The sequence below is a fragment of the Crassostrea angulata genome, chromosome 3 (genome assembly GCF_025612915.1).
Source record: "Crassostrea angulata isolate pt1a10 chromosome 3, ASM2561291v2, whole genome shotgun sequence".
In the NCBI taxonomy this organism is placed as follows: Eukaryota; Metazoa; Mollusca; class Bivalvia; order Ostreida; family Ostreidae; genus Magallana; species Magallana angulata.
Window position 1 is genome coordinate 52,042,992 of NC_069113.1, and position 72,089 is coordinate 52,115,080.

The 72,089-nt window shown below is 34.5% G+C and overlaps 1 protein-coding gene, 4 long non-coding RNA genes and 1 pseudogene across 7 annotated transcripts in view; 4 read left to right on the top strand and 2 right to left on the bottom strand.

Moving 5' to 3' along the window:
- Nucleotides 1-1,559: 1,559 nt before the first annotated feature.
- On the bottom strand, nt 1,560-4,196 carry LOC128176957 (uncharacterized; annotated as a pseudogene).
- A 9,677-nt stretch (nt 4,197-13,873) lies between these two features.
- Nucleotides 13,874-14,863, top strand: LOC128178425 (uncharacterized). The gene is made up of 2 exons (XR_008242951.1): nt 13,874-14,631; nt 14,684-14,863. It is a non-coding gene; the product is annotated as an uncharacterized LOC128178425 (long non-coding RNA).
- A 2,895-nt stretch (nt 14,864-17,758) lies between these two features.
- LOC128175020 (sex peptide receptor-like) lies at nt 17,759-23,371 on the top strand. Of its 2 annotated transcripts, XM_052840391.1 has the most exons (3): nt 17,759-18,097; nt 21,700-22,899; nt 23,129-23,371. In XM_052840391.1, the coding sequence occupies exon 2, from the start codon at nt 21,727-21,729 to the stop codon at nt 22,876-22,878; it is 1,152 nt and encodes a 383-aa protein (XP_052696351.1). In that variant the 5' UTR covers nt 17,759-18,097; nt 21,700-21,726; the 3' UTR covers nt 22,879-22,899; nt 23,129-23,371. The 2 variants fall into 2 exon arrangements, with proteins under 2 accessions (XP_052696351.1, XP_052696350.1); XM_052840390.1 differs by lacking the exon at nt 23,129-23,371 and having other exon boundaries at nt 21,700-22,900.
- Nucleotides 23,372-32,682: 9,311 nt separating this feature from the next.
- On the top strand, nt 32,683-37,441 carry LOC128178786 (uncharacterized). Its single transcript, XR_008242994.1, has 3 exons — nt 32,683-33,015; nt 33,795-33,880; nt 34,857-37,441. It is a non-coding gene; the product is annotated as an uncharacterized LOC128178786 (long non-coding RNA).
- Nucleotides 37,442-53,285: 15,844 nt separating this feature from the next.
- Nucleotides 53,286-55,142, bottom strand: LOC128177696 (uncharacterized). The gene is made up of 2 exons (XR_008242867.1): nt 55,005-55,142; nt 53,286-53,990 (listed from the first exon to the last, which is right to left on the bottom strand). It is a non-coding gene; the product is annotated as an uncharacterized LOC128177696 (long non-coding RNA).
- A 9,733-nt stretch (nt 55,143-64,875) lies between these two features.
- Nucleotides 64,876-72,089, top strand: part of LOC128178862 (uncharacterized) — an 11,972-nt gene continuing 4,758 nt past the window's right edge. Inside the window, exons 1-2 of one of the 2 annotated variants that reach the window (XR_008243011.1) lie at nt 64,876-64,982; nt 68,257-68,424. This is a non-coding gene — a long non-coding RNA (uncharacterized LOC128178862). Of the gene's footprint in view, nt 65,053-68,256; nt 68,425-72,089 lie in introns of both variants that reach the window. The other variant, XR_008243012.1, reaches the window with a different exon arrangement.

A 72,089-nucleotide genomic window follows, 5' to 3' on the forward strand; every position in this document is an offset into this window, starting at 1 on the left:
GTATTTACGACTATATTAACTCAAACACGTTCATATGCATGGAAGTGTGCGTCTCGGTGTGCGAATCTTGTGTATAAATAACCGCTATGTAGTGCAGCCGTGGCTGAGATCCTCGGCCGTGGGCGAACGATAGATTACGTAAAGGTACAACGCACAGACCCACACAGCTCAGAACCCAGTAAGCCTTGAAAATTGCAGTGTGATGACCTTACTCTATCATATAGAAGTTATTTATTTTAAACTTAAAACCCACAATTTATCTATATCTATTATTGCTTTAGATTGAGAATGACATTGCTTTTATTATTTAACTGAACGATTTCTTAATTGACACTCAATCGTTTAATCCATAAAAAACATGTGTAATCAAAACGAAAACAATTCTTGGGTTTGCGGATAAATAAACTCATATATGAGAGACGCAACTCTCGTGTATCAGATAACCCCTGACCGCTAGGTAGTCCAGCCGCGACCATGGTGACCGATTTTCTCGGCCGCGGGCGAGGGAGAGCTTACGTAATGGTACACACCAGCTCTGATTCAAGGTAGATTTTAAATGTATGGAGTTAATAACTAAAATGTAATGCATAGATTTTTTTTAATTCCATATTTTGTGGTTAACTAGAAAAGAAAAACAATGATTTGTTTTCCAAATCCCGTTTTTAAGGGTTGAGCATTATAAGAACTTAACAACAATGACTTAAACTCCTAAAAAAAAAGCATGTATATTCTATAAAAAAAATTCTTATGAATTAATGCCGTTTGTATAATCCAGTATACTTTCTGCGGTGACTTTATGCCAGTTGTACGCGCAAAGACTTTCGTTAACTTGTCAAATGAAAACAGGTACATGTTAACATGTAAAGCTTTTTACACTCATACTACACAAATCACATACAAAATAACATTGTAACGACCTTTATGAGATCCCAACAAACAACTTTTCCAGCGACAGCCATATCAAAATCCTAACCGTTTTTGAGTTATTAAGCAAAATTTTTAAGGGGCCATTGGCCCTTAATTTAAGGGGCCAGCCCTTTCTTATTGGTGTCAAATGAAAGCCCTCTATATTTTGCACAACTTTTATTCTACATGTCTTAACAAAATATTTTTCGTTTAAAAGATATAAAGGAAAATATGTCTAAATTTTCGCACTTTTTTGAATCCTGTTTTTTGACCCCCTACCTTTTCCTAAATAAAAAACGTAATCTAAAAACAAAAACAGATGTGCACAACTACAATGTCTCTGTTATTCAAATTCGTTGGATTCCCATTCCCTGCTATCATAGTCTCGGAGCCTTTGTCTGGAAACAAAAGGCCCTAAAAATTTTTAAAAGGGGAATAACTCTTTAACGGAAAGGGAATTCTAAATTTTATGAATTGCTAAAGATAGTGTTTTGTAAAGTACATTTGCCCTGAAAATTTGAGCAAAAACCGTTCAGAAATAAGCAAGATATGAAGCCTCAAAGTTCGCGTCTAGGAAGAAAAAAAAAAAAAAGAAAAATAATCTTTCCCGCACAATAATAGAAAGGTCTTCCGTTGGAAACGGAAGACCTTAATTAATTGGAGTTTGAATGTGCCGAATGATACCCAGTGTTTTTGCTCATTAGGCTCTGGGAACCTCTGACACACTGTATGACATACACATGCTGGTGCAGGAATGCGTCTTCCTGCATCAAGACGTCCATGTTGCCACAAAATTACATTTCCGTATACTTGATTTCTGAACGTGGACATATAAAAACTAGGGCCCTGGTTAGTTCTGTAAATCCAATTCAACATGTTTGCAACCTCCAGCACATCATGCCTCAAGCACAAATTGCAACATTCAGGCTTTGAGGTAATGCATGGAGAGTGCCTGAAACAGATGTTCGTGCAAAGGTCATCAAAAATATGACAAACTCCACATGTTTGAATTGGAACTACCAGAAACCTGTCAAGTAGCATGTTGCTGTCTCATCACAAACCGTTGCTTATATTCTGGACCAGCTGCAATGGACGCCTTCAGGACAGCTCTCATTTAATCCTGAGACATGTTGTCAACTGCAGCCTAAAATTATAATACATCATTGTTATTAAAAAAAAAACTAGACTTTGACCCGTGCGAACACATGACATTGCATATGATATCGGACATTTAGGAAACGGATACATTTACACACCGTATTGTTGACATTTATATAACCAAACGTTAAGCCTACAATAATGCTATTAATTTCACTACACTCTGCTTAGTTAGAATAATCTGTGTCTCGAGAAAGGCCTTCACCACAGTTAAAATGCCTCCCATATACCCATAATGTTGCAAAAAAATGTTGCAGAATCGCTCCGAAACGATTTTGGAGAAAATTAATGCAGCTGCATTGAAAATAACAATTATTCATAACAAACCATTTTGAAGCTGTAAATACCTCTCATCTAAAAATTTAATTCATATAAATGAAGAACTCAGCACTTTTTCACCGACGTTTTTACGGTTTTACTCGCTTCGAATTTACACACCGTGTTGATATTCGGAACTCTTGGAATTTTTCATATTAAATGCACAGAGTTAAAGTTATCTCCCGTATTTCCTTTGATGAACAGAATATATGACAAATTTTCATTGAAAATTTACACGTATTTGTAATATCGCTTCTGAGTTTATCCATGCAAATGTGATATTGTGGAAACATAAACTAAAGGACCTTCCGTGATTTAGCGTGAATGTAATGCGAATTTTCGTTGATTATTAATTAGCGAAGCTTGATTAAGAAAAAATAATAACAAATTGGTAATCTTCAAGTACCAATGATGTTTAAAAAATATAAACCAAAAGACAGCTATTCCGATTTCTCGGTATTAAAGCCTAAAAATTCGAGTAAATTATTTTAATATAGTAATGGAGAAATGCAAGTTTCTATGTATAAAATTTTTATGCCAGTACCTCGAAACATATTTGAATAATTACCATTAGATTAATGCATTCCAACTCAGTTGATACATTTTCAGGTTTAGCGTGAGTTTCCATGGTTTCATTTACACTGGGCTGATGATCAACTCTTACATTCCTTGCACTCCTCTCTGCGTATAATTTAATACTAACCTAGTGGTTCAAGAAGAAAAAGAAGTTAGAGAACACCTGTTATTATAAACAGCGGGTTTTTTTTTGGATACAGGTACATTTACAAGTACATGTATAATACTTACTGTAGCATTTGTCTTGTATTGACAAAGAGGGTTCTTGCAGTTGTTACAGCCTCTTTTTCGCAGACACAACTTTTACATTTGTCTCTATTATCACAGGGGCGACATCTCTACAAAGTTTAAAAAATATTGAATAATATAGAATGCAATCAAAGCGCTTGTCTTTTCAAGCACTTTGTTAACATGACCATTGTAGTTGAATGGAAGTCGTGTTTATGTGTCGGTTATCTTGCATTGCTAATGTGCTTATATTTTTATTGCATTTATGGATGGCATGTTGCAACTGATACCATGTTTTACCTGTAATCTTTCTTCACTATTTGCAAAATGTTACGCGAGTTCTCGATAATGCAGCGTTATCAAGAATTTTATTTACAACGGCAAAGCGTGGTAAGCATCTACTCGGATGAAACTCAAGCTTCGAAATGCGTTGAACTGTTAAGTAACAAAATGCTTATATAGGGGTTCTGGAATTAAAGGCGAACTGGAAAGAAATATGGCGGACAATGCTTATTTACAAACGGTTTTTAGCTTTAAGAACTTGGGATGTCTTTGCAACATGGACAACACCTGCCATGTATCTAGGGAAATACATGTACGGGGGTTGTCCAAAAAGTTCGTGGATAATCGCGTTTTAGTCATTTTAAATGGATTTATATATACATATTGTATATCTAAATCTTTGTCATAAAATTTCAAATCAAACTAAAGTGGTTTAAAATGTTTTACATAGAAAAAAACTAAAATTTTTATGTATCAAAGCGTAAAAATTGTCCAAACTTTGTAATTGAGTTTTTAGTTATGAATGGTTATAGTTTTTATAAAACATTTCAAAATGTCATATTCTTCCATTGTGATGTAGTCTGTATGGTGTACATCATTTACATACGTAATTTGAAACTATTTTCAAACTAGCAAAGGACTTTTAAAAGATGTTACGGCAAGAACAACATGTCTTTAAAAACGCCTGAAAAAGCACCGTCAACTTACCTCACGGAATAGCGCGCCATTATAAAGTTCTGTCGACTGAGGCAAATTACCGATAAGAACAAAATAAACGGTGGAGGAAACAGGAAAAACATCAAAATAGTTCGAGGTTACTTTTCCAAAAGTGACACAGGCGATGATTTAATGAGTATGCCATTGTACCCTCTGATCAAACGGTGAATGTGGCATATTAATCTCAAGTAAACCCAGGACTACGACGTTATAGAAACGTCGTTATAACTAAACGTCAGACTGGGCCGTGCGGCCTGTGTAGACAATGAATGTATAATGATAATTTCAATACAAAAACGTACATTACGCTTATTTTAATGCATATAAATCATTATACACTATATTAAGATATTATAATACTTTCCTGATAATGGCGTCGTTATTTTGAATAAAATTACATGTGTCCACGAACTTTTGGACAACCCTCGTACATGTTAACTGAAAAGTATAAATCAAACTCTGCTTAGCATTATCGGTAATGAAAAAAAAATAAAAACAATATCGGGTTAGACTTCTTTATAAAGATAAGTTTGAAAATTGTGCATATATTAATTTAAACACATAATAACAACACTTAGATGAGGATTTCATTTGCACCGGTCCATCTTCAACCAGTCCCCCGCGCTCTCTCATTGACAGTAAAAAGATGAGACTGTGCGTATGGCATTCTCCAGATCGGACATGAACTGGTACTCAAAGTTCAGATATTCTAATCTCTCTGATAACTTTACATGTTGGTAGAATATCACCTGATACGTCCAGTGGATAAGAACCCTTTGGGAGAGTGTAAGTATTAAGTGGAAGGTACCAGTGTCAGGGCCCTACATTCACCTTAACGACTTCATATTCTGCTCCTGGGATTTATCCATACTGTATTGGAGGGTACATTATGCTATTTCCTCCGCCCATCTCACAAATCATCAACTCTTATCTGATTTTATCAAACAACTTGTAACAACAGTAGCTGATACCTCATCTCTGTCTTTCATCCCCTCTTTCCACTTTACGCGGTGGTTGGGAATTGTCAAAGAGCACAAGGACCACACGGCGGGTGCGGCCGGTCAGCAGAGGATGCTCACTCCTCTTAGCCACCTGATCCTACATGTACCTCTATCTATTTGGAGGTCCGTGTTGCTCTGCTTTGAATTTGTATTTCGTTTTATGGATTTTTCAGATGGTTCACGGTTTGTAATTGTCATTTTTTTATCCAACAGGATTAGAAGATGTTTGAATTTGAGATTCACAATCCTGCACTGGACACATGAATTTACGCGAGTATTCATATGCATGTTTCCTCTGTCATTCATATTCTATGCTGTGGTACCTGCAAAGGTCTTCCTTGGTGATGGTTTCCCTGATCAGTCCGATTCTGATCTTGCAAACATCATATATCTAAAGTAGGTGGTAACAGTCAGAGGTGACTTTGATTAGGATAAAGATTCCAAAAATGAAGCTCAAAATGCCTGAATGCGGTGAAGCATGAATAGTGATCTCCGCCTTATATAGAGGATATGTAGCGATGAGCAGAACAATAGAAATCGACAACTTATATGGCGGTAGTCGGAGATAAAAGGGAAATAATGCGTATTTATGAATTCATGTCAGCTTTAATGTCTTGAATGGTAAACCTGCAATTGGAAATTCCATTTGCTTGGCTATATTTTTGAATGCTATTACATTGTCAATTATTAACAAAGCTCGAGCCTTGTTATTGTTTATATTATGTAGTGGATAACTTAAAATAAATGTGTATCACATTACATGTTCGTATTTCCTTGTATTAATCAAATTGTCAAATTTTATAGAACCCAATTTACAAGAACACAATAGAACTTTCATTCACCTAGCTAACATAGATGCATTGCATTAATGATAAAGTAATTTATCATCTACTCAATTTATTAATCATTAGGAAGATAAAGATGATATTAGTGGCCTGAAAATATGGTTAGTTCATAATGAAACGACATAAGATAACACGTGGTCATTGCCTCCTTTTTTCCAAAACCTTAAATCCGACTTATTACGATGTAAAATGGAATAATCAGTTTACCGTCACGGCAATATAAGTAGTTGGTACTGTTGACCGTGTTTTGTTTGACTCTATTATATAGTGTATAAGATAATAAAATAATCTATTGATGACACGACACGGTTAGTAATATTTTCCAAATGGATATAGACCTCTTCAAAGTAAAAGGATCTTTTAAAGCAAAACATGAAAGCTTGCTCGACTTTGAGTTCATTTTACAATACATGATTTTTAATTTTCAAACGCCACGTATATATTGTTTTTTTTTACTTTTTTAAAGATACATTAATTTACTTTAATGCGAAGTTGTCTCTCGTTTTTCGTAAACTTTTTAACATTTTCAACTTTCCCCAAAACTATAAAGTCTATTCATAAGTTCTGTATGTACTATCATTTGAATGGAAACTGTAACTTGATGAAAATTCATGACCCATCATCCTCAAAAAAATCGGGCTCTGATAAATAGGGACTTATGGATATGAAATCTTCATAAACAGTACATGTATAAAGACAAAAGGATTGTGAGAGTTTTTTGAAAAGTTTCTTGTTGAGCTAAAAATCGATACTATGTAAAACATAAAAAATGTAACAGGGGAAAAACACAGCAAGACAAAGGAAATGGGGCTTAAGAGAAATTATGTTCTAGTATTTAATGGACATATAAATGAATATAAATATTTTAATCGGCTTGATCTTTGTCAAAAAACTGGGATTAAAAGTAGACCAAACATTTTGATCATTGGCACTCTTTTGTTGACATTTTAAACAAAGAACTATATATGATAAGAGTTAAATTTGGCCCCCAGAATTCGCCATTTTTTAAGTGTTTTGGGTACAATAAAATGTTAACTAATTTTTTAGAAGAGTTGATATAAAATATATTTTTCATCTATTTATTTGATTTATTTGCACTCATTGGCAGTATATGACGTCAGAAGTGACGCCATTTCTATAATTCAATCAAAATCAGCCAAAAATTGACATTTTTCTTATCTATTTACGAATGGGAAATATAGAGCGCATGCTTGAACAAGGAAAATTTTTCTGTCACTTATTAGTCTTGGCTAGATACATCTCTGATTGAAATATTTTATTTGTTCAAGAATGCGCTCTATGTTTTCGGAAGGAAAAACTGCTTGAAAACAAGCTGTTTTACGCTAAAAATGCAAAAATGGCGGGAAAAGGTTGTCTTTACAATGTCATATTTCTAAATTGTGGGCACTTGAACCAAAATGAATACTATGTAAACACATCACATATATATTTGTACTAAGAAAACAAAGAATGATAGTAAAATGATGATGTTTATTTTAGGGGGCCATTTTAGGCCCTTATCATATATAGTCCTTTCCAAAATAAGACGAACTATTAAAATATAGAACTCGGAGAGATTTTTCATTTGAAATGTACTTCTACATGCATTAGGTGGAACATGTGCGCAAGTGCTAAGACGAAATAGATCTGCTGTGACATTGACCTGGAACCGTATTCAATGTTAGGACACTCCTTTTTACGTGTACACTCAATACCAGTATATGGGGCTAGGCATGGGCCAGCTATGTCAAAAGGTATATAATTTTTTTACATTCACATTTGGGTTTGGCATTGACACATGCGTTTATTTCTACTGTATTGGATGACCTATAGACTTGGTTGAAAGACACTGAACATCGAGTACTCTTTCGATGTTACTCCAGATTGGGTGCAGGGTATAAAAAAGATTTTGTAATTGTAACACCTAGTGTTATACAACTTTATGGGCTATTATGCTTTTAAAAAAAATTAATTGGTATTTTGCATCAAAATTAAATGCACTTATGGACAAAAGAGAATTGTACAGAGTTCATAAGATGTATGAAAGGACTATATATGATAAGGGCCTAAAATGCCCCCCCCCCCCCCCTAAAATGAACATCATCATTTTACTATCATTCTTTGTATGTGATGTGTTTACATAATATTCATTTTGGTTCAAGTGCCCACAATTTAGAAATATGACATTGTAAAGACAACCTTTTCCCGCCATTTTTGCATTTTTAGCGTAAAACAGCTTGTTTTCAAGCAGTTTTTCCTTCCGAAAACATAGAGCGCATTCTTGAACAAAATATTTTAATCAGAGATGTATCTAGCCAAGACTGATAAGTGACAAAAAATTTTTCCTTGTTCAAGCATGCGCTCTATATTTCCCATTCGTAAATAGATAAGAAAAATGTCAATTTTTGGCTGATTTTGATTGAATTATAGAAATGGCGTCACTTCTGACGTCATATACTGCCAGTGAGTGCAAATAAATCAAATTAATAGATGAAAAATATATTTTATATCAAGTCCTCTAAAAAATTAGTTAACATTTTATTGTACCCGAAACACTTAAAAAATGGCGAATTATGGGGGTCAAATTGAACTCTTATCATATATAGTTCTTTGGCTCGAAATCAAGTTTTATTTACAATTCATTTACTATAAAATGGGTGATTATAATATAAAAATACTTAAAATTCATCTTAAAAGAACATTAATGCTAAGGTGATATAAATACAGCAAAAGGAAACAAAACAGACGACCCTTTTCTGCCAAATTAGACTGCACCTACTCAAATTTTGAACTAATGAGATTCGAGGTAGTTGTTAGACCATAATTACAGTACCGATCAGACCCAATGTAATGAAAACTCAAACTAAACCCTGGGTTTACACCGGGTTAACTAGAATGGACCAAGAGGAAAACCAGAGTGGGCACAGAGAGTAAACCCCGATCAGTAGTATATCCCTTAGAGCAGATGCTATCGTATATTTGGAATAAAAAAGGGGCAGGAATTACAGGCAGTGGGGTGATAAGATAAACGACTAGTCTGTTTCACACTTCAGTGCGTACAATTGACCCCAAAAGCATTCCCGAACAAACCCAAAATAAACCCCGAGTGGACCCGAATGTTCAAAAAGCAGGCCCTGAGTAAACCCCAACTAAACTCTTAAGTAAACTAGAGCTTAGTTGGGGTTTACTCTGGTGTTAGTTAGGGTCTGATCGGTGTTGTATTTAGTAATTTAGACACGAGGTTACAATACAAGATCGCCCCGCCCTCTCTCTCCACACACACTCGCACATTTAAACAAATCTAAAAAGAAAGATTTCTGTAACAAACAAGAGATTTTTGTGAAACACTTATGCTCCCCTCCATTGGAAACATCTGTGAAGAAAATGAGCGGTAACTGCAAATAATCGGAATTTTTCTAAGTCCAGGGCGCATAAATGTCATAAATTGCTCGATCAAAAGAACCAGACCTTAATATGATTACGATAAATCTGTATAATTATCAAACTTCATTTTAGTAAGTGCAACCTGTGCAAAGAAAATGAACAGAAACAACTGCAGATAGTTGGAATTCTCTAAGACCAAGAGGCATTACTCTTTCGAAAATAGTACGTACGATCGTACCCAAAATCGAACTTAACGTATATATGATAATAAATCTGTATATTACATTTCATTTCAATATGTGAAACCTATGCGAAGATAATGAACGGAAACTACAACTAATTTGAATTTTCCTACGTCCACTGGGCAAACCTCTGTCGAAAATGGCGCAATCGTACCCACAATAGAACTTGGTCTAAATATTATTATGATAAATCTGTATATCAAATTTGCAACCTCTGCGGAGTAAATGAACAAAAACAACGGCAGATAATATTGGAATTATTCTAAGACCATAAGGCATTACTCTTTTGAAAATAGCACGATTGTACCTATAATCGAACTTGACCTAGATATGATGATATATCTGTAAACTAAATTTTATTTCAATGTGTGCAACCTCTGCAAAGATAATAAAGGAAACAGGAACTAATTATATTTTTTCCAAGGGGTATACCTCTGTCGAAAATGTTTCAATCTTACCAATAATCAAACTTGACCTAGATACTATTATGACAAAGCTGAATACCAATTTTCATGTCAATACGTGCAAGAAAATGAACGGAAACTGTTGGTGGACCATTATATTATATGCACTTAAAAATTACACATGGATATTTTATAAATATAAGAGCTTTTGGAACTGTAAATTAAAATTAGCCATACTTATAAAATCAACATTAAAATGTTAAGCGGTAACCGTAAACTTGCAAAATTTTCCCATAATTTTCTTGATGTAGAATAAGTCAAATTAAAAACTCCTTTTTGCATAAAAATTCAATTTGTTTGCCTATCGGAATTAAAAATAGCTATATTTCCTAGAGCTCAACGAATACCATATTTTCTTTTGGAGTAAAAACAGTATGGTTCGGTGTAAGTGGTCCATATTGATTACTGACCATTCGAATGCAAAATTATGGTCAGTGTCCTCAGAGAATGTACCAAGCAATAAGACGTTATGATCTGATTATTATGCTAGTAATAGATAAATTACATAACGCCCAATGTGTCCGAAATTATAATATTAATGGACTAATATAATTTATTAGATATATATGGACATTTTTCCTGCAAGAAGTTTTGCTTATATATTTGCAATATTAGACATCGTTGAGATTCCGATCAACTTAAAGGGCCCCTCTCATTATAAATAATAGACATTAGGATTAATTGTTTTGAGAAGATTTTGCTTGGACTATCTCTCATAACTATGGCTTAGAAATTTTCCAGTGGGCATAGAACGTCAATTCAAGCTCATTATTCCCCTCTTGCCGTCCATTTTTTTTTGTTTAACTTAGAGACGTGGCTGAAGGTCACTGCCCTTTCCCCAAAAGCTACGGTTATGTAAAGAATGAACAAGATAGGGCTAAGGAAAGAGTATTAAAACAAATAACAATTTCTGCGTGGTCTTTATGGCCTTAACCATAAATTTAGAAAAACTTCACTCAAGGTCACGACAATTCTTTCAACAAATGCACTCTTGGGTGAGGTATAAACTAGACTGGACAATGGGAGAGAATAAATGATCTGGACACGGATTTTTCTCACCATTCCGCTTTGACGTTCCTTTACCTAGAGAAAGAATGAGATAAATTGGGCCAAAGGAGAAAAGATATAAATGCAGAGTGGGACCAAGACAAATGTTCTTTAAGATATCCAAACATAAACATGTCTAAGTTATATCTGTACATGCACACATTTCGTCTTTACAAATACGAACTGTAAATGACATAGTTTTGACAAACTACTTCGAGATAGGCGACGTGGAAGAGTCGAAATAAAAACATGAATTTTTTGGACGAATAAGCTACTAGTATTTTTTCTTTTACGTACTTTGTATATGTTAGGATAAATAAGTTATTTGATCGGCCGAGTGAGACATTAAAAATAATTTTTTGGTGGAGTTACATGCTACTGGATGTAAACAGTATAACCTACAGAGGGTTGCAAAGTTTAAAGGATATACCTGAATAGGCACTAATAAATAATTAAACCAAGCTTCCGGGTCTCAAAATCGTCGTTAGAGGCATCCGTTGCCTCCTACTGTTATTACGTCGCACATGCGCATACATAACATAAACTTAAGTAGATCGGGCAGAGACAATATATTCATATATAGAAACCACGCATACATCTGGTATTTCGATTTTTTCTTGCATTTATGTGGTATACTGTTTTTGATAAAATGCCCGGGTCTACAATATGGATTTCTGTGGGAACTGCACACGGATTCGGTGTGACGTCAAAATGACATCGAACCGTTTCTGAGCAAGATAAATTGGTACTGGTGCATGCCAATAAAAGTTTATTTCTTAACTGAGTGTAGTTTCTTTACTTTTACCTTTTTTCTTTCCAAAATAACGTTGTTTTTTTTTTAAATAGAAGAGTGATCGAACACGAGACGACTAAATATGTAACTTTAAACATTTATTTGAGGAAAATAAAACAATTCAGCTGTATATTTGCATGTATATTCTACTTAAAAAAACGTCAGTTGTTACCTACCAACAAATCTATATATGATAATCGAGAGTGATGACTTTAATTTGTCCATCGTCAACTTCCCCTACTAATGTAGCCATGTACTATCATCACCTGCTTATGGGGTTTATGTCTATCAGCTATTTATTTTGCAAAGGCATGCTGCACATACGAACAATTTCTTAAAGGAGGCAAGCTACTTACAAACAAGTTGTTGGAACAAGAATATCAAGAACCTCGATTAAAATCAATTTTTAGCAAGTTCTATGGTCGATACAATGACCTTTTCATCAAGCACAATGTTTCATGCTGACATACGTCTTTTATTAAATTGTTAGACATTTTTAGCTCACCTCAGCTGAAAGCTCAAGTGAGCTATTCTGATCACATTTTGTCTGTCGTCCGTCTGTCCGTCCGTCTGTCCGTAAACTTTTCACATTTTCAACTTTTTCTCAAGAACTACAAGGCCAATTTCAACCAAACTTGGCACAAATCATTCTTAGGCAAAAGGGATTCAAAGTTGTGAAAATTAAGGGCCACACCCGTTTTCAAGGGGAGATAATTAGAAATTAATGAAAAATTTGGAGAAATTTTCAAAAATCTTCTCCTCAAGAACCAGAAAGCCAGGAAAGCTGAAACTTGTGTGGAAGCATCCTCAGGTAGTGTAGATTCAAAGTTGTGAAATTCATGACCCCCGGGGTAGGGTGGGGCCACAATGGGGGGTCGAAGTTTTACATAGGAATATATAGAGTAAATCTTTAAAAATCTTCTTCTCAGAAACTAAACAGCCAGGAAAGCTGAAACTGGTGTGAAAGCATCCTCAGATAGTGTAGATTCAAAGTTGTGAAATTCATGACCCCCGGGGTAAGGTGGGGCCACAATGGGGGGGTCGAAGTTTTACATAGGAATATATAGAGTAAATCTTTAAAAATCTTCTTCTCAGAAACTAAACAGCCAGGAAAGCTGAAACTTGTGTGGAAGCATCCTCAGGTAGTGTAGATTCAAAGTTGTGAAATTCATGACCCCCGGGGTAGGGTGGGGCCACAATTGGGGGTCGAAGTTTTACATAGGAATATATAGAGTAAATCTTTAAAAATCTTCTGCTCAGAAACTAAACAGCCAGATAAGCTGAAACTTGTGTGGAAGCATCCTCAGATAGTATAAATTCAAAGTTGTGGAATTCATGACCCCCAGGTGTAAGGTGGGGCCACAATGGGGGGTCGAAAGTTTACATAGGAATATATAGAGTAAATCTTTAAAAATCTTCTTCTCAGAAACTAATCAGCCAGGAAAGCTGAAACTTGTGTGGAAGCATCCTCAGGTAGTGTAGATTTAAAGTTGTGAAATTCATGACCCCCAGGTGTAAGGTGGGGCCACAATGGGGGGGGGTCGAAGTTTTACATAGGAATATATAGAGTAAATCTTTAAAAATCTTCTTCTTAGAAACTAAACAGCCAGGAAAGCTGAAACTTGTGTGGAAGCATCCTCAGGTAGTGTAGATTCAAAGTTGTGAAATTCATGACCCCCGGGGTAGGGTGGGGCCACAATGGGGGGTCGAAGTTTTACATAGGAATATTTAGAGTAATCTTTAAAAATCTTTTTCTCAGAAACTAATCAGCCAGGAAAGCTGAAACTTGTGTGGAAGTATCCTCAGGTAGTGTAGATTCAAAGTTGTGAAAATCATGATCCCTGGGGGTAGGGTGAGGCCACATGGGGGGGGGGGGAGTGTTAAAGTTTTACATAGGAATATATAAAGTAAATCTTTAAAAATCTTCTTCTCAGAAATTAATCAGCAAGATGATTCTTTATAATTGTTAAAACCATGGCTCCAGGACAAATCATCGGCCTCACAAGAAGGTTCAGAGTTTGATGTAGCTAAATATCCCATATATAAACAATTGTAAAGGATCTTTTTGAGAACTGCAATACTCAACATATGATATGACTATAAAATTGAAGCAGGCAGCTATTTTTTCATTGGAATCTTTTTGTATTACTGTATTGAGTTATTGCCCTTGATTTATTGATTCTTGATTATTTTAATTAATGCATCCACTGTTAATCAATTATTGTGATGATTATTTTTATACAATAATAAATATTCAATGTATATAAGTTGTTCTGCATAAGAAGTCTTGGGTTAGGCCGGATTAGTTTGTTTATTTTTGATTTCCAATTTTTAGATACTATGAATTATTTTAGGCCGGCACATATATAGGGACAGTGTCTATTGCATTATGATGAGCGTCTGTTTGGGGTTAAACTTGAACAGGTATGGATAAATTGAATGTGTGAACATCCCTGCTCTATTTAATCTACGTGTTTTCTAACCTTCGATACAAAGTGTGCGGTCATTCATGTCGTGTATCGCATTAATACAAGTGTGCAGTCATACCTGCTTGTATTAGTGGTGGTTGCGGCGGAGCACTAATGTATGGTCATCCCTGCTGGTGTTCAGGCCTTTCTAGCGCAAGTGTGCGGCACTCCCTGCTTGCGTTAGGTTGAGCTGTTGGCGCAAGTGTGCGGTCATCCCTGCTAGCGTAAACGTTGGTACCTGTTGAGTTGCGTAGGTGTGCGGTCATCCCTGCCTGCGTAATGTTGAGTCCCTATATATGTGCAGGAGCGGTGATTAAAGTCTGCTCTTGTAAATATTGGCAGCAATCAGGGCTATCCGAGTTCCAAGGGGGAAAAATGGATTTTATTTATACAGGATCTACATGTATTATTGTACATTGTCCAGATTGTTTGTATTATGACTCCATTAAGCTGACTTTATCATACCTATTGTTCCTCAGGTGAGCGATGTGGCCCTTGGGCCTCTTGTTTTTTTTTTTTTACATCTGACTGACTTCTATTTCTTCCGTTTTTCATGATCATGACAATGATAAAAGGTCAAGGTCAAAGCAAACTTCTCAGAAGTCTTTTCATTCATCCGTTTGTCCATTATTTAAGCAGGGCCCTTTGAGATGATCACCATTTGGATGTTGTGTAGTTTGCTCTGCTTTGGAATTGAATTTCGTTATTTGGATTTTTTTAGACGGTTGTCAATTTGTTATTGTCATTTTCATTCCTCAGTTAATAAACATATCACAGGTTTTCTAGAATGAAATACCCCATGTAGAAAATACCAAATTTAAAATAAATTGAATCAAGTATGTAAATATTTATTGGTTAACATTCCCTGAACTCTTTAAAAAAATAATAAATGCAAGGATTGTCCTTACTGCTCATTTCCATTCAATTGAACAATCGATCGTAGCTCTAATAGTTAGGAAAATTAGATATTGTCTACATTAATATTACATATCGTCTTAATGTTTCTAATAAAAAGTTTTACTGAAGATTTTTTAAATTAAATGTTCACTGGTAAGAATAAAATCATTTTGAATAATAATCAATGCATTAAAACCGTAGTAGTATATTGTTAACTAATAAGCTTTAATACGTTAAATACAACGCAATTGCAAACATTTTTATTTATTTATCTTAAACTTAAAGTCCCATCCCCAGGTGGTCACTGATAAACACCAAAAAGATTTCAAAACTGCATTCAAATATCAACAATGTCAAACAATTTAATCACAATTTCTTTGCGTTTGTATGTTTAAAACATGTACATAATTTCAGAGTGATTTATCTACACAATTAAAGGCTAAAATAAAACGAGACCTTTCTATGATGCATGCGTTTTGTATTACGTGGTTTTTTTTTTAATTTTGCTTTTTCTATATTTAAAAACATTGATTATGCGGGTATTATTTGGTTAATGTTATAAGTTTCAACGAAAACTTACTAATATGAAAAATTGTTTAAATCTTTAATGGTTTAACAAATCTGACTAAACAGTTTTAGGATTATACATAAATATAAATAGTGTGAACTTTTACAGCAAAGGACACAAAGATATAAAATAAGTAGATTTCGTTTATATGGTTGTCAGTACTATTGTTGGCAATATCTACGACAGTATAACACAATCTGTAATCTAAAAAAAATATAAGTCGTTAGCATCATTGCGTGGACCCTGAGGTCCACGCAGAAAATATATAAGCGAGGTTAAACCGGATGCAATGGGGAAAATTCAGCCTGCGCATGAGCTAGCTTGGTTCCTGTGCGTAATGGGTAGCTCAGGGAACCAGGCTAGCACACGTTTATCTGAATCGGGATCGGGATGCCGTGCCATATGTGTTAATAATTTTAAAGGCGCTGTAATTGTAATGTTGTCGGTAAACAGTACAGAAACAAAGTATTCCTTGTAAAGAAATGACTGGCATGTGATATGAACTATCAATATTATGAAATAAGTTAATGTTATGCCGAAACTACAACATGCATCAAATAGCATAATTTGCAATGTTTTGTTGGTTTTCCGAAAACACAATCATGTTACTAATTAACTTTACTTTTATAGTAGGCGAGGCTAGAGTACTTCTCGATTAAATTTTTTAAAGCATTTAAGTATGATTGAATAATCATGTCCCTGCATAAAAGTTTCAATCTCAAGAAAAGTACATCAAAATATGAAATTTTTAATTTACACAAAGCTGTCACTGCATAGTTAACAAAGTAGTGCGAATCGTAATGTGTGCGCAAATAGTAGAATTCACCGAATGCATGATACTATACATGCAAACTTCATTCATAGATAGATCATAATTATTTTAGAAGTATGAACCCTTTAAATTCTGAGATAAAAAGTCAGGGCTATACATAAATGTATACGTAATACAACGTACAAATTTAGTGGTTAAAAGCAGAGGGCTATAGTCGGTGGAATCTCTGATAATCTTAAGGCTTTCACGTTTTCGTTGGAAACACCTGCAAATGGTCCACGTATTGTAGTCCTTTTTTAAAGGACAGCAACTTGTTTAATCATAATCTGCTCCAGTATTACAATATGTTAGTTCTATCCTTATTTAGTTGTCAAACACCTATGAGGAAGTATGTCTCGTACAGGTTATAGTTTGCGAAGATGTTCGATAAAAAAAATGTATGCTTTTACTATTCTTAACAACCAATTAAGGCCCCGATTTGAGATCTTCTAAGGCTAATTTGGATTTTGTCAATTATTTTGGAGTCCATCGCACTATAACAGCTGTTCGATCTATGTTCTACCATTGTATTGTTTCCAGATAAAATAGCATATACCACAGAGACACTTTTAATGTGATAAGTAATCCTTTGTACGCACAGAGGGAATGAACCGATTTCCTTTAAATGTTTCTTCGAGAAGAAAATCGATTGGTCTTGATCAAGATGTCATTTCACTCTTGTAAGGATTTCTCAAAGTAATTTGCAAAATTTCATGCTGTTATTTAACTTTGGAATTATTGATTTATCATCTTTTTGTGTCATCTGCTCAAGACATTACATGGTTTCATTTATATAATACAACTATTATTTTCTTTTTATGAATAAGGAAATACATGTGGTTAAAGTGCATGTAGATGTATATGTTAAAAGAACAGTGCAAACGAAAAAAAATACCTTTAGGATTTTTAAGAAACTGATTGTAAATGCTGCTACTTCGAAGTTTGTTAGTTTCCTTCACAATTTACAAAACGTATAACGAGGCTGCTGAACATAACCAAAGGCTGAGTAATTTGTCTACGTCAGGCAGCTATATTATATTACGGGAACAGCAGTCTTATTTAAATATTCAACACGACAACCTCGCAGCGGACCGGTTAAAAGAGAAACAAGGTAGCAAGTTTCTAATCAATTTCACCGCCAGCTTATGTTTATAAAGGGGCACGGACGAGGCAATCTCCATTCCACGCTTCTGGCGTTTGTTAAAGCACCCCCAGACTTGTGTCCGTGAATTCCTGAGGAAAGGCTGTGGTTACCCAGCTAGCGACCATCACCTATACAATGCTGATCGAAGCAAACCAAAGAACCGATATTGTCTGCGATTGATCCAAGTCTTCAAAAGGTTGCTACGGAGATTTCATGACGGAAGTTTAAGATTTTGTCGCTCCTTGAAGGTAAAGTGTTATTTGATTGGTATAGGAATTTAAAACCGGGATGTGCTGTTTTTAAAATAATCTGTTTTCAAAATACCAAAATAGGAATGTATTAGAGACGCCAAACAAAAAGAAAAATTTTAACAGAAAAACGACGTAAAACAAAATGATTAACGTAAGATATAATATACCTGTGCCCCAAAAAAAATCGAAATTGGAAATGTGCATTTAATGAAAATTTAAAATGTATACGTAGTCTGTATATATATATATATATATATTTATACTTGTTTAAAAGATAAAATGTGCATTGGTGTTTCTTTTGCCGTTTTTCAGAATATCAGCACGGTAACTAAAATTTCAGATTATGATGTTATTCATTAAAACCGTCCTTATGCTGGCAATATAACCAATGGCAAAAAATAAAATTCATTTAAGGAAATTTATGCTTCTGTTATTACCTCTAAATTTTCCCCAAGTTTAGATCAACAGCAATATTTCATTTCGAGTTTAATAAAAATTTATATGCGATATGTGTCTTGTGGCTAATGTATATGAATCTTGCCTCTGCTTTATCAATCTGTAATGAATTCTCTCTTTGGGATTGAATTGTCATTGCTATAAAAACAAGATTAACTCGAGTAGCATAAATTCCCGATAGCAGTACGAAAAGAAGCTTCTCTAGGGACGACTGAGCTAGGAAAAAATGAATGCAGAATTGTTTCAGCAAAACTCTACACATATTGTTTCAAACTTTGATCGTCACATAACTACGCAAAGCTGGGGTTGTTGAGTTCTTCGCGACATTTGGAGACATGTGTTGGTAGAAATAAAAATAGTTGAATATCGAAAAAGTTAAAACTCTTATTAGTCCGATACCGGTTTTCACCGGAGGAGACTATAGCTTTCCTCTGCGTCCGTCTGTCCGTCCGTCGGTCTGCCTTCAGTTTTCCACACTTTTTTTCTTTATGCGTTTGAGGAATAATATGAAATTTGCTGAACAGCTTCAAAATGTCAAACTAAGTTTACACTTTTGTAGCGTCTGGTTGACATATTTTCGAGAAAATTAATTTTTTATATTCCATTTTTTTTTAATGTTCGGACTCGTTATCGGGTTCGGTGTGTATTGAATAAACAAGGAAAATATGTAGTCAGTAATAATATCGTGCATTACTTGTATCATTCCTTTAATTGTTTCTAACTAACAAATAAGTTCTGTAAAATAGTGTCAAGCATTGTGTTGTAAATTTAAAAGACAGGGGTTTTTTTTGTATTATTACAATCGGGTTCGTTATGGGGTGGGTCTGTTGATTCGAGGTACAAAAGACGGTAAGAAATGATATTCTGCATAACAGTGCATTGTTTTCACAAATTTCTACAAACCGGTAGGGGACGTGTATTGCTTATGCAATACTCTCAGAATACTTGTTGTTTGTAATAAACAAATAAGTTCTGTTAAATAGTGTCAAGCATTGTGTTGTAAATATTCTGCATAACAGTGCATTGTTTTCACAAATTTCTACAAACCGGTAGGGGACGTGTATTGCTTATGCAATACTCTCAGAATACTTGTTGTTTATAATAAACAAATAAGTTCTGTTAAATAGTGTCAAGCATTGTGTTGTAAATATTCTGCATAACAGTGCATTGTTTTCACAAATTTCTACAAACCGGTAGGGGACCAGGGGCGGATACAGAATTTGGTAGTTAGGGGGGGGGGCGTGGATAAAATTATTGAGGCAGGGGGTTTGGGGGCCGCCTGAGGCCCCCTGTGGGTCCAGGGCAAAGCCCTGGTGGGGGCCCAGGGGGTGAAGCCCCCGGAAGCTCCTGGGTTTTCGTGTATTTTGAAGGTAAAACCAGGCTCAAAATAGTGGTATTTTTTCAGTTATGTACAGCTGTACACTTTACACAAAAGTATATAACAATTTGACACATATTGTTACTTATACCTAATACATGTATTGGATTAAAAACAAAATATTTTAGGCATTTATGAACTCCCAAAATTAACCAGGTTATCAAAGTTACAACATTCTAATGACGTTACGGTATCAGACCCCCTATTAGCTGTTAGAAATATCTGATGCATCAAATCTTCAATATTCTTATATTAAAATAGTCTATTTACCTAGAAAAAAATTCAAAAAATATACAGTTATTCGGAAATTTCTGATTGCATCCATATATGGAAATGACAGTGCAGTCTACACTTGAAACAAAACTGGTGGGATGATTTCCAGTCGATTCTTGGTCGAAGCCCCAAGTTCAGGGCCCTGGGGAATTTGATGCAGCCACCATAATAAAATGACCAACACTGCTTGTTTTAAACACAGTTTAATTGGTTTGTTAACAGAACCTGTCAACATGCATTAGGATTAGATGTTTATAGAGCAGCAGAATTACAGTCAGCATAGCACAGAGGTGTAATATTGAGTCAGGCATAATTATAAATAAAGTGAAACACGAAATGCTAACTTTTCTATGTAAAATTTATCAAATCATCTACAGTCATGCATACTTTGAAAATTTTAGGGGGGGCGTACGTGCGCCCTCCACGCCCCCCCCCCCCTTAAATCCGCCAGTGGGGACGTGTATTGTTTATGCAATACTCTCAGAATGCTTGTTTTATTGGTTATATCAACCAAATTACTGCACAGTAAATGTCGCGCGGTGCTTCATTGAGGGCAATAAATAAAACATACTTGTTTACAAAATTTTCTTTGAAAAAAAAATACTAACTTTAATAACATGGTTGAAAAACAAGTTCAGTTTGAAAAACAAACGCATCCCAATTATTATTGTAAAGGAACAAATGTTATTCGTTGATAAATGCCTTTCAATTTAAGTCATTTCGATCGCAAAGTGCTAGTCAATCCACGAGCCACCGTAAAAGCTACCTTGACCGGCGTAATTAGCTGGAAAATCGCCCAAATCATAATTATCAATCAGATTCACTCGTCCTTGATCTATCGGTTCTTTGACTTCGCATTTTTAAACAAAGTGAGTCGAGTTCTGGAACACATTTTCTAATTAGACAACACCTTCTTAAATCTGAAACACTATTGTTTATTTTGATTTACTAGTATGGTATTCCGCTACTAAATAAATCGGGTAGTAATGGTGAATCTTTTTAACGACCTCTTCTTGCTGGTAATGATCAAGTAAAGACCCCTGTTTTGATGAAGATAGTTGTACATACTAGTCATCCACTTGGAGAGGAGAAACTGCGCAAACTATCCGCGGTTAATACCAGTATAGAATATAACATAAAAGTGTTTTATCCTTTTAGCAACCATAGATTAAAAGAGGTTTTTTCCCAAGAAGTTTCCAGGACAAAAGAAATTACGACAGGTCCACGAAAGTAGAGACTGTATTATTAAACAAACATTAATCTTTGATCTAGCGCCAGCAAATCAAAACCCGGATCAAGTTACAATCAAACCGAGAGAGAAGATTACACATCAATCAAAGATGATAAAATGTATTTTTGTGGGCTGTGTATGTGGCGCCAAATATTATAGAATGTAGAGTCTTTAATAATTGCGAATTGTGTTTAGTGTAGGTAGTTTAATCGTTCTTAGTGTAAACTTTTCACTGACTTGTTTTCGTTTTCTTTTATTTAGAGTAAGAGGGATTATTCATATAATCAGATGGAGGGAAGCATGCAAAAAACAGACATGTTCCTTGGAAACATGTCATCCTTGAGCCAACCCAATTCAAGCTTTGCTGCAGCAAATGGAAGTTTCGAGGAGGACAAAATGAAGCCTCCAGAATATGTCAGGATCATTAATGGGTTTGTGATTCCTGTTTTAGCTGTTGTGATCCTGATCACCAATGCTGTTGTAATCGCCGTCTTCAAGCGTCAGAAGACGTACGGAGCAAGCCAGGCGGGGCTGGTGGGAGTCGCTGTATCGGACACACTGACCATGCTATTTCCAGCACCATTTTACTTTGTTGAATATTGTCTGCAATACCAAATCCCATGTGAATTCGTTTCATTGAAGAATTGGATTTCTCTGTTTTTGCCGACAATTACACATACTGCATCAATATGGTTGACGCTCTTGCTGGCAATACAAAGATACATGTACGTATGTCATCCATTTACCGCGAGGAAAATATGCACACTTCGAAACACCACCGTATTGATTATTTTAACATATATCCTTGCAATTCTTATGCACCTGAGCCGATTTATTGTGTCGAAAATAGTTTATATATCTGAAACAAACTGTGTCTATTGGTTTAGTGAGTACATTGATGTCAACGCCTACCTGATTTCGTATTTGTTCATTCGCATCATTCTCATCCAATTTGTGCCTTGCATTTCACTTATCGTTTTAAATGCAAAAATGATTTGTGGCTTGAGGAACATCACTAACAAGAAGATTGAAATGAATTGTAATTCAGAAAACAGCAGCAGTGCTGTTAAAGAAAACATGCGCGTGACCATTATGATTGTATGCATGGCAGCCATAACTCTCTTAGTTGAACTTCCGGTTGGGATCATTCAGTGCCTCTATGTAGACATTTATCTTTCTGGCGCTACGTTTGACCAATACAATTTGCAGATTTCTGAGAGAATCGTCAACCTTCTTATAATCTTATCATACCCAGTTAACTTCCTATTGTTCTGCAGCATGAGTTCTGAGTTTAAACAAACTTTAAAACACATGTGTTGCTTTAGTCCAATGAAGAAACAAAAAACCCCAAATACCTACGTAACCCGGGCAGACGCTGACCAGAACAACGGAAATGTGTGCGAGAAACAAGGCCTCCTTAAAGTGTCAACGAATTTGTAACAGCTATAATAAAGAAATATGGTATCATCAAGTTTCTTTTGATATGCTACAAACCTCAAAAAATAAATCTTGTTCAAAGTACAAAATTTCAATTATGCTGTTCATGTGGGTAATTATAAAAAGTAGTGTTGATACAATAAGATTTAAATCATATTTGCTATAACAAAACAAATATATAACCAACCTTATATGCAATGGCCAAGAAAAACAGTAGACGATACTGTAGAAATAGTACAAGCTATTCTTTCAGGAAATAAAAAGAGGCCCAAACTTCCTCGAAGAATGTCGACCATGCGTCTAGTTGACTTCGACAAAATGTTCAACTAATAGACCATGTTGTAAGTACACCACTGTTAAAAATATCAAATAGATTAGAATGGTAAAGTTTAAAAAAGTAAAGAAATGTAGAATTATAATAGAAGACGATATTTCCTGACTCTAACAGAATAAGATTACATCAATTTTATAAATCAGCTAGTTGAAAAACTTAAAAGATTATATCAAAAGAGGAGAATTGATTTCTTTAAAGAGTTATACATAGTGATTACAGTCCAGAAGAACTAAAATTATAATCGTAATTTTTCCTCAAATGTTTTTTTTTTAGGTCAAATCAAGAAAAATATTCCAATAAAATGCATTTAACTTTTTGGGTAGTCTAGTGTTTAACCGATTGATTTATACACAACTAGTATATTTTCAATATTTGTATGTTTTGTGTATGTCATTGTGTATAGCAATTAGCGCCTCGACGGACCCTGGTCACACCCATTTTGTTTAGGCCCCGCCTACTTTTCCAGTAACCGTACAAGCATGATATGGGTCATTCACTCATATTAGTCAAGAACAAGTGAAAAGCTGTCAATGTGACAGCAAACCGGGTTTTCTTTTATATGAACTGTATCCATAATCCATGTCAACCCGTATCCAGTGAAATGGAGTACCCTATATGCAACATTTTGCTAAAAAGTGACTAAGTTCAAAAGCCAGTATTTTTTTCATAAATAATCAGAAATCAAAATCCTAGCAATATGCACACCTCTGATATATGTACAATTAATCTGCAAAAGAACAACTACCTATCTTGAAAACTGTAGGAGGAGTTATCCGTACAATGAGGGTACCCTATATGTAATATTTTGCCAAAAAATGACTAAGTTCAAAAGCTAGTATTTTTTCGATAAATTATCAGAAATCAAAATCCTAGCAATATGCACACCTCTAATATAAGTACAACTGATCTGCAAAAAAATAACTTCCTATCTTGAGAACTGTATGATGAGTTATCAGTAAAATGAGGGTATCCTATATGCAATATTTTGCCAAAAAATGACTAAGTTCAAAAGCTGGTATTTTTTCGATAAATTATCAGAAATCAAAATCCTAGCAATATGCACACCTCTGATATATGTACAATTGATCTGCAAAAGAACAACTACCTATCTTGAAAACTGTAGGAGGAGTTTTCCGTACAATGAGGGTACCCTTTTGGAAGCCGCCCGCCTGCCCGCCATTTTAATAACCGGATTTTTCCGTTGGAAAACCCGGTTAAAAATCCATATACTTAATTTATGCTTTAAAATCTGATCTTTTTTTCTATGTCTTAATTCAGAGCTCCTTGTCTAAACCAAGACAATATAACATTAAAATGGCCATTAACATCTTTTTAAAAAATATGGCATGAGCCTTGTTTACAAAAATTGTGAGCTCTCTGTAACATTTCTTAAATGTATTTCGCTCGACATACAACTCGACAAATGATTTTCAAATATAATTGAGAATTAGATATACCCTAGAAAAGAATTGTAACCATTTGACATTGACATGAAAAATTCCAGCTCAAATCGTGACCACGCCCCTAGGATTTGGCAAAAATTGGATTGAATACTGCAACATCGACTAATGCGCGTGTTTTGCGTCTAATGTACGTTTTTGAAACCAACAAGAAAAAGGTATAGCGATAATTGACTTGAGGTTTACTTGACAAACGAAAATTGTTTTGATGGATCCATATAGAATTTTTTGAAATATGATTTCACAAAACCAGTTTCCAAATACTTTTTATGAATACAAAAAATTCATAAAAAGTATTTGGAAACCAATATCGGTGTCATTAATAGTATAGTATTTTTTTTTTAAAATGATTCTTTATCGATCCATCAAATAATGCTATGGTATGTTGAGCCCCCTTAAATATTATCAAACCTTCAAAGACGTAAGGAATGCATGGTGGATGTTTCACTTTCAGTCATCGTTCCATTTTCTGCAATGTTCATCATTGGCTCTATTGTAACAAGATTACCGATATTATTTACTTTCTAAATCCTCTATATAATCAACCCATATGTGACTTTTTATATCAAAAGTATCTTTCGCACTATTGATATCAATTTACCACACAGGAAATTAAATCGGCATTAAGACAACATACAGGCACAAGACAATAAATATGCGATTGGGAACTGGACTGGTGAATAGATTTGGTCTTACTTTCTTTCGTCCCGTATGAAACAATTATTCTAGTGCGTCATGTTCGTATATATCGCTCCTATTTGAGTTTTAATCAGTTACAAGCAATTTCTACCATAATAAAGGATGTTCCGACAACTGAAAAACCTTGTTATGTTTTTTCTTTAATCTTTGGAACACCTTTTTACAAATTAACCGTACGTTAAAAGGGTAATAAATTTCGACAATTAACCGAACCCGAATCTTCATTGTATACGGATATATAGAGGCAGCATATCAGTTTATACTGTATGATAAATGACTTGGATATAGATAGATTAAAGGTGTACGAATACAGACTCTGTGTTTGATGCTAACATACTGATTACGACTTCCTATTTCGAAAATGGAGAACATTAATAATTCTCAATACAAGGTAGATGTGTTGCCTTTGAAGAGATTGATCTCCGTTCAATTAGATGAATCCGGTTTACATGTATATAGTAAAAACTGGCTGTAAAAGTAAACCTATCTCTCCTCAAAAAATATATTTGCAGTTCTTTTTTCTGCTGCGTCGTTCCAGCAGAACTTGATACCATTGTTGTACCGGTAATACCTTTATATCGTTTTTGAATATTAAGTAATCAGTAACGATGGAGTATTTGACCGCCTTTGCCCTCACCGTATGCAACAAGGGTCCTTTCATCTATGTGACCGCTACTTAACTTAATATGCTGATCAAGTAAGTAGGTAAATAAATTTAATGTGCGGTCCTATCCCAATGTATAATGCAAAATGCTGGCTCTGTACAAATCTCCAGTATTGGTATCTTTGCAACAAACAGTTTGTAAATACGACTGCAATAAAGATTTGATTTTTTGCAGAGCACTTTATTCATGATGACAGAAAACAACTTGTAACGAACCAGTGACATGGAACTGTAACAATACCGAAGTTACTTGATCTTGTGAAAGTTTGTGACGAACCGTAATGCACGATCTCCATCGGTGTCCTGCGGGAAAGATTCAGTATATAGCATTTCACTATCTGTTTTATGATTGTTACGGTCCGTGAAAAAATATGTTAAAAGGCTTCTTGTATTCAGTTTTCTGTGGAGTTTGTTTTGAACTTCCTTGTAAAATGTGGACTTGTTTTGGTAATTTTGAGAAATGAAATATGCGAAAACACTTCTGCTTTCTCCCTAGGAAACAAGGCGTAATACAACGCAAATATACAATGAAAATACAAGGAGAACGGTTTTTTATGCAGCTGAGACTCTTAAGTTTATGACTGATTTATTATCGATTTATCGAGAAGAAACTTAAAAGAGCATGAAGAAACAGCATTAGCTATCCTCTGCAATCGATGGTATCTCTTAAATGTGTTGTGGTATTAATGATTGCAATTATCCAACGAGTCCCTCTGAACGTATGGAAACATGTCCTTAACTAGATCGTTAAGTACCTGCATGCGTATTATAGATGTATGTAAAATGATAGAATATAATTGAAACGACCAACCTACTCGGAATTTACTTTATCCTGAATAAATCAAGAATAAAAAAGATACATAAATTCAAATGAGGATTTTTTTCTTAAGAGAAGTAATAAAATCATAATCATCACTTTTTATAAACCGTCTTTTGTAACATGATGTATTTTGCTATAATTGTTATTAAAGGTACTCCGAAATTTCGTGATATAAAACATTTTCCTTAATAACAATCATGTGTTCCAGGGATTCGCATTGCTACATTCATGCCAGACATCACATCGTGTTGTTTACTTACTCTTAGATCAAACGATATGTGTTGTTGTGTTGTCAATTTCACTTTCTCTTCTATCCTGTTTCGTGGTTAAGTTTTAATCAATCATGTCTTTCTGACAGCGCCATTTTGCACAAATGACATCCGCAAAGAACACTTTTGGTGATACTACAATCTTACGGATTCAGTGTGCTGATAAAACAGAAGTATGTTGGCTTTTGATTTGTTTCTATGACAGGTTATCCATCATCTAAGCAGCACAGTAGGCGATACCAGATTGCATTCCTTAGTGCCAAGAAAGAAATACAAATAATGCAAAGAAATAAACCCTTAATTTTGCTCTACTCGACAAACTTGTATTTGAAATGTATTAGTACGTAACATGTTTTTTCAGAATTGCTTTTGTTTTTAAACAATTTGTTTTTTGAAACACTTTAGATTGGACTCTTGTTTTTGAACAGATTATTTTTTTTCAGATATCCAGGTCCATGTCGGAAATGTCTTTGAAGAGCAAATTATTTAAAATCATTTCAATTTGAGAAATTTTAATATCTTTTTAAACATCCTTCATTACAACAAAAAATGTTCTTTGTTGTAATTAAAAAGTATGAAGTATATTGAGCAAATGTAACATCTAGTATACTTTAAACATTTATAATTTGACCAATACTAAAAAATATATTTAGCAGAGAAACTGCATGTCTTAAGGTATCTCAGTTCTAACGTTTTGATTCCATTGCACTCATGATCATTATATCTAAAATGAATACGATTTTATTTATTATATCATCAAAACACAACATATTTTACATACAATTTTAATGAATAAATAAAGAAATATTGAATACTAATGTATATATAAGGATTGTGTTTTATCAGAACATCAAATATTACTGGCCGTCTGAAAGAAAAAAAATTGGAGAAAAACATTCCAATAATGTTATTAAAGATGGTACAATTCGAGATGGCGGAGATAAAATTACTCTTCTTTACAAAGAAATCTACTCACCAGCCAGATCTGATTTAGAGTATAGCTGCATGGTATATAGATCAGCAAGCACTTCTTAAATCAAGACCTCCGCTTGTCCCGGGGGTGATTTTCTAGAGTTTCTCATAGACAGTTTAAATGTCTAAGCAAACGAAGCATCTCCTGGCAATTGAATATCTAAGGCCACTTTACAATATATGTAATCAAAGGCATTTTCTTGTAACCCTATTTAGACAATTTTTCATTTCATAACATGACGATTTATATAATATAAAATAAATAAACGACTCTTTTATTTAAGAAATTAAAAAAATAAATCGATGTTTCGCATTCGTTTCAGTAGTCGCATTAAGTCTCCTCAAAATAGTGGCCATGCACAGTATTCAGACGCGACCGAATGCGATCCATGTCATTGCAATGCAACGCACCAACATTAGTACTCGTGAACGTCATACAACTTTGTATATACTCGACTTGGTACACGATTTTCAAATTAAAGGTCTTAAGATGAATCGCAGCTGTCTATGTGTGTGTTTTGCAACCATAAGACTGTTGTTCAACGTGTCTCGTGTAAGCTTGCAACTTTACACGATCTATCAGCTTCAATTTACAATACTTTACCATTGTATAGTTACCCTGTATAAACATCTCCCGGACCACAATTGGCAATAAATGCTGCTGCACCAATACCTCCTCTCCGTCTGGCGGGTTTCTTTATACCCCTTATACATGTATATATTTTCATTTATACCGGTATATTTACCCTTTCTGACTTGCACGAACATTTGTACCATGGATCGCAGGAGCACCGAACGTCAAATCTTACCGGCAAACGTTCAATTGTCCATTCACTTGATCACTCACGCGATCCTAGCGCTTTATCTTACAATACTCGCTTTCATTGTACAACAATTGCATATGGACGCAAGATATATCGCATAATTAATGCGTTTAGATCGCACAGCGGTCGCTTAAGATTGCGTAAAGTTCGTACGAATACTTTTTCATATGCGATTACTTCGGCAACAGTTTACGATCCATATCTAAATGTTTTGGTCGTATGAATATTTAGTCGCTTCTGCTCGTGTGCCAATTGTGAAAGGGTTTTTAAACACATAGGACGACACGTTATCAGGAGAGAACCCCTTGTATTAAAAACAAATTTTAAACGTAAAAAGGCACTCTATTTTACTACAATCAAGATTTTAACAAATTGTGCGAAAGTTGAGATATTAATTTTATTCATAATACAATGAACGAACTCTTCCCTTGCCTTGTGTGTAATTGTTACTTTTTTTCCACAGCTGATGTTGATAAAAGCAAAACAACTTTACTTCCAATCTGTTATGTTAAAACTGTCAATATTTTATCACAATAACTTGCTTGCATTCGTTATACAATAAAAACATTAATTGCTAGCGCTCTCGAGCGCTAGCAACTACATTAGTCCTTTTCAATGGAATGCGCATGCTCGACTCCATAGTAGGGGATTCTGGGAATACTGTACTACTGTAGATAAACTGTACCATTTCACTGCACGAAAAGTCGCGTTTAATATAATTTTATAGATTCGTTTACCAAATTATATTTCTTGTTTTTAATATAATTTGTGTATAACGTTATATTATATGCAAAATATAATGTCATTTACTTGATTGGATTTTATAATAAAGTATAATTAGATTTAATGCGATATACAACAAGAATAATGTAGTTTAATAGAAAAAATTATACGTTTCGTTTAAGAAAATTGACATTCATACGTAAATACATTTATACATAAAGTTTATTAATGTTTCTGGTATTCAGGAAATATATATGATAATTAATTTGTCATTAATATGTTATTTTATACAAAATAAAATGTTGTTTACGTACTCATTATTGCAAATACACAAAATCGTCTATATGTATCAAAGTATCTGATATTATGTTCTGATTTAATCATGGGAGGGGTTCGAGACGGTAAACACAAAACATCCTAATGATTATTTTTTCAGACACATATAAGTAGATTAGATACAATATACAAAAAAAGAATAATAAAGTTTAATAGAAAAAATATATAGGCTAACTATGATAATTTAATTAATTTAGTTTGATCTTTATATGTAAATTTGCTTATACTTGAAGTTTAACTAAGTTTGATTTGCATTAAATATACGTGATAATTAATGTGCCATTAATACATCTTTCATTTAGAATAAAACATTGTTTATACACTAATACAAACAGACAAAATATTATAAAGCATCCAATATTATTATATGCTGCAGCTCTGAACTTACATGTATACGAGGAAGGGGTTTGGGACGAAAAAAAACCCCACTAAATTAATCACTTCAAAGAAAGATTTGTAGTAAAAAAATAAACAACTCACAAAGCAAGTAAAAAAGATTCAGGATGAGAGAGAGAGAGAGAGAGAGAGAGAGAGAGAGAGAGAGAGAGAGAGAGAGAGAGAGTTTGTTTGTTTAACCTCTACGCGCATGCGAATCAAATTAAGCCAATCAAAAATCGAGGGAATTCTGAACCCGCCAAGCTGCGTTTGAGATAACATGTCGGATTCGAGAGAAGTAGCGAAGTAGATCTATCAGAATTTAGTGCTCTTGGACTGATGAATCATCAGATTCGTACATCGACGAAATCTTTAGGAATACATCCATTGTCAAGTGCCGAAAGGGAAGAAAAAGTCACCACCATGTCAAGCAGGTAGAGCGCTCGTGAGAAACAAGATGGCGAAACAGTCCCACAACGGCACACATGGTCAGTCCTTTGCCTCAACTTCTGTTCTTACATGTAGCAGCACCTTGGAGAAAGGTTCGCCGGCCAGTAGTACCAGTTGTTTAATAGGTATGGTGGTGATTACGGTATCGATAAACAAGCGTCCCATTAACACATGCTCTTGTAATTTTATAGTTACTTCCCCTTGTGAACATGATTATTTCCCTTGTAAGAATTACAGTCAACTCGTAACCAAACTGATTTGTAATCAAATAGTCGGATAGTCCGAGTGAAAAATAACTTAAAATAACATGATTATGCCCACAGTCATAACTTTTTAATATTGATATTCATTTAAATAAATATTGTCGGGTATGTCATATTATCAAATTACCATATATTATCTACCGGTATAAGTATTTGTACTCACAGATGCTTGGGGACGGGACCCCAACCCCCATATTCACCCCCCCCCCCCCCCCACACAATCACAAGTTATTTTTTTACCATTTGACACCTTATGAAATTAAAGAGACCATCATTTCCAGCCGGTCAGTACTTTTTCAGTTATGAGCCCGTCCTATGATATCGCGGTAGTTATATTATTTTGTCAAAAAATCTATCGATACGAAAATATTTCCAGAAACTAATGTTTTGTGAGTATATACCTCAGTAATGTTTAACGTGTCTGTTTACAATGTCTAAAAATATTCCGACGTCAAATGTCAATTTCAGCGCGTGCTACTATAAGTAAACAGAAATACCGCGATACCATAGAACCAGCGATATGATAGAAACAAGTATAAATAATTTAAGGATTTCCTAGCGAGGTGTCAAATTTTACAATATGGTGTCTGCTGACATTGCAAAGTCTTTGCTTTTTATACCAGGGGTATATATTTTATTTCTACATAGCTTTTGCGTTAATTGCGTTTTTTAAATGTAGCATAAATCAACATATGTAGTTAAAAATAAATGATAAAAAAAACTCGAGAATGGAGAGGGGGGGGGAGCAATGATTAAACACACAAGTTTCAAATTTAATCAATGTTGATTATAATTTGTCCCAAGTTATTGCTTCCATCACTTTTTGATGATTTTTTATAAAAATACACCTACACTCAAATAGAAGTACAGTTGAAATCGATGAAATGGAAAATATATCCAAGATATCTCCATTCATTTTTCACTCATAAAAGTTCACAGGAAGGTAAATAAATTTCTTACGGAAATTTATAATAGGAAATGTCTACATCTTTTCACCATCTGGAAATCACTTGGAATATATACCTTGCACAATTTTTCAATGTTATCCAGGCTATTTCATGGCTGGTGCAATGAAAAATCCCCATAGACTATTTTGAGTTGTATATTGAGATCTGAAGGGGCAAAAGCCAAAGGGGTGTTTCAAAACAGATAATCTGAAGATATTTCATATCTATTTTGAGGATGAACATAATTTGAGCACATAGGTATTTATGATTATCAGAATATCAAGAAAAAGCGAAAGAAGAAAAAACTCGGGACAGAGTGTAGCTATTAACCAAGAATTGCTACCCATTATAGTCACAATCTGTGACCTATTGATTAAGAGTCGGCTTGGGTATACGAGTCGGTTTGGGTACGACTTGACTTGATTCCCCTTTGAGGACTAGAATAACTCTTCAATGCCTGTATTTTGATTTATTTTCACTATTTTGATGAATAGGACCAGCATCGTGGCCTCTTTTCAAGTTGAGAAAGATTGAGTTTCAGCAGGAAAAAATCTTGGAGGGGCAGAAGGAAATCATCGCTAAATACTCTCTGAAAGTAATCCATCGCAAAAGAAAGGAAATAAGAAAGTTAAAATATGTGTTCCCAGCGAAGTACATGTAAGTATATTTGATGTCAATAAAATATTGGTCTGATTTGCTATCTTTAACATATAACCGCAAAAAAATATAGGGATGGGACAATACACCAGTGCATCACAGTATATACTTTGACGGTATTTGGATTGATACATTTACCATTAATACAGCGATACCGTAACGAACTTTTTTTTTTATTTTCCAAAAATATCCGAGCTTCATATATCAGCTATTTTAAGTCCGTGCGCCTAATATGAAAGTACAAAAATGGCAGAAAACCTCGTAAAGTTGTCAAATCGAAGCTAAATCTGGAGTGTGGAAAACTTTCGGATTACTTGTTTATGAAAAGTAGTGAATACAAAACGAAAGTAATTTGTAAATTGTTCAACGTTCATTTTAAATATAATGAAATCACTTTGGACATGTGGTAATACATAGACAGATTCAATTAATTTTAAGCCCTTATTCATGTTTTCATTAAGTTGCAATGTATCGTGATATGTATCATATCGCATCTCATGTATCGTGATTTGTACCAAATCTGCTAAGTAAAGTATCGTCCCAGCCCTGAAAAAATTCATGACTGAATTGAAGCTGCAGATTTTTTTTTCAATGACTAATCTATTGTAGCTTTTTGTTGAAATGTTTTTTGAATTAGGTTTTGCTGGAATCTTGTTTGGGGGGGGGGGGGGCTAAGAACTAGTGGATTGTGTGGTATATTCTCTGACAAAAAACAGGAATTAAAACAGTAGGCTTCATCTGAACACAACATTTTACAAAGCTTTGGCCTTTGGCTAAAATAAATAAAAGAATTGGGTGATAAAGCCTTTCATTTTTGTTGTACACCTGATTTCCACACCTAAAACTCATGATGTTCTGTATACCTTACTGATTTTTTTTTTTGCATGTTTGAATGTAATATTGCTGAGACATAACATACATATATTTGATAAGCATAAATGTTGTGACTGGCTTGTATATTAATATATATTCAATCATTTGTACACATCTAAAATTTTTGTTAATTGTATTATACAGGCTTATACTGTAATGTACATGTGGAGCGTATTGAGAGGAGTTATCTCAATATCAGCAACTATATAATTGTATGGCCTTGGTATGATATTTTGTAAATGCATACTTTCAGATTGCTGTGCATGATGGATACTCCCATGGAATTACCCTAGGATTGTAGTGAAAAATGAAATCTGATGATGGAAACCAAATATTGAAGTAAAACTTTTTAAAGAATTAATAACTTAGACCACACCAATAAAAAATTTTGTTTGCAGGGTTCGACACTAACCTTAGTCCGTTAGTCACAGACTAATAGATTTTCATACGGATGAATAAAATTTCTGTCTAGTCTGTCCGGTCAAACTAATAAAAAGTTTTGCTTAAAAAATGTGTAAATTAACAATGTGTGATTGTCGACATTTTAATGGAAAACCCGGACTGTATTTTTATTATCTAGCATATGATACATTGCAGTGATTATAGAGTTACCGAGCGAAAACAAAAGAGGTATTGCAGGATATTATGGGTGACTTGATTATTTCTTTGCCGTAAGGGGATGTCCGAGAAAATTAATAGGTTACAAGCGCACGTGTTCACAACAACAGCTTCGAAAGGGACGCTTATGTGTTTTAAAAAAATAAAGGTGAAACGAATCTCCTGCGAGTTGTTTAATTTAAATGAATTGTTTTACGTTAAATAATTTGTGATAAATTGCTTATTATTTTAAACAGATTTTTAAAGAACTTAGACAATGAAAAGAACAAGGTAGCTCATAGCCTGGATCTAATTTGCATAGATCTATTTATAACATCTGTAATGGCGGCATACACCTAGTACACAGAGATAGTGAATACGCAGCTCATTGCTATGTACTGCATAGCACAATACAACTAAACATGTGCAACACCTGTAAGAAAAACATTATAGTGTATATTATGCACCCCTTTCTTACAAATGCTATTTAAAAACTCCATACTATATATAAGGCAAATACGGTAATGCTTTTTTTTTTATTTCTGATTGGCACATAAAATTGCCTGCGGACTAGTTAAAATGAACAGGCACTAGTCCGGCTGGACTAATGCATAAAACGGATAGTGTCGAACCCTGTGTTTGTCAGATCCCGCACTTTTGTATTTAAATAAAACTTTAGAAATAATATTATAATTTTTGTTGCAATGTTATATTTTAGATGCAATAAACAGATATTTCCTGTCTATGCAAGATAAAGGAAGGAGAGAGTCGATTCTTTCAAGAAAGGAATGGATCTGTATCAAAGGAAACAAGGGTATGCCCAATTATATGCACTGCATGTTTTGAGAGTCTAGACCATACATATGTTCAAATGTCCCCGTTTACAACTGCCAAAATCATGAACTTGTATTGAAGTTCTAATTTATGCTGTATTATATACAGTGACTGTTCCATGATTTAACTTACCTTTTGATATTAATAAGGAGTTTTGATGTATAAATCGCATTTGCAGATAAGGCAAGAATTAACAGAAATGTAAATACTTGTTATTATGCCCCCTTCAGACAAGGGAGGGAATACTACATTGCTGTTGTTGATCGGCCGGTCCACCAACAATTTCCTTTAACGCAGAGGTTGCTCCTATTGATATGAAATTTGACACACAGATTCATCATAATAATATTTTGGTCAAGTTTGATTTAGAGTCTAATTGAGCAATTTTTGACTTGGATATGGGAAAATCCCAATTATTTGCTTTTTCGTTCATTTCTTTGTATAGGTCTCCAAGGAAGAAGGGGACAATTGTGTTTCACAAATATCTCTTGTTTTTTGAAATATAAAGTCTCATAACTGCAATGGTGTGTGCAGACAAATTTTCATGATGCACAAACGCCTGTTACTCCTCTTTCAATAAACAATGATTTAATGCTTAAATAAATTGTCTGAGGAGTTTAAAAGAAAAGCCTGAACATTTTACAATGTTGGCTTTTTAAAGACAATATGTGTGTATAAACGTGTATTTATGTGTGTATATATGTTGTAGAAAGTGGAAGTTATACTATAGACAGGCTGTCAGGCTGTATTTAAACAAAAGACCTCCTGGGATGAGGAGAAAAAGAAACAAGTAGAACCTGTATTTCTTGTCGAGTACTTGATGATGTCATCAGAATATGAAAATGATTGGGAAGATGACACAATATATGAAATCACATCTCTAAAGTGGTGCTCTGACGAATGTTTAATTGGACACCAAAAGTTCTGCTCTGAAATCCAAATGTTCAAAAAGGCAAAGTATAAGACGTATAAGGACCAACAAAGAATCATCTAGAGACAAACCAGAAAATATATCAAATGAACAGAAATGGGCCATTTGAGATTTTTAAAAGAGTTGCTACTGTCATGTATAATTAGCTCACCTGAGCTGAAAGTTATTATATGGTTTTACTGATATGCAAGCATTTTGACATATACATTGTTGATTGTATAAAATTGTTAACTCCGTCCCATGGGCAATTTTTGTTTCTCGCAAGAGGTTCATATTTTGATGTAGGTTTATTATCCATGTATAAAGAGTTGTTTAACACTTCTTGAGAACTGCAAAGCTCAATATGTGATATGACTGTAAAATCATTGCAAAAAAGCTTGATGTATTGTTGTAGTATGATGAACCTAAAAATATGCTGGGTATTTTTTTAAATACAGGATCTGATATTACTTGTTCAACTCATACTGTTATATAAAAGAATATTCATTGTGTATTTTTTTATTGTTGAATTTTTTTTATGCTGATCAATTACAGATTAAATTTGGCCATTATGATTTTCAATTTTTGTCATATTGGCATGTAACCAAGTCATACTTTTTTTTATCTCAATTTATTTACAAATATGTTTAAGTTTATTTCCAGTAATTAGTGCATACATCTTTATAGCATAATAGAACTGAAGACAATAGGAAGTTATTTATTTTTAAAGGGAGCTCTGTTGGCAGTTAGTTGCAGATCTTGATACCCAAGTAAGAGAAAGGTGGCGTCTCTGACCGATCCTTTTGCTCTTGCTTGTGGGCGAGTGAGGCTTCCCTGTCAAAGGCTTGTATAAGTTTAAAATCGTAGATCAAATTATAAACTAATCACATATATGAGTGATATAAAGTGGTTATTTTAATGAATATTTTATCATAATTTGTTTCTTTTGTTCTAAGTAAAGAGTTAGAGACTAGATTTTTGATAATTTATTGAGTAAAGAGTAGTTTTTATGGACATCTAGGCAGTTATACCGGACTTTTTGTATGTATATCTTTCAGAGCTTGTTCCTGAAACTTGGGCGTAGACTAGAAAATTTACGGAAAAAATACAATTTTTATCTCAAGTTATTTTAATCTACATATTTATACAAGTTTCACTTATATAATTAATTAGCTTAATTAGCTCTATAGTGAACAAAATTTGTTGTTAAAAATATACAGGAGACAATGCAAGAGTGTTTTGAAAGGGCTTTGCTGGCAGTAAGTTGCAGATCTTGATACCCAAGTAAGAGAAAGGTGGTGTCTCTGACTGATCCTTTTGCTCTTGCTTGTGGGCGAGTGAGGCTTCCCTGTCAGTTTCTTACAGATGCAAGAAATAAACAAGACTTGATAAGACATTTCTGAGTAAAATATTGGGGAAACTGTTTTCTTTTTATGATAAGTAAGATTGAGTTGAATATTTATAGTGTCATAACTATATTTTACATTCTGTACATGCATATGCCAGGTCTTATTTCAGACCTTAATAGGATAGACTAGAAGAATTTTTATTGCAGGTGAATTTTAAGCAGGAGACAATGAACAAGTATTTTGAAAGGGCTTTGCTGGCAGTAAGTAGCAGATCTTGATACCCAAGTAAGAGAAAGGTGGTGTCTCTGACCGATCCTTTTGCTCTTGCTTGTGGGCGAGTGAGGCTTCCCTGTCAGTTTCTTACAGATGCAAGAAATAAACAAGACTTGATAAGACATTTCTGAGTAAAATATTGGGGAAACTGTTTTCTTTTTATGATAAGTAAGATTGAGTTGAATTTTTATAGTGTCAAAACTTTTTTAAATTTTGTACATGCATATGCTTGATCTTATTCCAGACCTTATTAGGATAGACTAGAAGTATTTTATTGAATTTCCATGATTTAAATTTACCATTTCGCCAAATTTTGATAATCAAATACGGTATTGTTTGCATTGGAAGTTTGTGTAAATTAAAATTACTTTATATATGTTCCAAAATGTTAACTGAATAGTCTGGTCATTAGAATATGTATTTTTCTTTTCTGTATAATAAATTTTCAATATTATAATGTAAAACCTAAGGATTTTTTTTTAAATCACATGAAGTGTTTAAAATTAGATATTAGAGATGCACATTTACATCCTATTATTGAACAATTTGTTCATTCAATTTAGTATAATTTGGTATTTGTATGCATCATATATATAAATATATAGGGGTTTTCAACGCTATTCATATAATATGATTGTTAATACATATCTTCTCTGAAGTGGTTTTCATGGAAACTCTTATCTATTTGCAGTTATGAACTATAGAGTATGTATGTAGTATGTATGTTTCTATGAAAACATGCTATTTTCAAAATACATGTACTAGGAAAGAGAATTTGTGTGTTAATAAAGTAAATAAGCAAAAAAAAAAAATGATTACTTCAGTATTGTCAACTTTTCTTTATCCACATGCATTATATAGAAAAACTGACTTTGTCTTGTAATTTATGTTGTATATGAAAATACGCAAGTTAAAATAGAATTTATTTGCAGACCATGCAGCAATTTTTATGGCTCTGTTTCAGTTGTGTTTTTATTTCCTACTAGTCCATATAGATTCCATTATTTCCATTTAATGTGTATTAGCCTGCATTTGCTTAAGTCAAATGTGCATTTCACAATTCCAAATTTGGACATTTTACCTAAGTATTTTTTAAGAACTATATCAGAAATTGTAATGGCATCCATTCCATATGTATCTGATCATGACGTATATATTGTAATTTTCTAAATTGTGACTTTTATGCTTAAAACTTTGAAATGTTTTGCTCTGTAAGAATACATGTATTTTTTTTTTTTACATCTTTGAGACTTTAACATGCAATAAAATCGAATCTTAAGTGGACTTGTGTGTGATTTTAATTTTCAAAAATGATAGCAAAAACAATTAAAAAAAAACAACTTGATGTTTGAAGTTATATAAAGATGTATGCGGTGGTATAATTATTTAATTAAACGAAAATAATAATGACTTAAAATATATACAATTCCAGTTTATATTGGCAGGTTTAATCAAAATATTATCGTCGCATAAACAAGAGGTATAATGTAAGTCGATAAAAGCGTTTATTTGAATGTTTTAGGAAGTTTAAGATATCCGTATATAATTTAATTTTTGACAGTTTTATAATGTAAAATGTAAATTAAACGAGAACAAATAATGAATTAAAATTCAACATTAAATTTTATTAACCAAACAAATTTAATATATCCATTAAACTTAATTTTTTTAGCATCTTTAATGAAAATTATACGTTTTATATACAAGAGGTATAATGTTAGTTTACGGAACACTTAAATCTGTACGTATGAGTAAGTTTACAATTTTTCCGACATTATTAAATTTGTTCTTTTACGGAATCCAGTAAACTCATATTAAATGCTAATTATTTTTAAACGTTTTCGGGCACACAATATGTAATACTACATACTTAAATTTTAAATAATCGTAACGTTTAAATTGCATTTAAGGTGAAATTAAACGCGACTTTTCGTGCAGTGTTTGAATTTCGTTTTATCATCTTCACGTGAAGTTTTGTGTTTTATCGTTAATGTCAAAAAGTAACAGTAGCTTCCGTCTTATATAATGAAAAGTTATTTTCAATATTATAATAAATAACATGTAGCTAGCTTTATCTTAAATTCCTTCAAGCTCGGAAAACAACTTCGGATATGTTTTCCGAGCCTGTCGGAAAGGCCCGAGAAGATACGATTGCTACAGTACCGATGGTTTCTGAAAAATTTCACCTCGAAATTGAAATTACAGTAGATACTAAATGATTAGGGCACAGCCAATGAGCTATGCCATTGCCGATGTGAAGCCCACTCTAGATTCACAGTTTTAGATTGAGACCCCACTCCAGCACAATTCCAGTACACCACTGTGCCTTCCTATTGTTAATTAATCGATTCAGAAATTTAAACCAATGTTCTAGAAATCTGCTTCTGTGATTTATGATTGCTACAGCGCTAGCTCACCAATCTTTTTAAAAGATAAGCTTGTACAATAATAAAGGTAAGAAACAGTTGATAGTCTGGTTTTCAAGATACTTACATTTTGAACTCCTGGGGACACCACTGCAAATGGAGCTAGAACACACTTTATATCGATCGAGAAAAAAATCAAAAATCAAATGATTACATATGGGCACCGGATAACAAGAAGTTCATTCTTAAAAAAAGGAAGATATCGATGCAACAGACAATTTAGGAGCAATGTTGGTATAGTATTAATTAGATGTCATATAGAAATTGGATCATCTCGTTTCTGACAAGATTTTATTAGTTCCAACCATTTGGCCACATATGTTTGGTCTGGAATAAGAAAACAAGTCATCTTAGAACTTTTATGAAGCTTAACAAAGGAAACCGATTAGATTTTCATTACCCTACACAGACAGGAGTGGTACTCATCAAACACGCAGTGTGAAATTATTTATACGTACACGTACTATTATCCAATACTAATTCATTCCTTTCATGCTACTAATAATTTCGGGCAAAGTACCTTTATAGTGCTCAATTAATTTTATAAGCAATTTGCACCATACGGTATATTCTTTATCAGAGGCATCTCAGGTGTTTAACAATGCAAAAAAAATTGCGTTGTTTATCTAAATATTTTTACGCAGTTTTTATTGTTTTATCTGTCTTCTGGGGTTTACTGTTCATTGTATTCAATCAACCTTAAAAGCTCGAGAACTAAGCTTTCCATTAATCCGAGGATTGCAACATCTGGCTATTTAGATAAAATGACTGTACGAGAAGTATGTGAGAGCCGCTGACGGTAGATTCGCTTTCCGTTGAGTACACATTGATTTGTGCGATAGATATGGCGCTGCACATTCTATGAGCTGGGTAATGGCATAAAACCAATTTGATGTCGTATGCCTGGAAGTTCAAAGGGCCACTGTTCCGTATTTTGTTATATAGAAAGATATGAAAGAGGTCGTTTTCAATCACTCTTTCCAATCTTGTCTTCAGCGTCAATTGATTAGAGGGTATTCGGATAAAAAAGAGAAACGCCAGATACAATGAAGTTTAGTGTCACGTGGAAATTTTGTGTCCAACAGCTTCGTTCCTGCAAATTAAAGCAAATTTAATATGATTTGAACTTAGGAAAAGACGTGAAAAGGCCATCTTCGACTTCTCATTTTTGGTTATATACTACATTTTCTTCGGTCATTACTGTCACATTTTCTAACCTCGGGGTTGATTTTAAGCATGTAGAGATGATTATTTTGAAGTTGTTTTATGATGACCATAAAAAATGGCTTAACGAACAATCGTTTCTTTATTCTGGTTTGATAAACTCAATCAATTATTACTTATCATCTCTTTTTAGCTATATGCAAAATATCCTAATACCAAAACGGGCCATTATTACAATATGTGTCTCATATTTTCTTTTCCCCCTTATTTAATTAAGTTTAATATTTTCTTTTTTCCCTCAGTTTTAACATTTACATTATTTTATCATCAGAACTGCTAACGTAGAATGCTAGTTTTGTGCTCTTTTTTGCTGAAACCGAACAAAAGCTCTTCAAGCCATTAATAAAATTTCACGTTGGTCTATGCTACAGTGTATTCTTGACAAGTATTCCTTTTAAGGGAATGATCGGCATGAAATATCATTGGTCAACTCTGTTTTTATAATATACGCAACATACAGTAAACTATATATAGCACCGTTTTATTGAGTTCCGAAATGGCAAGGCGTGATTCTTTGCTTTTAGTAGGCGAATTATACTTCCGACTAATATTCTTACGCATATGTGAAAAAAGTGATTTGAATCATTATGTATGTAACTCTATAAATGTTTTATTTTCAGGGTAAACGGATAAGATTATCGTTTTAGTAATCTACGTCAAATTAAAGATTTAAATAAGGATAGTAAATAAAATATTGCAAGGCGAAATGCGTGCGCAAATAGTTAAATTTGCGGGATGCCTCATATGGACACAACTGTAATCGGCCGAAGCCGATCACAAAAATCACTATAATATTAATTTGCATGTTTGTAAAAGATTTATTTATATTACTTCTAAGATTGATTTAAATCTAAGGCATGTGTTGTAACGTAATCAGTGTACTGACTTGCAGTTAGGATTTTGTATATATCGGATGCACATAGGCAATATGCACATACATATAATAACGTCCTTGATAACTTGAGAGACTTATTGACCTCTTTATAAGGAGCCAATGTCCGGTGTGAAAACTATTGGACGCAATAGCAAAAGTCTCCAGCGTAAACCGCTATCAAAAGTAATCCAATATCTCGTTAGATATTTCTCACATCAATCGGCTGTTTAATATAAAGAAAACATCACCGTCAGAACCAAAAATAAGAAAGAAAATTCACTATAGTTCCGAAAAAACAAATTAATATTGAAATTACAACGCAAATGACAATTAACGCCGTAAAATGAATTCCCAATTCATAGGATTTTCATGCAATTTATTTCATTACTGCGCTCATATTTAGCCGAAGATTATTTTGGGTTGAAGACCTTTCTTTGTTTCAACATTGATTCTCAAATAAACCAATCCAATAATTAGCAAAAACTTTATGAAGCTAGGAATAGTTCTGGAACAGTTTGAATATCATACGAATACAGTTAGTAAACAAGGCACACAGTGAAGAATACAGTTAGTGGACAAGGCACACAGAGAAGAATACAGTTAATGGACAAGGCACACAGAGAAGAATACAGTTAGTGGACAAGGCACACAGTGAAGAATACAGTTGGTGGACAAGGCACACAGAGAAGAGTACAGTTAGTGGACAAGGCACACAGTGAAGAGTACAGTTAGTGGACAAGGCACACAGAGAAGAGTACAGTTAGTGGACAAGGCACACAGTGAAGAATACAGTTAGTGGACAAGGCACACAGAAAAGAATACAGTTAGTGGACAAGGCACACAGTGAAGAGTACAGTTAGTGGACAAGGCACACAGAGAAGAATACAGTTAGTGGACAAGGCACACAGTGAAGAATACAGTTAGTGGACAAGGCACACAGAGAAGAATACAGTTAGTGGACAAGGCACACAGTGAAGAGTACAGTTAGTGGACAAGGCACACAGAGAAGAATACAGTTAGTGGACAAGGCACACAGTGAAGAATACAGTTAGTGGACATGGCACACAGTGAAGAATACAGTTAGTGGACAAAGCACACAGAAAAGAATACAGTTAGTGGACAGGGCACACAGAGAAGAATACAGTAAGTGGACAAGGCACACAGTGAAGAGTACAGTTAGTGGACAAGGCACACAGTGAAGAATACAGTTAGTGGACAAGGCACACAGAGAAGAATACAGTTAGTGGACAAGGCACAGAGTGAAGAATACAGTTAGTGGACAAGGCACACAGAGAAGAATAAAGTTAGTGGACAAGGCACACAGTGAAGAATACAGTTAGTGGACAAGGCACACAGTGAAGAATACAGTTAGTGGACAAGGCACACAGTGAAGAATACAGTTAGTGGACAAGGCACACAGTGAAGAATACAGTTAGTGGACAAGGCACACCGTGAAGAATACAGTTAGTGGACAAGGCACACAGAGAAGAATACAGTTAGTTGACAAGGCACACAGAGAAGAATACAGTTAGTGGACAAGGCACACAGAGAAGAGTACAGTAAGTGGACAAGACACACAGAGAAGAACACAGTTAGTGGATAAGGCACACATTTAAGAGTACAGTTAGTGGACAAGGCCCACAGTGAAGAACACAGTTAGTGGATAAGGCACACATTTAAGAGTACAGTTAGTGGACAAGGCCCACAGTGAAGAATACAGTTAGTGGACAAGGCACACAGTGAAGAATACAGTTAGTGGACAAGGCAAACAGAGAAGAATACAGTTAGTGGACAAGGCACACAGTGAAAAATACAATTAGAGGACAAGGCACACAGTGAAGAATACAGTTAGTGGACAAAGCACACAGAGAAGAATAGAGTTAGTGGACAAGGCACACAGTGAAGAATACAGTTAGTGGACAAGGCACACAGTGAAGAGTACAGTTAGTGGACAAGGCACACAGTGAAGAATACAGTTAGTGGACAAGGCACACAGAGAAGAGTACAGTTTGTGAACAAGGCACACAGAGAAGAATACAGTTAGTGGACAAGGCACACAGAGAAGAAGACAGTTAGTGGACAAGGCACACAGAGAAGAATACAGTTAGTGGACAAGGCACACAGTGAAGAGTACAGTTAGTGGACAAGGCACACAGTGAAGAATACAGTTAGTGGACAAGGCGCACAGTGAAGAATACATTTAGTAGACAAGGCACACAGTGAAGAATACAGTTAGTGGACAAGGCACATAGTGAAGAATACAGTTAGTGGACAAGGCACACAGTGAAGAATACAGTTAGTGGACAAGGCACACAGTGAAGAGTACAGTTAGTGGACAAGGCACACAGTGAAGAATACAGTTAGTGGACAAGGCACACAGAGAAGAGTACAGTTTGTGAACAAGGCACACAGAGAAGAATACAGTTAGTGGACAAGGCACACAGAGAAGAATACAGTTAGTGGACAAGGCACACAGAGAAGAATACAGTTAGTGGACAAGGCACACAGTGAAGAGTACAGTTAGTGGACAAGGCACACAGTGAAGAATACAGTTAGTGGACAAGGCGCACAGTGAAGAATACATTTAGTAGACAAGGCACACAGTGAAGAATACAGTTAGTGGACAAGGCACATAGTGAAGAATACAGTTAGTGGACAAGGCACACAGAGAAGAATACAGTTAGTTGACAAGGCACACAGAGAAGAATACAGTTAGTGGACAAGGCACACAGAGAAGAGTACAGTACGTGGACAAGACACACAGAGAAGAACACAGTTAGTGGATAAGGCACACATTTAAGAGTACAGTTAGTGGACAAGGCCCACAGTGAAGAACACAGTTAGTGGATAAGGCACACATTTAAGAGTACAGTTAGTGGACAAGGCCCACAGTGAAGAATACAGTTAGTGGACAAGGCACACAGTGAAGAATACAGTTAGTGGACAAGGCACACAGAGAAGAATACAGTTAGTGGACAAGGCACACAGTGAAAAATACAATTAGAGGACAAGGCACACAGTGAAGAATACAGTTAGTGGACAAAGCACACAGAGAAGAATAGAGTTAGTGGACAAGGCACACAGTGAAGAATACAGTTAGTGGACAAGGCACACAGTGAAGAGTACAGTTAGTGGACAAGGCACACAGTGAAGAATACAGTTAGTGGACAAGGCACACAGAGAAGAGTACAGTTTGTGAACAAGGCACACAGAGAAGAATACAGTTAGTGGACAAGGCACACAGAGAAGAATACAGTTAGTGGACAAGGCACACAGAGAAGAATACAGTTAGTGGACAAGGCACACAGTGAAGAGTACAGTTAGTGGACAAGGCACACAGTGAAGAATACAGTTAGTGGACAAGGCACACAGAGAAGAATACAGTTAGAGGACAAGGCACACAGAGAAAACAGTTAGTGGACAAGGCACACAATGAAAAATACAGTTAGTGGACAAGGCACACAGAGAAGAATACAGTTGGTGAAGAAGGCACACAGAGAAGAATACAGTTAGTGGACAAGACACATAGTGAAGAATACAGTCAGTGGACAAGGCACACAGAGAAGAATACAGTTAGTGGACAAGGCACACAGTGAAGAGTACAGTTAGTGGAGAAGGCACACAGTGAAGAGTACAGTTTGTGAACAAGGCACACAGAGAAGAATACAATTAGTGGACAAGGCACACAGTGAAGAATACAGTTAGTGGACAAGGCACACAGAGAAGAATACAGTTAGTGGACAAGGCACACAGTGAAGAGGACAGTTAGTGGACAAGGCACACAGTGAAGAATACAGTTAGTGGACAAGGCACACAGAGAAGAATACAGTTAGAGGACAAGGCACACAGAGAAAACAGTTAGTGGACAAGGCACACAATGAAAAATACAGTTAGTGGACAAGGCACACAGAGAAGAATACAGTTGGTGAAGAAGGCACACAGAGAAGAATACAGTTAGTGGACAAGACACATAGTGAAGAATACAGTCAGTGGACAAGGCACACAGAGAAGAATACAGTTAGTGGACAAGGCACACAGTGAAGAGTACAGTTAGTGGAGAAGGCACACAGTGAAGAATACAGTTAGTGGACAAGGCACACAATGAAGAATACAGTTAGTGGACAAGGCACACAGAGAAGAGTACAGTTTGTGAACAAGGCACACAGAGAAGAATACAGTTAGTGGACAAGGCACACAGAGAAGAATACAGTTAGTGGACAAGGCACACAGAGAAGAATACAGTTAGTGGACAAGGCACACAGTGAAGAATACAGTTAGTGGACAAGGCACACAGTGAAGAGTACAGTTAGTGGACAAGGCACACAGTGAAGAATACAGTTAGTGGACAAGGCACACAGAGAAGAATACAGTTAGTGGACAAGGCACACAGTGAAGAGTACAGTTAGTGGAGAAGGCACACAGTGAAGAATACAGTTAGTGGACAAGGCACACAGAGAAGAAAAAAGTAAGTGGACAAGGCACACAGAGAAGAATACAGTTAGTGGACAAGGCACACAGAGAAGAATACAGTTAGTGGACAAGGCACACAGTGAAGAGGACAGTTAGTGGACAAGGCACACAGTGAAGAATACAGTTAGTGGACAAGGCACACAGAGAAGAATACAGTTAGAGGACAAGGCACACAGAGAAAACAGTTAGTGGACAAGGCACACAATGAAAAATACAGTTAGTGGACAAGGCACACAGAGAAGAATACAGTTGGTGAAGAAGGCACACAGAGAAGAATACAGTTAGTGGACAAGACACATAGTGAAGAATACAGTCAGTGGACAAGGCACACAGAGAAGAATACAGTTAGTGGACAAGGCACACAGTGAAGAGTACAGTTAGTGGAGAAGGCACACAGTGAAGAGTACAGTTTGTGAACAAGGCACACAGAGAAGAATACAATTAGTGGACAAGGCACACAGTGAAGAATACAGTTAGTGGACAAGGCACACAGAGAAGAATACAGTTAGTGGACAAGGCACACAGTGAAGAGTACAGTTAGTGGACAAGGCACACAGTGAAGAATACAGTTAGTGGACAAGGCGCACAGTGAAGAATACATTTAGTAGACAAGGCACACAGTGAAGAATACAGTTAGTGGACAAGGCACATAGTGAATAATACAGTTAGTGGACAAGGCACACAGAGAAGAATAGAGTTAGTGGACAAGGCACACAGTGAAGAATACAGTTAGTGGACAAGGCACACAGTGAAGAGTACAGTTAGTGGACAAGGCACACAGTGAAGAATACAGTTAGTGGACAAGGCACACAGAGAAGAGTACAGTTTGTGAACAAGGCACACAGAGAAGAATACAGTTAGTGGACAAGGCACACAGAGAAGAATACAGTTAGTGGACAAGGCACACAGAGAAGAATACAGTTAGTGGACAAGGCACACAGTGAAGAGTACAGTTAGTGGACAAGGCACACAGTGAAGAATACAGTTAGTGGACAAGGCGCACAGTGAAGAATACATTTAGTAGACAAGGCACACAGTGAAGAATACAGTTAGTGGACAAGGCACATAGTGAAGAATACAGTTAGTGGACAAGGCACACAGTGAAGAATACAGTTAGTGGACAAGGCACACAGAGAAGAATACAGTTAGTGGACAAGGCACACAGTGAAGAATACAGTTAGTGGACAAGGCACACAATGAAGAATACAGTTAGTGGACAAGGCACACAGAGAAGAGTACAGTTTGTGAACAAGGCACACAGAGAAGAATACAGTTAGTGGACAAGGCACACAGAGAAGAATACAGTTAGTGGACAAGGCACACAGAGAAGAATACAGTTAGTGGACAAGGCACACAGTGAAGAATACAGTTAGTGGACAAGGCACACAGTGAAGAGTACAGTTAGTGGACAAGGCACACAGTGAAGAATACAGTTAGTGGACAAGGCACACAGAGAAGAATACAGTTAGTGGACAAGGCACACAGTGAAGAGTACAGTTAGTGGAGAAGGCACACAGTGAAGAATACAGTTAGTGGACAAGGCACACAGAGAAGAAAAAAGTAAGTGGACAAGGCACACAGAGAAGAATACAGTTAGTGGACAAGGCACACAGAGAAGAATACAGTTAGTGGACAAGGCACACAGTGAAGAGGACAGTTAGTGGACAAGGCACACAGTGAAGAATACAGTTAGTGGACAAGGCACACAGAGAAGAATACAGTTAGAGGACAAGGCACACAGAGAAAACAGTTAGTGGACAAGGCACACAATGAAAAATACAGTTAGTGGACAAGGCACACAGAGAAGAATACAGTTGGTGAAGAAGGCACACAGAGAAGAATACAGTTAGTGGACAAGACACATAGTGAAGAATACAGTCAGTGGACAAGGCACACAGAGAAGAATACAGTTAGTGGACAAGGCACACAGTGAAGAGTACAGTTAGTGGAGAAGGCACACAGTGAAGAATACAGTTAGTGGACAAGGCACACAATGAAGAATACTGTTAGTGGACAAGGCACACAGAGAAGAGTACAGTTTGTGAACAAGGCACACAGAGAAGAATACAGTTAGTGGACAAGGCACACAGAGAAGAATACAGTTAGTGGACAAGGCACACAGAGAAGAATACAGTTAGTGGACAAGGCACACAGTGAAGAATACAGTTAGTGGACAAGGCACACAGTGAAGAGTACAGTTAGTGGACAAGGCACACAGTGAAGAATACAGTTAGTGGACAAGGCACACAGAGAAGAATACAGTTAGTGGACAAGGCACACAGTGAAGAGTACAGTTAGTGGAGAAGGCACACAGTGAAGAATACAGTTAGTGGACAAGGCACACAGAGAAGAAAAAAGTAAGTGGACAAGGCACACAGAGAAGAATACAGTTAGTGGACAAGGCACACAGAGAAGAATACAGTTAGTGGACAAGGCACACAGTGAAGAGGACAGTTAGTGGACAAGGCACACAGTGAAGAATACAGTTAGTGGACAAGGCACACAGAGAAGAATACAGTTAGAGGACAAGGCACACAGAGAAAACAGTTAGTGGACAAGGCACACAATGAAAAATACAGTTAGTGGACAAGGCACACAGAGAAGAATACAGTTGGTGAAGAAGGCACACAGAGAAGAATACAGTTAGTGGACAAGACACATAGTGAAGAATACAGTCAGTGGACAAGGCACACAGAGAAGAATACAGTTAGTGGACAAGGCACACAGTGAAGAGTACAGTTAGTGGAGAAGGCACACAGTGAAGAGTACAGTTTGTGAACAAGGCACACAGAGAAGAATACAATTAGTGGACAAGGCACACAGTGAAGAATACAGTTAGTGGACAAGGCACACAGAGAAGAATACAGTTAGTGGACAAGGCACACAGTGAAGAGTACAGTTAGTGGACAAGGCACACAGTGAAGAATACAGTTAGTGGACAAGGCGCACAGTGAAGAATACATTTAGTAGACAAGGCACACAGTGAAGAATACAGTTAGTGGACAAGGCACATAGTGAAGAATACAGTTAGTGGACAAGGCACACAGTGAAGAATACAGTTAGTGGACAAGGCACACAGAGAAGAATACAGTTAGTGGACAAGGCACACAGTGAAGAATACAGTTAGTGGACAAGGCACACAATGAAGAATACAGTTAGTGGACAAGGCACACAGTGAAGAATACAGTTAGTGGACAAGGCACACAGAGAAGAATACAGTTAGTGGACAAGGCACACAGAGAAGAATACAGTTAGTGGACAAGGCACACAGAGAAGAATACAGTTAGTGGACAAGGCACACAGTGAAGAATACAGTTAGTGGACAAGGCACACAGTGAAGAGTACAGTTAGTGGACAAGGCACACAGTGAAGAATACAGTTAGTGGACAAGGCACACAGTGAAGAGTACAGTTAGTGGAGAAGGCACACAGTGAAGAATACAGTTAGTGGACAAGGCACACAGAGAAGAAAAAAGTAAGTGGACAAGGCACACAGAGAAGAATACAGTTAGTGGACAAGGCACACAGAGAAGAATACAGTTAGTGGACAAGGCACACAGTGAAGAGGACAGTTAGTGGACAAGGCACACAGTGAAGAATACAGTTAGTGGACAAGGCACACAGAGAAGAATACAGTTAGAGGACAAGGCACACAGAGAATACAGTTAGTGGACAAGGCACACAATGAAAGATACAGTTAGTGGACAAGGCACACAGAGAAGAATACAGTTAGTGAAGAAGGCACACAGAGAAGAATACAGTTAGTATACAAGACACATAGTGAAGAATACAGTCAGTGGACAAGACACACAGAGAAGAATACAGTTAGTGGACAAGGCACACAGTGAAGAGTACAGTTAGTGGAGAAGGCACACAGTGAAGAATACAGTTAGTGGACAAGGCACACAGAGAAGAAAAAAGTTAGTGGACAAGGCACACAGAGAAGAATACAGTTAGTGGACAAGGCACACAGAGAAGAATACAGTTAGTGGACAAGGCACACAGAGAAGAATACAGTTAGTGGACAAGGCACACAGTGAAGAATACAGTTAGTGGACAAGGCACACAGAGAAGAATACAGTTAGTGGACAAGGCACGCAGAGAAGAATACAGTTAGTGGACAAGGCACATAGTGAAGAATACAGTTAGTGGACAATGCACACAGAGAAGAATACAGTTAGTGGACAAGGCACACAGAGAAGAATACAGTTAGTGGACAAGGCACACAGTGAAGAATACAGTTAGTGGACAAGGCATACAGAGAAGAATACAGTTAGTGGACAAGGCACAGTTAGTGGACAAGGCACACAGTGAAGAGTACAGTTAGTGGACAAGGCACACAGAGAAGAATACAGTTAGTGGACAAGGTACACAGAGAAGAATACAGTTAGTGGACAAGGCACCCAGTGAAGAGTACAGTTAGTGGACAAGGCACCCAGTGAAGAGTACAGTTAGTGGATTAAAGGGACATGGTCACGATTTTGGTCAAAATTATTTTTCTGATTTTAATATTTACAATGCTTTAGTAAGGTATTTTTAATATGCAACCAATATTTAAGTGTCATTCGTTGAGTTATAAGCGAATTACAGAGCTCACAATTCCTTACTATGTAAACAATGCCTTTGTTTACATTTTGAATTTTGAAGTGAAAAGTCCTATTTTAGACCATAAATGAAGTGTTAAACGTTATGAACTGTTTATTTATGCTAAAGTTGATTAAGGGAGAAAGAAAAATCAGCTTGAAATTTTTTTTACTGGTATATTGAACCCATGTTAACAAAAACAGGGCACGAGCCTTGTTTACATATCAAAGAAGTGTGAGCTCTGTAACTTGATTTTAAATTAATGACTGACTATCAAATTTCACTTGATCATTAGAAATGCATATTTAAAGCATTGTTAATAATAAAAACAGAAAATAGAATTTGACAAAAATCGTGACCATGCCCCTTTAATGCACCTAGTGAAGAGTACAGTTAATGAACAAATGTTGTTACATATAATTATACATAAAGGCTGCAATGTTTTAACAGTGTTATGAATTCTTTAAGGTGTAGATATGAACAAATAGTAACCTTTTTGTTAATGTTCGTATGTTAATACATTAGATTTTTTGTCAAAGCAGCTACATCAATCTGTTTGAAATAGCTTACTCAAACTAAAATCTATAATAGCTAAATTAAGCTATATACATGTAGCTACATTATAAAAAGTGCCAACATGATAATTCTAAACAACTCTCAACAAAAAGAGGTCATATGTTAAATGTTTTAAACCCTTTTGCTTGGTAGTCTGGTACCTTTCTAAGAGATGAACCTTCTACTAATGCTGAGGTCATGTTGAAGTCAAATAACTTTTAAAACTCAAAAATGTTAAATGAATAATTTTACAAACACTATTCGTGGTTGCTTTTGCTTGGAGAAAAGGGTTACTTTTTCTAATTTAAAGCCGTTTCTAAAATTTGTATATTTTCAATAAACACAATATATTATCTGTATAATTAATTAAAGGTATAAGAATATTTCATAACGTAAATGTAGATCATACGTCATTCCTAAATTGATTTCATTAGTCAATATATAGCGTTGAAGTTTTCTATTCCGAATAATACAGTCAGGTTCGGTAGATCCTGTAACGCTCCGAAAGTGTTCCACTTCAAGATATCTGATATTCACTACGGGCCTATACCATACAGTGTTGATATGGGCGTTGAAACACGACCCTTATATTTCAGATCATTTAAGCGGTCATTGATCAAACTCAGCGCCAACCTTTACTGACGATAGCATGTAAATTGAACTTAAAAGAAATTATTTCTTCCATTTTAATTGAAAAATTTAAAATAAACTCGAAGTTAAAATCGCCTTTCGATAAGAACAAAAGTTTCTTGAACAGACACCTTCAATTTCCTCATTAATTTTAGAACAGAATAACGAGTCACAGGATTATAGACAGCATGCAGTTATGATATTTATAAATCATAAAAATAAAGTTTCGAAATGTGACAACTTTCATTTTAAATATATATTATTATGATATATTTCCTACATTCAGTGTAAGTGTTTAAGGGTTATGTTTTTAAAAAATAGGAATTATGAACATTAAACTGCACATAATAGACTTTTAAAAAAACCAGTAACTCAGCAACTGGATGCAATAAAACTGTTTATCAATATCACGAACGAATTAGAGGTTGTCAAACCACAGCTGTGCCTTCCAATAATTGAACCCTGCACAGCTTCAATAAACACTCCTTTGCAACACACATTTCATATTTTATTAGATAATAGATTTACGGGGCCTGTTAACATATTCAGCGGAGTCATTGCAATAAGAATGTTCTACTGATAATTAACACAATTCAATCTGTTTAATTCTTAAAATAAACTTGATAAAGTCCGCGCTTATACCAGAATGGAATGAGTACTATCTGGAATGTATTGTAATTCATAAGCTAATCGAACTAATATATTTCCTTGATGAAACGATAGAAACTGATATTGGCAAAAACTTATTGTGATGGTAATATGTCGCACATCTTAAACAGGTCAAGTACATACCGAGTTCATGAAGTCATATTTGTATGAAAGGAACCCGTTTGTCCGTGGGTGGATCAAAGTACTTGTTTTTTGTTCTATTCACATTTACTGTTGGTAAAAAGTACAACAAACTGTAAACAACGCGAACGTCCCAGTGGTACCGATTAAAGTAAAATTACAAGCAATGCAAACAAAACCGTTCATGTTTAATCATAATTAAGATAAATATATTAACGCAAAAAAACAAGTTTATCATAAAACTCAATTATAATTTATTATTCAAAATTTGCTTCGTTGTCAGTGGTACAGCTTTGAACATTAAGCTTTTTAAAAAAGAAATTAATGGACCCCTTTATTTAAAATAACTCTAGGAATACCAAAAAATATAAAATCTCGCGTTAGGATTGTGTTATCCGGACAGTCTCCACAATTCATCAAAGAATAAGCTGCTAGTCGGGTTTGGTTCGATATGTAAATACTTTTTGCAAGGCCTGCTGGGGGCCGCCTTAGTGTTCGTACATATTTTGTGCTAATATTCCTTTCTTTCCTGCTCATAATATCCGAGACAATTTTTCCTGTAATAGATATTCTCCACATTGTCCAAAGATGTCTGTTGTCCGTAGGATCAAAACTACGCCTGGTAGTCGGGGGTTGGGAGGATGATATGGCACGTTTTGTGCCGTTTCTAGATCTTGTATTTCGCAAATTTCGACTGTTTTGTCTCTTAGGTGAATTTGTTTTGGACCGCGGTGAACGGAATTGGTTGCGTTCTGTACTTCTAGATTTGTGGTCTTGACCGTGTTCTCTGGAAAAGCCACTTGGATGATGCGATCGAATGTAGCTCCACGGAGATCTCGGTGTAAATTCGTCCCCAGAATATTCTGCACTGAATGAGACATTCAACATAGATCTAGGTGTATTATTGGCCATGAGATCAGGTTCTTAATAAATATCTGAAATATAAAATAATAATACATTAAATAAAGCTTACGTATTGTAATAAATGACGATTACACAATCGAGGGGTTAGTTTTTCCCTTTGAATAATTATTATTTCAAATTCTACAGCAAAAACAAGCATCGGATTGCCAGAATCATCTTTCGTACGCCGGAGAAAATTTGCGGATATAAAGACATTCGTTGCGCTTTCTTTCAGTCTACTTTTAAAGACGATCAGACATTTTCATGGAATACCCTCTACCCACGAACACTGGGTAAAGAGCCCGATTGGGACGAATGATTGACAATAGGATCTGTGCTAGGGTTTTACACAGTGGTGTTTTCGACTCAGGACCTTCCATCTAGAAAATGGGTTTAATATCACTGCACACCCTCTACCTATTGGCTGGAAACCATTTCAAAATCCATTAAACGAAATATAAATTAATTAACAGTTTGAGCCAAAGTAGAAAGAAATTTACTTCGGACAAGAAAAAGACGGTCAGACAGATCGTAATACGGCGCCCTCTAGTAGTTATTTTGCTATACTACTTTTGAACCTCTTACCACCCCCCCCCCCCACCCCCCAACATGACATATGTTCCACACGTGGATGGTACATGTACATACAGCCATATTTGTATTAAAATTGAAGTCTTTTTTATGATATATTTTTATGAAGATCTATCATTTCGATAGGTTTAATAGCACACTGATGAAATATCTATCACTGGATAAAAAGATGGTAACCAGTATCCTTCGATAAATAGATCCACTCATAATCTGAATAAACACATGAGACCAAATTGTTAACTACAATATACGTTTTCAATAGAACGGTGCACACTTAAAAATCAAACCGTCAAACACTTTACAAATACACAATGGAAACTAATATAACAGCTTGTATAAATCAATGTTTTAACGTGATTTACTGTTTAAGGTTCAGATTTTACAATATTCGACTAGAATATCTAGAAATTGTTTTATATGCAGAGGTATCAATTTACCAGTTAATATGTACTTACCTGTTTTGAATTTGGAAATGCGTTTCATGAAAATCGAAGTCCGTGTTCAAGAGAATACGAAAAGTTTAAATGCCAGTTAGTGTCAATACTCTCAAACTACCAATTATAACATTCAATAGTTGGCAAATGTTTTAAAACTCTAACATTCTGAACAAAGGAACGAAATGAAAGTAGTTTTCATTTGTACGTTTCTTTAGAGCCCGAAATGTGTGATAGCTCTTTAATTATACATGTAAACACGCATATAATGTTTTGCATTGTTGACCGGCGTCGTGCGTCGTGTATTAGAAATGGAACATTTTTACCTTATTTAATAACTACATGTCTAATTCTTTTTAAATTTGGATTGATGCATCTTGGGGTAAAGGAAATATAAATTGTAATTTTCATTACATTTGCCCGGTAAAGGGCCTTAGGAGCAAGGCGAAATAGTCAAAATTTGATCATTTTTCAAACATTTCTTCTTTTTTTGATGCACATCTGAAAAAAAAAAAATAAAAAAAAGCCCTCTACCAAATTTGTAATTCCATGCCCCGGGTGAGGCTATGACTTTACGGCGGGGGCAATATGGTCACAATTGTTATTAAATATCCTCTTTACTTCTGCCGATGCTGAATAGAAGCTGACTGCATATTTAGAAAAACGGTTACCATAACTCATTTTACCAAAATTGTAAATGTTGTCTCAATGGAAGGAAATTTGACTCATTGGCTTGGCCAAAATTATCTTATATTGTAATTGTATATAATGTTGAAAACCTTTTTTACCTTTACTGGTTCAGTGTAAGAGCCAACTGAATACTGTGGAATTATTGAAATTTGTGGGGGACAATTACAATTTTTGTGGATAGTTGGTTGGGGTTTTTTTTACATATTCGTGGGGATTTAATTTCGTGGGTGCGTTAGTTTTCACTTCTAGTAAAAAGGAATGCCCACGACACCTAAGGCAAGGGTGCTGCCTTGGATGGGATGAGGGCTGATTATAATACTATGTTTGAAAATCTTTGATTTGTTCTGCTACTGAAACTTGATGAAAAAGATGATTACATATTTAGAATCAGAATGAATAAAGTATATTGAAGTTAAGATGAAAAAATAACAATAACAAACCGTCAACTATCTCAAAAATCCATAAAACGAAATACAAATTCAAAGGAGAGCAACACGGACCTCCAAAAGACAAAAGAGGTAGGATCAGTGCCATGGAGGAGTGAGCATCCTCTGCTGACCGGCCACACCGCCGTATGCTTTTTGTCGTAATCGGGAAAAAACGGGAAAGTCCGTAGATAATTAGGTGATTAATTATGGTCTAACAATTAGTATGAAAAACGTCAGTCAGCATGCGACCCAGTGGAAGATTGTACTTGCTGACAAGGTCGTTGTATTGACCACATACTTTCGAAAAGATGACTTCAAACGAGATTGTTGTTAGTCCTGTTTTATCGACGTGTTTGTCAGTAGCTTGCCTCGCTTTAGAAATTAGTCATACAAAGAGCATGAGTATCGAATTAACGGAAAGACAAAAACACCATATGCAGGTGATGAAGGTATAATGCTACATAAGTAAGGAAAGTTGACGACAGAAAAATTGAAGTCATTGCGTTTATCATAAAGTTGTGTTGTTCACTTACCATCAATGTCAATTTCTAGTATTATATCCAAATATGAAACAGATGAAGCAGACTGTGGTATCTTTTATTTCAAGTTCACTGGGATATATAGAGTCAACGTAAGTATGGAAATAACAATTGTTAATTGATAATACGTCGTCGATATATTTGAATGTTGAGTTGAAGGCCAGAGCGAGTGATTTATTTTGTTTTCGCGTACAAGGTTTTGAATAAATTCTGCTAGAATGGGGCACAATTGGTACCCATGGGAATTCAAACAGATTGTTGGAAGACTTAATTTCCAACAAGATATCTGTGAGCCAATGCTCACTAGTGATACCCCCGCTCTGATGTGAATAAGCAAAATAAGCAAAGTCGACGTGTAACAGGAAGTTAGCATCCGATTGTTAAAACAATAAGTCCAACGATATGGCATGCCTAAACAAATAGTGTGTTAAAATTTCAAGCATCTGCAACTTAAAGCTGCTGAGAAATCTTTGACGAAAATTTGTTTAATTTTGGCTAAAAATAAACAAAGTCGTCATTTAACAGGAAGTTGACGTCCGATTGGTACAAAAATGTATCCCACGATATGATGCCTAAACAAATAATGTGTTAAAATTTCAAGCATCTGCGTTAAGTGGTTGTTGAAAACAATGCGACAGAAATGTTTGTTACGGACAGACAGACGCGCAAGGGTAAAACAGTATACCCCTTCTCCTTCGGAGCGGGGGTATAAAAACTACATAGATGTTGTCTATCAGAAACTCAAGCATCTTTTTAATGTCAACTTCAGAGTACTTGTGTGTGCAATCAGAATCCTTTATAACAAAATAATATTTTAGTTTTCCAATGACAAGGTAAGCATTTTTACGACTTCAGTTTTTATTGAAGAAACTGTCTATGATATTAAAAAGCCTAGATTTTTAATTTGTCATGGGGAATGGTTGTATAAAGCGTTGAAAAATCGTACGTTTTGATGCTATTGATTTTGAAAAGATTTTGTGACCAAAGTTTCTAATAATTCTTTAGAGTTTTTTAGCATCCACATCTGATTCACACCACTTCTGGGGTATTTTGCTGTACAGTACTTTTGAAGTTTGTCCATCACTACTGTAAGACTTTTAGTAGGGAGTAAAGTGAGATGTTTGGTAGAACATCTCCTGGAACCTGCTATATATCTCTGTTTGTAAGGACTTTAGTGAAGCTTTGAAATCCGGTACAAATAAGCTAAATCAAATTCATTTTGTTTATTGGGGATATTAAAGATATCCATAACCGATTTATGATTTTGAATTATTTCCTGCTTGGAAAGGCTGCTATGGGATTACCATGTGTAGAATCGAAACTAGTTATTTGAATATACAATTAATACAATGTGCCTCACAAACAAAGACGATGTTGTTACTTGCCTTATTAGCAGGGACCAGAACATACTTATCGTGCAATCCATCTCGTTCTCTTCTCACTTCTGCATTATTGAAAACAGAAGGATAGATGGTTTTCATTTGACCTCTCAGTTGTTTAATACGATATTTTGTATACATCTGATGCTTTTAAGATATCATGAAAGCCTTTGCTACATGCTACAATAGCTTAGTCTTCTTTTTTCTTTGGAGAGGGGTGCTGACAAGGGCTGAATTCTGTTCATCAGATAGGCTGACTTTAGAAAAAATGCAAATTATGTAGGAATTTAAGGGAGTCTAGCATTATTCTTTTATTTAAATGCCATGGGGAAGAATTTCTGTTGTGCCTCTGGGGATTGTTCATATAAAAAAGATATACTAACTACCAATACGAGGGCTGTTCAAAAAAATTTTTGGGACATTTACTCTTGCTCCCTTGAAAAAAAAAGGGAAATCATTGAAACTTCACCAGACAGTAAACCAGGATACCTATCGTTAAAGTGAAAAGTTTGAAGTTTATGACATCATTTGTTCATTCCTGGTAATCTTGCACACTTGTCTACATCAATTGACCCAGAGCAACCACAAACTCATCGCAACGCCATTTCAGCGTTCCTCTTTGGTCCTTTGTTTTAAATACTTTACAAACGAAAGGATAACATAAACTATTCTTCATTTTTTCATCTTTTCTTTGTATTTAAAAATGGCAAGAGTTACACATTTTTTTTATTCTTCATTTTTGTGAAAAAAATTCGAGTTATTTTTTCCCAAAGTCAACTTAATGTGAAACTGTTTATACATTCATTACGAATATATCTTAGAACGTTTAAAATCAGTTTGTGTCTCAAAAGTACTTGATATTTAGTCACTTGTTTTAAGTAGTACAAGGTACGAGGTACAAATTAGTAAATAATCCTTTATTAACTTATAACTTTGAACCCTTTCCATGTTATAGGCTTTGTTTAAGCAATTTCTTGACCAGAAAAGATCTTCTTTTGAGATTCCCACCAATTTGATGTATATTGGCTGTGCCGCATTGACGTCAAAATTCAATAAACCGTCGCAGTCAGATGTCTATTACTTGGTAAATATAGTTTTACTATATCCGTATTTCAACTCGAACACTGATAAAACTTGTACAAAAGTACAAGTCATAATAATAGTCAATAGAAAATGTCATAATAAATAGCAAAGTGAGCATATAATTTGATTTTTTTTATCATTATTTGTAGGGCTACTAACACTTATAAAGTAGTTTTTTAAACTCCGAGTTTGTGCCGGCGCCGAGTACCCTCACCACCGAGTTGTTTATGTCCCGTCGTAAACAAATTATTTATTAATTATATTAATACTATATGGCCACATCGGTCCCACCCTAGGGCCTAAACCCGTTACCCAGGGACTATAGTTTACACAATTTCGGTAAGGGGCCTAATGAACATCATATTCTTAATTCAGTTTATTATAAAAGTATATGGGAGTAGAGAAGAAGATTTCAAACAGTTTCATTATATGGCCGTATTGACTCCACCCTAGGACCTGAACCTCTGACTAAGAGACCGTGAATTTTTGGCAGAGAGCTCCATTAATATCATTACCATGCATTTAGGTTTTTTCCCAATATGTGTTGGAGTAGAGAAGAAGATTTTGAAAAATTGGCCCTTTTCTTACTTATTTGGTCACGCTTAGTGGTAAATTTCACGATTTATAATTCCAATTATCCAAGAGATGCTTCAAACCGAAAATGGTAACAATTGGCCTTGCAGTTTTTAAAGGGGCATAGTCACGATTTTGGTCAAATTCTTTTTTTATTGTTTTTATTATTTACAATGCCCTAGGAATGCATCTTCAATGACAAAATAAAATTGGAGAGTCAGTAGTGAAGTTATAAGCAAGATACAGAATTCTTTGTCATGTAAACAAGGCTCGTGTCCTGTTTTGTTTACATTAGTTTAATATACCGGAAAAGTTTTTTTCAAGCTGATCTTTCAATTTCCTTATTCATTTTAAGCACAAAGAAACAGATCTTAACGTTTACCACATTCATTTTCGGTCTACAACTGGAGTTTTCACTTCAACGTTCAAAATGTAAACAAAAGCTTTGTTTACATAGTAATGAAATGGTAGCTCTGTAACTCGCTTATATCTTAACGAATGACACTTAAATTTTGGTTGCCTACTAAAAATGCCATACTGAAGCACTGTTAACATTAAAATCGGGAAAATCATTTTTGACCAAAATCGTAACCATACCCCTTTAAGAAGTTAAAAATTTGAAACTGATAACGGGCGACGAGGGACGAAGACCTATGGGTCATCTGAGTGACTCAGATGACCTAATAAAACATATCCTTTAAATAAAAGTACTTTTAGGGTGGATTTTATTTATACCTGAATTTGCAATTTAGAATAGTAAATGGTAAATATTTTCGCATAAAACGCTAAAATTTTATACTTGTTGTGTTTCCTTAATGAAAGCACATTTTTGATGTGCATCATAAAAGTTTTACTATAAACAATACATTCAAGCCAAAAATTAATAATTTAACTACAATTAAAAGCCGTTCGTCTTTGTTACTACAAGTGTGGAAAATCTAACGCCTTGTACGCCGATGGTCTTTGAATTTTGTAATCGCGAAGACATAGCCTCCGCTTTACATTATATACATAGTGTATGAATGGAGCGGGTCCCTGTTAAACGGTTTAAAAGAAGTATACAAGTTCTTCCACTGTATTATGAATTAAAAGATTTTTTTATAAAACGTATGAAGACTAGGAATATGGCAAGAACAACAAAACAGCAATTTCTTTAAATTCCCGTATAAGCTTTGGGTTTGCAAGCGGGTGACACTTGACTTTTGAGAAGGCCTTCAGGATCAAACTTGTATCTTACAAAGACAGAAAAAATGTATCAGTTCAGCAAACAATTTACTTACGTATGGATAAAATTTGCCCAGATGAGGAGATTGAATAACTTGGAAGTAACAATGATAAAAATGAGAAACAACGGACAAAATGATCAGAAAAGCTAAACCAAACCTCTTGCTAAGCTAAGCTAAAAAAAGAGATATTGTCAAAACATGCCATTTCTACTACCCTCATGTGTTTTCATGTGTACTGCGTCCCCCGCCCCAGACTAGGATTTTGAATTGTGTTCAACCCCCCACCCCACCCCGTATTCTTTTTAAATGGTTTGAAAATGTGTTTGTTTACAAATTTAAGCAAACAATTTACTTCATCATATGGCTTTCGTAAGGTTATGTATTGAAGTGTGACGAAAAGCGGTCAGTAGTAGAGAAAATATCCCATGCACGCAGAAAATTACTATTTAAGGTAGTACAAAACACCCGTGGAATTAGGTATTTGAAATATTTTCTCAAATACACAAAATAATGACAAAATTTTCTGTAAAAGTTAAATATTAATCCATTGTCTTAATTTTACCAGTTAAAAATTTTATTCATATTTAAATCATACAATTTCTTTTTAGAGACCTTTAAGTATTGCAATTTTTTTTCCCTAAAAGATAACTAACAAGAACTAATTCAGAATTTACTTCAATGTTACAGTTAAAATATATTTCTGTGTCTTAAAGTAACAAAAAGTTCTTTCGTATGAACAGCAGCACGAACATTTGTAATATATGAAAAAAAAGTAACGTAGTTTGTTGGCAATACAAATATTAGCAGTTGACTATTTCATTTTACATTCAACAGAAAAAAATAAGAAGGGTACGTCTGCGGCAGTGTGTGCGAAAATTGTAAGGTCAGATTTTTTCATATTTTAAATATTAACCGGTTTCCTTCCATAGAACAAAATATTAAATTTTCTAAAAAAAAACTGAGGATTTATAGGAAATGTTGGCCTATTTATTTTTTACTACTTTAAAGCATATGAAAAGAACATCAGGGAATGGGTTAAAGTGGGAAGTCCAACCAACCCACTGGGAGAGAGACACTTTACTCCATGGTCTTTCCCACATTAAGTCTAATAGAAAAATCTTTTGCAGAGAAATGGGGATAGAAAGGGCATTGTTGTGGTTAAAATTTTATCTATATCTTACAATTCTGTTCATCTAACTCGATCAACCTTTATGTGCACATTTTCCGTCAGATTTAATTGGAGTTTATTGGTTGCTTTAAGTAGGTCCACAACATTGAATGGTACTTGATACCCTAAAACAATTCTTCAGTATGAAAAAAAACGTGGCTTTCAGATATCAGATAAAGCAATCAAATTTAACAAAATGAATAGGTGTGGTTTAGGTCGATCAAATAGATCATTTAAATAAAAAAGATCAGACATTCTCTTAAACGATGCAATCAAACTCTTGATTTTGCATCTAATGTTTCCGGATGCCTTTCTTCGGGAAACAGAACTCTTATTTACCAAAAAAAAAAATAATCGATCATTAGAAATGTTTATTTTACGAAACACTGACATATATTTGTTTAAATAATATATCAATTCATTTTTTCGCTGAATACTTACAATGGTTATATAATACATGCATATAAGATATTTACATATAGTCAGAAAATAAGTTTTGTTAGATATATATTATATACGGTTTTAGTCCTAACGCACCGCCGTCTTAGGATTAAATCAGGCAAACAACCAGTCAAAACTTATGCATTTGAGGTAAAATGTTAGCATACCATATTATATTCGTTTTCAGTACAAACTGAACTATATTATCGTATATTTCAATGCATATATCGTGAGCAAGCTGTTAGTGTCATCGTCAGAAAAAAAGCCTTTTTGTTCCTATGTCGTCGTTTATTCGCTTTATGCCGTTGGCAAGCTGAGTGAACATTTGAATACTGCTGCTTTAAAGAGTAATGATATTTTTTACAATCAGCTAAAAGGAAATCAAAACTGCTTTGAAGATAAGATAAAGAGATTATCTTTTATAAATGAAAAAATACTTTGTTTCGATGTACAAATTCAACCCCCATCATGGTCCATCAAACCACCTCAAGTATGATGTTAACAAACTTAAACCCTCTTTTCTCAAGGATGCTCTGTGCTAAGTATGGCTAAAATTTGCCAAGTTGAGAAGAAGATGAAACAACTGGAAAGTAACATAATGGAAATAAAAATGAGAAACAACGGACAAATGATCAGAAAAGCTAAACCAAACCTCTTGCTAAGCTAAGCTAAAAAAGAGATATTGTCAAAACATGCCATTTCTACTACCCTCATGTGTTATCATGTGTTCTGCGTCCCCCTCCCCAGACTAGGATTTTGAATTGTGTTCACCCCCCCCCCACCCCGTATTCTTTTTAAATGGTTTGAAAATGTGTTTGTTTACAAATTTAAGGATACACCCGCCTCCATAACAAATTAACAAAAATATCAAAACATGGTGACTGCTTATAGAATCAAAGTACTGAAGTACTGACGGGAGTTGATTTTATCGATTATTATTTGTAATAAAATCAACGATATGTTATTTTGCATGGCAAGTTGTTCACTATATGTATTTGAATTACGCACATTTTTTTAATATGAATTCTCACGCAGGAATTGCGTGAAAACCAAATATGAATCACGTTGAGTAATATTCAAAGAATTATTCCATCAAACTACGTAACAGTAATCGAAATAGTTATGAGAAATTGTATGGACTTAAGCAAAATTGAACTCTAGTTTCTTTCAGCCAGACTCTCAGCTGTCTCCGTTAACCTCCGACAAACAAGAGAGACTCTCTTCTTGTCGGAGATTAACGGAGACAGCCCAGCGTCTGGCTGAACGAGACTATATTGAACTCTAGCGTAGAAATACATAGAATGTACGACTTCAAAAAATATCTAAATTATCCGTACCATTTAAAATCTGAATTTTTACAAGGAGTCTATAAATAAGTTTCCTAGAAAAACAATGCTTAATAACTCATTACATCGAATTTATCGATTAGAACTATATGTTGTCAGCGGTGTATTGATTTGTGCTTGGGTCCAAACACTGTTTCATTTTCGGTTTACCCGAGTAACTGCATAGGAGAGTTGATTAAATCAACTCCCCAAAATGCGGTGTGCAGAAATTGATTTCATGTTAAACCCACTTCCACCTAAACCGCGAGTCCAACGGTTGTGCTTGCTATTAATGACACGGTATCTGCGCTGTCCTAGCTATGTTCATAGTCTTTTGATATTTTGTAAAACTTAATACCGTAAAATATGGATCCGCTCCATATATCAATATTTATGTGAATTGGAAACTTAAGCTTTGGCGATTACAAAGTTTAAATTTTTTCCTCTTTGAATCCCGGATTCTTAGGACTTATTATTGTGTATCACTGATAACGGAAACGCTAGTGTACAAACATTAGCTCTAATTTGAATAATAAGTTACTTGGTAAAATGTTCACGATAACTGAAACAATCGACAGTTTTTTACCGAATTACCTGTATTAAAGGACAAAAAGTCAAGTCCAAAGTTTTCATATTTTATATAGATGCCTGCAATATATTTTATGGCATTATTACTACTTAACTTTCGTGATAAAATGCATATATATTTAAAACACGAAACTGTTGATTAGGTTTCACACACATGAATATTACATAATGGTGTCATTTTCAAGATCATCACGAGGATAACTGATTATCTAATCAAGTCAAAATTGATGTATAGGATTAATCTAATTTTATCTCTGTTAGTATCACATTACGAAAAACAATCTGTTATTAATCAATAATTCATTTTGACCTTTAGAATCAAATTTCTATATCCTCAGTAACTTATCTATGCATGTCGGACATACTGTTTCAATTTTTCATTCTGATATACTAGTACTCAGATTACCATGCTGATCTTGTTTTTTTCTATAATGATCAAAAATGCCTTGACTGACATTGGCATGTCACGTACTTTGTTCCATAATACATCGGTTTTGGGGTTAAGAAAATGAAACGAATTTCCAATTCAAAGTCAATTCTGTATTCACTCAAATTTCAGGTAAGGTTAATGTAAACAGATAAGGATATAAACTGTCCTCAGAAGGAATTATTACGCGGAAGCTAAAATGGTAAGATGGTCACTTGAGTAAAATATATACTGTAGTTTAAATAATACTCAAAGGTATCAATTTTCGTGGATAAAGTGAAAATCACAGTTTAAAAGGATACGTAAATTCGTGGCCAATGATCCTATCAATACAAAATGGTAATAGAAATTGCACTTCAATGAACAGTTAATTTCGTGGATCAACGTAATAACGAAATCCACGAAATTTGGTATTCATAGAATATTGATGAAACCACAGTAACCAAAAAGGACTTAAACTCCGTGAAATTGTTGAAAGATGTATTTATTAATGTTACTTAAACACGTGGTAGTGTTTGTTTATTCTTTACATCTATTGGTTGTTATTATTGTCACCTAGTCAGGTGACAATATTGATATTCATAGCACGGGCTAAGAATGACCGTGAAAGTTATTGTGTACAAGTAAAGCCATTCGAAGGCTCTTTTTCGTGCAGTCATTTAAGTCCCACCCACCCGCCCTTTGCTTCATATTGTATAATATATAGATGTATCCACTGTCTAAAATTTGCAATTTTATTTTGTAGATGTGGAAGATTTGGTTTAGAAAGAAAGAAATTTTTGTTATATTGAAATTAATTAAAACTGCACTTTCAGAGCGCTTCACATCCTACTCACGAGTTTGTGTTTATTTCATATATATTTTATGTTCGTTTGAGTGAAACGAATAAGAACATAAAAGGTGTACAAAAATATCCACGATTGGAAAATGAATATTTAAACATACGACTCAAAAAAGCTACCAAACCAAATGGTTTTTTCCAAGATTTCCTTTATCAATGGTTAGCCAAACAAATGGGAATTACCCCTATTAAAGTAGAGTTAAAATATACTGACATTGTAAAAAAATAGTAATCAAGATATATATATATATATATATATATATATATATATATATATATATATATATATATATATATATATATATATATAATGGGTACTGGGGAAAGACTTAAAACAGAATGATTAAGGTCATTGTTATTGTTATATATTACTTTCAGTTATGGATTTTAAGCTCCTCGTGCATTTTAGCCTGCTTAAAATTCAAAGAAAAAACAAGTATGTTAGCGTTTACGAAATTCCATTTCATATTCTCAGAAATGTGTTCGACCAATATCATTATTTTTCTTTCTAGAAATACCTTTTTCAAAAGACATCGTTTTCAATTACTAAATGTCTTTAATTTTATAAATGTTTAAAAAAAAACATTTTTAGGTAGATAATTCCCGTACTATAAAATAATAAGACTCGTCACAGTCGTCATAAGATTTTACATTTTTTTAACGGCTCATCTCTCAAGATTTTAGGAATTCACGCAAATTTATAATTAACAAATTGAATATAAGTAACAAATAGTCCCCTTAGCTACTTACATATACTTCTTTTATATGTGTGTTCTGCATCATTCAATTTTATGATACCCCTCGATCAATATCTTCATACTCATCTAATGTTTTATGAATTGTATTATATTTTGAGAAATGTAAAGTCACATAGGTTGTAGCTGATTTGTTTCTGCATCTTAATAATATTTCATGCATCGTTGTTAATACAAAATCCTGGTCAAGATTTTCGAAATTTCCGGGCAACTGGGCCACTAGAAGTTCTTATGATTTCACTATATTCTTTAGATCTGTCAATTGAACCCATATACTTTTTCTACATATACAACATAATAATTACACATTATCAGAACGACCGATTAACGAGGCCGGGTCTAATTTTTTCTGCCCTAGATTTTTGAATGAAATTTTTAACAAGAATTTCTACTGATATAATTATTATTTTAAGTTAAAAAAATTAGACATTTACCACACAGTTTGTTTAAGGGGTCATCTCAAAGTTTGTTAATTTTTAACATAGGACTCTATGGGATTTTGCTTGAAATGTACCAAATTTGCACATTTTTTAAACTTCTGCCCTAGGGATTTCTTTTTCTGTTCTACAAATTAAAGTTATTGCTAAAATGCATCAAATTGTCAAATAAAAAAAACCTTTTACCTCCTGGTTTGTTCCAGGGGTCTTATCAAAGTTATTTTTTGTACGCCCAATTTCCCAGTTTGTCAGATAATGGCTATTTTTTATTTGACAAAGACGGAAATGGTGACCTTTATTGTATTATTAAAACATTAAGACATATTTCGGTAATAAATAAATATATAACATCACATATTAAGGGTAAATGATATAAAATACATGGTTAATGTCTTGAAATAAATAAATTTAGCGATATTTAGGCGGGTTAAGGAAACGTGACAGAGGGTTAGGCTTGCTGAACCCTCTTCACGTTTTCGACCCGAGCCCAAATGTAGCTTATACTTCGAGACATTTTTGTTTATTCCACAATGTAATATCAATTTTACACATCAAACGAGTTATTTTCAACAAATTTCGCTGAATATCTGCAGTTGAAACTATCACGCCATGGCGTCAACAAAGCAAAAAGATGACGTCACAATACAAATGAAACGCTGCGCGAAAGCGTGCGTACTCGTTCTGTACTCGGCCTCGTTAAGAATAGAGCCTTGGAAAGAGTCAATTCATTATCACATAAAGATTCCATTACCGATATGTACACTTCTACACTTTTTCTTTATTAAAATGTTATTTTATGAGTAAAAATTTTATCAAGCCTATCTTAATCAGATGACTGGTTGTTCATATTAGCCTTCTGTTCCAAATGATAATGTCAGGTGTTATAAGTTGATCAAATTCGGTCGGGGTTGATCAAATTCGATTTGATTACGTCTTAACGTATTTGATCATTCCATAATATTCATAAATTTTTCTCCAGTAAAAACCATCGTGTAATTACGATTTGCACTTATATTAATCTTATATCTGCATAAAGGTTGTCATTAAAAACATAGACAAAAATTGGAATCCTAAATCATATAGACTATAGTATAAAAACTAAAATAAGTTCCTTTTTATTGAAACACGGTTTTGCAGTATATAAAAAGATATATATTTTATTTGATTGTACTGCACAAATTTCTTCAACAAGGGAAATAGAGCAGCTGTGAATACCAATAAACAATATAATCTGAACAGAGCCGAGTTCACTAAGAGGATTGCCACAACTCTGACCGATTAAGAATAGAGCCTTGGAAAGAGTCAATTCATTAACACATAAAGATTCCATTACCGATATGTACACTTTTACAAATTACACTTCGTTATTACAGATTGAAGACCCTTTGAGGCTAAAATATCCAATTAACAAATAATGAAAAGAAATCCTGTAAAGACATCTTTCTCAGGCAATAAAAGTGCCATGCTTCCATTACGGAGGAAGAAAATTCATTAATTATGTTATGTTACAATGTCATGGGAATGAAAGGAACAGTAAAAAGGTAAAGCATGTGTTGTTTTAAAACTAAAATAGAATGCTGTGATGATGTGAAACGTCGAAATGCAATTTAAATTGGATTGTTGTAATTGGTCATGTGCATGCGTATGTTCCGACACAACGTAAATTTATTCACATTCACATGTAACAATTAAATCAGCCAACATTTTCTTAACTTGCAGATTTCGTTAAATATATTAATGCCATGTTTTTTGCAATGTGATTAAAATCAGATTCTTTGATGCCGCTGCTCACGTAGATAGATACACAAGGGATCAGATCCTTTTATCCACTCACGTAGATAGATACACAAGGGATCAGATCCTTTTATCCACTCACGTAGATAGATACACAAGGGATCAGATCCTTTTATCCACTCAAAAAGATCGCTACACAAGGGATCAGATCCTTTTATCCACTCAGACAGGTAGATCGCTACACAAGGGACAATTTGTATTGTTTGAATGCTTCTTTCGTATGTTATTCGTTTGTTATATCCGTTATAAAGTTTATTATTTCGTTATCTATTAAGTGAGTAGAGTATATTCATAGGGCTGCCGTAATTTAAGTAGTAAATGTACAAGTCTGTTTCTTGACTCTAAACAGTGTAATTTGCAAGTAAATGTCGTCACAGTATTCTACGTTATGTGTAAAGTAATTAAGTATAATATTGTCTTGCGAAATACAAGAAAATGTAATGCTGCGCTGCCACGTGTACCACGTTATCTCACTGTTATGTACGGTGGGTCAAGTGGGTCATTACTTGTATTGAACCTTATGTGTATGTGTAACTTAATGTGAATGTTCTGTATGCAGCAGGCATGGGGTAATCGTAATTGAGTAATCGCAATCGATTTTAATGATTACTCTTTTTCAAGTAATCGACAGTAATCTGTAATCGGAGAGATTTTCGATTACTTGTAATCGTAATTTAATTGATTACAGCTAAAAAGTTCAGTGTAATTATAATTACTTTTTCGATTACTTTCAATTACTCTTTACATAAACATATTGTGATGCACTTATTGTATGAAAAAAATACTCTTTAAGTGTTGTTTATAATACAATTCATAGAATAAAATTGTTTATATTCATTTTTTATGATTTTCCACTTTCACTTAAAATATAATTATTGGTTGACATATCATTGAGTATATAACAAATAGTCAGTTTACGGTACGCTGTGTTTCACAATTCTTTGCAGAATTTTTTAATTATGTAACATAGTGTGGCTTAGAAAAACGGCTAAGCTTCTGACCATTATCAGAGAGAGAGAGAGAGAGATTGTGTCTATTTTGCCAGAAAAAGAAACAAAAGGGTAAATGTCATTAAGTGTGTTTGTCCTTGCCAGGTAAGGAATCCACAAAGCAGTTAATGAGGTGTGACCACTCTAATCATGTTTAGATAACAATTAAAATAGTCTCAACAAGGATCAATTTTAAAAATCAAAACAATTGCAAGCTCCAAACACAATTCATTCAAATTATGAAGCAAGGCTGCCTAAAATTTATTTGCATATTTCCGATGATATTTTTAAAAATAATAAAATTTCAATAGAATTCCAATTCTCGAGATATTACCAATAACAACTGAATAATTATGATGGCTAAAGGTGCAAGGTCAAGATTTCATCTAAACTTGTTAACCTCCAAGAAAAAAAAATTACATGACAGAGCTTTATATAATTGCTTATAATTTGACATTTGAATAAGCAGTAGAAGTAAAATGTTATTTTATGAAGATTGAAATATGAAGTCTTAAATTTTCATATAATTCATAATGAAAATACCCCTTTAACTCTAAAACCAAATTAACTCTAAGAGTTTTTATATGATATTTTCAGAACAGGTACCGTACCATGCACATTTTAATGAAATTATTTCTAAAGTATGCGATTATTAATCGATTACATGTTATAAAGTAATCGATTACAATCGATTACTGGACAAAAATGAATGTAATCGATTAATAATCGATCACACAAAATTCCCCTATGTAATCGATTATTAATAGATTACATTTTTGAGTAATCATGTCCATGCCTGGTATGCAGGTCCCGAATAGCGAATAGTGTATAGGAATGGAGTTGTGAAGTTTTGGTGTCTTCCCTACCTACCAGTGTGTCCTTTGACGACTGTCAGTCCATGAATTTTTATGCAATTTCTTGTTAACATAATTTGAGGAAACGTTACTTCTGTTCCTTTTTTCATTCTGGAGGTGTTGTGAAGCCTGTCGGTCAACCCGCAACACCCGATTTATTGTAGATTTAAGTTGGTTCAAACCATGAACTATGAAGATTACGAAGAGAACCAAAATTTTCACACTAAGAAGAGTAAAATAAATGCTTTCTAATGAAAGCTTTCAACTGTGTGAATCGTAACTTCCTACAAAAACTTTAGCTAAAGGTCAATGGTTATTGTCAGTGGGAACTACGGGTAGATACATGCAATAACTCTTAATCTATATATTGGGATAAATACACTTACATGCACCTGACGTTATATATTTTTCTTTAAAAAAATATATCATTAACCTAATATCATATGCCGGAGGTACACATCGCCGTATCCTTGACTCTTCTCTTAGAAACGTGACATCAGCTTGATATTTTGCTTCAATTTGATGGTTAGAAATATTCTGCGATTAAGTAACCGACAACAAGACGGTGAGGACTGCAAAAACAATTATTGAGTACACAATCTGTCAATGCAGGAAAAATTTATGCATTGTACCTAAATAAAAATAACAAAAGTTTGTAGAATGGAATGACAAGCATAGCGACCACACCGGATAAGGTGTTCATTATTGTTTCGAATGTTTCACGTAATGATTAAAGGATATAACATATTGTCAGAAAATTATTAATATACTGATTTCAAAATAAAGTAATGTGCACCAATGTTTGGATGTGTTTTTAATCAAAATTGAAAAAAAAACCAATACACTCTTTACTTCATTTAAAAGGGAATACTATTTCTTAAATTAACTTTATTCTAATATCATTTATATCCAGTGTAAGTTCACCTGTGACCGCACGTATTTTAGTAACTGATAAATTATGATATCATATATATATATATATATATATATATATATATATATATATATATATATATATAAAGTCATTCCCTTATGAAATGACAAATTGAAAAATTGAAGGGTAAATTGTCAATACTGATTATAAAAATCTGTCAATAATAAAAATATGTCATGTCGATGTTTCTCATTGTAAGATTTTTGTAAATGTTTAAAGTTTATAAGAACTAGATGAAACGAAGTAAATGTAAAACAATATCTGAAATCAGCCCTGTTCTGTTGATTACGCACATGTACACAATTGTTCAAAATACATAGCAAAGTCTATCTTGTTAATTCTTAATAATAAATATATATTTTGTAAAGTCTTTACTGAGGAGGATACCAGTCCTCCAGTAGAACTGTCTATAAGGTATTTGAGTGTCGTGTATCGACAAGGATGTAACCCATGTATGTTTTAGATAAATGGAGTTGAACGATGAATATACTCGGTAATTTTTTTATAAACTGAGTCTGGAATGAGCTTGTAGTACGGTTAATGCATTTTTACTTTGATGTTTCTATACAATCTTATGACAATGTCCGATCAATAATATTCACTTTATAATTTAAAAAATATAAAGTTCAAAAAAT

Coding starts and splice junctions, on each gene's coding strand:
- LOC128175020 (XM_052840391.1), top strand. CDS start 21,727: ATGGAGGGAAGCATGCAAAAAACAGACATGTTCCTTGGAAACATGTCA.